The sequence below is a fragment of the Portunus trituberculatus genome, chromosome 41, assembly GCF_017591435.1.
Source record: "Portunus trituberculatus isolate SZX2019 chromosome 41, ASM1759143v1, whole genome shotgun sequence".
NCBI classification, from domain to species: domain Eukaryota; kingdom Metazoa; phylum Arthropoda; class Malacostraca; order Decapoda; family Portunidae; genus Portunus; species Portunus trituberculatus.
The window spans coordinates 37,505,986-37,578,074 of record NC_059295.1 but is presented as its reverse complement, the minus strand read 5'-3'; the positions used below and the strand labels follow the sequence as shown (position 1 = coordinate 37,578,074).

Here is a 72,089-nt window from a genome sequence, read left to right as displayed (position 1 = left end):
ACATGATAGAATTCAGTGCTTCTTCCTTAAATACATTTATTGCGAATGTTTCCATAATTATACAAATAATAATATTGAAAAATATGAACCGACAGCGCTGAGCTCTTCTTACCGCATCGAGTTTTCCTGACTCGTCACCTGTTTCCCCTGATATAGTGAGTTGCCGATGAAAAGATTTTTCACAGAGGAAGTGTAATATTAGCTATTGTTTTATTATTATTATTATTATAGAAGGCTTTTCGATGTATTTCTTACTAGAATTTAATGCAATGAAGCATTATAATAAAGTAATTTTCTTTTCACATTTGCTTAGCTTCTCGAAAATGTATAATACTGATCCATAAGTTGTAAAATGGCATTCTGAACATAAGTCCTACATAGTACACTGGCAGGTCATCAGTTTGGTAAGAGTCTACCTTCGAAGTAAGAAGTACTGCTCCTTCCTTGCTTGCTCCTCGCTGATAAACAGTTTGCCAGTGTTTGTGTTTAAAAGGATATTATAATCAAGTTTACAAAGCCTTATTGCTCTGTGTGCTGACTGCTATAGCAGGTGAAAAATGGTGTCACATAGCAGTGAAGTGTGGAAATATTTCATGAGTAAGTCAAGTGACCTAGCACAGTGTCTGTTGTGCAAGAAAGATTATTCACGAAAGAGACGTGGAACTACTTCTTTGAAAAACCACTTGAAATCAGTGCATAAAGAACAGTTTGAAGAGTTAATGGCAAAAGAGTGAAAGAAGTTGGAAGAAAAAATAAATATAGAAAAAACACCTTTGCAAAAAGCAAAGACAGATGCTAAGCAAAGGAATGTTGGTGAGTATTTTCAGAGTGCAACATTATGGGATGCTTCTAACCCTAAGGTAAAGAAACTGGATAAATGCACACAAGAATTGTTAGTCATGGATGATTTACCTTTCAGTCATGTTGAGGACATAGGATTCATGAGACTGATGACTGAAGCTGCTCCACTATACGGTTTAAAGCAGCGAAATTTCTATTAATCAATGATATATAGTGATATGTATGAGTCTGTTTTCAAGAAAATAAAAGAAATAATTGATGAAGTGAAGCAAGACAACAAACTTTCCTTCACAACTGATGTGTGGTCAGATACCTCAGCGGGTGTCTCACTGCTGAGTTTAACTGCACATACTATAAATAAGGAATTTGAAAGAACGAACTTTGTGCTAAGTGCTGAACCACTGGAAGAACGACATACAGGAGAGTATATTTCCAAAATGTTTGATGATATGTTGATGAAGTGGAACATATCTCGTACAAATGTGCACTGTGTTTTTGCGTGATGCTGGAGCAAATATGAAAAAGCTCTGTTTCTCTCAGGTGTAAATAATTTGGATTGTCCTCTGCATAAAATACAGTTGATTGCTAAATCTAGGTTATCATCACATAGTGATATAGAAAACATGATAAAAAAAAAAACTCGTAGTATTGCTACACACTTTCATCACTCAACAATGGCACAAGATGAACTTAAAAAGATTCAGGACAGGCTGTAAGTACCTAAACTCTCTGTTGTTCATGATACACCCACAAGATGGAATAGCACCTTATACATGCTAAAAAGAACACTAGAAATAAAGGAATCTCTGTGTGTGTATGCTGCTACCAACTCCAAAATTAAACAGCTCAGCAATACTGAATGGTTGATTATGTATAAATGTGCACAAGCCTTACAACCTTATGAAGATATCACAAAAAAGCTTAGTGACTCCACATCAATAGCAGCTGAAATGATTCCACTTGTAAAGTCCTTAAAACACACCCTTCAGCATACCACATCAGTAGTTTCTAATCCTGTTGAAGAAACTCATACTTCAGATACAAGTTATGAAGATGAACCAGGCTCAGGATCAGTGATTGAGTTAAAACAAGACAGACAAGCAACACAGGCAGTAAACTTCATGAAAGAAGCTGATGTTGAGAAAAGATTTTCTTGGATTGAAAATGAAGATCTTTACAAAATTGCAACCTATATTGACCCAAGATACAAGAGTAAATTCTTTTATTCGTCTCACGTCACTGATCAAGTAAAATCATCACTTGCCAGAGTATGTGAGGAGCTTCGTCAGACGACTACTCTAGAAGAGGAAGATGAAGAACCAAGAAGGAAACGAAGAAGAGGTGATATGAGTGAAACACCTACCACCTGTGGAACATTAGATGAAGCAATGACCTCTATTCTTGCCTCCAGCAGTGATGATGAAACAGGAAACTCATCTGTAGTACCCTTACTCATAAAAGATATTGAGAAATATCACAGGGAGAAAAGAATAAGTGGAACAAGTCAAGATAGTTTGCAGTGGTGGAAGACAATGAAGACAGCCTACCCTGATTTGGCAAAGGTAGCTTGCCAGTATCCCTCCTGTCCACCAAGTAGCGTCCCTAGAAGGCAGCTGTTTAGTAGTGCTGACTTGATATATGACGCTAAACGCAATCGGCTTTTGCCAGAAAAGGTAGATAAGCTACTGTTTTTGAAAAGAAACTTGCCCATCTTGAACTTTAAATATTAAGTAATAAATATGTGTTTATATTATCAATTCAATCAGTTGGTTATAGATTAATAGTTAACCACTTTCAAAAGGGTGGAGGTCAAGGGAAGTGGTCGGTGGGATGCACGACGAGTTGGGTCCACGTCCCGCAGGGTAATGCCCGTATCACACGGTCACGTATACCCGCGACAGCGTGTCGCCCGACCAGTATGTTCGACGATCAGATCGCAGGAAACATAGCACACGGCGTTGATCTTCCATCCAAGACCTTCACCACCACAACAACAACAAACCCGGGCGGAGCGCCACTGAACACAATGGACCCAGTTGACCACGCTGCTGTTGGACTTTATGCAATTGCACTGCAAGAGCAGAACAAACGAAAAAGGAAGGCAAGGATTTGGACGCGAAGGTGGCTAGTCCAGCACTTGTGGTGGTAAACAAATCAAAACTAAATCCGATATTATCTGTAGGTAATTAATAAATATCGTATAAGTGATGGGTATGCAAATCATGAAAAATTACAGTATTATATTGATGATATATGCCAAATAAAGCATTATAAAAATAATTTAGTATTTTTGTGGAGTATGTTCATTATAGTCTTTCCAAGACGGTCTTCCAGTCGCGGGAAATGGACAACGGTCTTGGATCATTCCCGATGACTCGCTGTCCTCTGAAAATCGGCGTTTTCTGCGAAGCGGTCGTCGATATTCCAGACGCGCGACACGCTGTCGCGGGTATACGTGACCGTGTGATACGGGCATAACGCACAAAATGTGTGGCTGAAACTCGTCATAAAACTTTATCATAACAAAAAGAACTTCCACTTTACTTCCACTGTAAACTCAGGAACTCCCTTCCTTCGTCTGTATTTCCGTCTTCCTATGAATTAACTTTCAAAGAGAGAAGTATCAAGTATTAAGACAACATTCGAATTCATACTTTTATACTTATATTTTTGTTATTAATCATTGTAGGCCCTGATGATGCCTTTTGCTGTAAGGTGAAACGTTGGAAAATAATAAAGCAGGAGGAATGAAGATTTCCATGGTGATTTCCTATATATATATTATATATATATATATATATATATATATATATATATATATATATATAATCTGTGTGTGTGTGTGTGTGTGTGTGTGTGTGTGTGTGTGTGTGTGTGTGTGTGTGTGTGTGTGTGTGTGTGTGTGTGTGTTTGTGTGTTTTCGTGTGTGTACGTGTGTGTGTCTGTGTGTGTGTGTGTGTGTGTGTGTGTGTGTGTGTGTGTATATATATATATATATATATATATATATATATATATATATATATATATATATATATATATATATAGATAGATAGATAGATAGATAGATATATATATATATATATATATATATATATATATATATATATATATATATATATATATATATATATATATATATATATATATAACCTTATTTCATATTCTTTTCAGTATGACATCCTTTTATTTTTCCTAATTACCTGTATTGTATTTCATTCTTTACTTATATTGTCATTCTTAAACCTTATTTTTCTTTCATATGTATTGCTTCTTCTTTAGTTTTTTTGTCTACTATATTCTCTTGTTTCACGTCATTAGCCGTTTTCTTGTTTGACTTCTTTTTTCATCATCTTATCGTTCATAACTAACATTTCCTCATTTTTTTCCTTATTTTCCCTTCCATTTTCCCACTTTTAATGTATATTCCTCTACCTCATTCTTTCATTCTCCACCATTACCTGTGCTTTCTTCTTAACTCCTTCCTTTTTTTTTTCCATCAGATAATTTGTATTTCTACCATTCCTTAATTTTTCCTTTTGGTTTCTCCTTTTACATTTCTTCTTATATACATATTCCAATAATATCTTTATTTTTTCACACCATTACCTAATGAACTTTCTTCTCAATTTCCTTCCTGCCTCCCTCGCCGCTCTCGTGACAGTGGCTGCCATTCGTATAGACCTGTGGCTCGTGATAGACGGTGTGATTACCTCATGAAGCCATTCCCCGCTGAGAGGTGCGTGTGGCGCGGGTCTTTGCTCTCGGAGAGGATAACACTACTCATGTCTGGTCTTGACGCACCGCTGCGGGAGACTGTGGCGTGTTTATTGAGGGAGGTGGTCCAGAACTTCCTTCTAATGGCGTGGTGTGACTGAAGTAGACGGTGTGACGGAGGATGTGATTTTTTTTTTTCTTTTCTTTTTTTTTTTAGTACTGAGAGTCTGATTGTTGGATTTGTGAGTTTGTACCAGAGTAGAGAGACAGTGTTTGGAATCAGAGATCTCATTTTTAGGTTGGTGGTTGTAGGTGTGACGTGGAGTGTATGTTTTATCAGCTATGGACTGAATAGAAGACCTGATTGTACTGGAGTAAAGAAATGGATTTAGAGACAATGATTTTCGTATTTAGAGTTGGTGGTTGAGGGTGTAGCGTGGAGTGTATTATGTTATATTGGCCATAGACTAAGTATGGTGTCTAAGAGGAAGACCAGTTTATCGTGGAATATATTGAATTTCGTTTCATTGACAACAGACTGAGTACATTATCTGAGAGAAAGACTAATTTATTTACTTATCTGGAAACTAATCAAGCCGTAGCCAGGAAGAAAGAGTTGGAGAGAGAAAAAAAAAAGAGTTAGAGGGTTTACCAATAAAACATACGAGGAAGTGGCGAAGGTAATAGACTCTTGCATGAGTAATGTGGATAGAATTATTTTGACATGTTAAGTGATTGCTTCTAAAATGAATCCATAGGGTACGTTAATGACACGAGTAGTAACCATTAACTAGTACAGCTTTTTATTATTGAGAATACATTACCTTACAGCTCTTTCATCATTTAGGGGAACATGAGTGTGTGTGTGTGTGTGTGTGTGTGTGTGTGTGTGTGTGTGTGTGTGTGTGTGTGTGTGTGTGTGTGTGTGTGTGTGTATTTGTGTGCGTACGTGCGTGCCTGCGCGCTCAAATCCTGCTTTGAACCTTGCTTTTGGCTATTGCCGACACACACACACACACACACACACACACTTTAACTGGTTAGAGGGATTGCTGACTATTTAAACTGTTCGCTTGTTTTGTATTATTGAGGATATGTATCCCTTCTGTTGTCTTGTTTTCTTTATTGATATATCCTAAACATTCCTCGTTTGTTTTTGTTTTTCTATTTCTGTTGTATCCTTGGTTTTCTTTTATAGTGTGAAGATGAGCCAGAAAAGAATCTCGACTCTAGGAGACAGAAGGAATGCACGGAATCCAAGCTCATGAGTGGATGTGCATCAAATGAAGGACAGGAGTATAGTAGGTGGGTGTCTGGTTGTCTTTGTATTTAACTTTGTTTGTGTTTATGCCTATATGTATACGTCTGTGTCCATTTGTTTTGACTCTAACGAATCTCTGAAGATACCTAATTTTCATCATTATTTACAAAGTTCATGAATCAAGGCGGTCAGTCATTCGGTAACAATTTTTGGTAATCATGATTTAATCGTAATATTTAGTTACATAACGTTCTTTATTATCAGACTATTAGGGCATCAGCAAAGTATCACATACTCAGACGTGAAATAGATATTACGGCAGTTCTAACTTTACAGATCAATTGAATTGTACATGTTTTTATTGTTATTTATTTATTTTTTTACGTTACTGAGTTAAGACTGGTAATAAAAACGAGCGCAACACACACACACACACACACACACACACACACACACACACACACACACACACACACACACACACACACACACACACACACATATATATATATATATATATATATATATATATATATATATATATATATATATATATATATATATATATATATATATATATACTATAACGAATCTGTAAGTTTATTTATGGTGTGTGTGGATGGATGGATGGATAGGGTTAAATGCTATTTAGAGTAAAAGTATGCATAAATACCAACAACAGTAATAAATCATTGGTAGTGAGAATGTTCGGAGCATAAGTATGTAGAGGACAAGATAGTGGTGAGGCAGGTGTGATGGTGGTGATGGTGTTGATGGTGACGACTTCTGGACATTGCAGGAGACTGTGAACACTTAACCCAAGCAGCGTGTTGCATGGTAGCACTGAGCGAGGGAGGCGTTGGATGAAGAATTGCTTTAGACAGGAGAGGGGCGAGCAGAGCAGGATGAGAGAGCGAGTCAAATTTGGTCAGTCGATGGGAAGTGAAGTCATGTCAGGGTGTGTTGGGATGTACGTGTATTCAGAGCATGTGTGCAATTTGAAATAATGTGCACGCACGTCCCTTAGTGAAGATGCATTAGTAAAACTGTTTAACTGAGTTACGATCACATTTATTCCAAGAGTCTATCTGTTCTATATCCTATATTGCCATTTCCCTAAAGAGTTAGTGGAGTAAGCCAAAGTCTAGAATAAACGTCAAGAAACCTCCCTTGTAAAAGAAGTCAAATACAGCAGCAGGCTGGGAGTTCCAGAGTTTACCAGAGAAAGGTATGAATGATTGAAAGTACAGGCTACCTCTTACATTAGAGAGTTGGAAAGAATAAGGGTGAGAGGAAGAAGGAAGTTTTGTGCAGCGAGGCCACAGGAAGGGGGGAAGCATGCAGTTAGCATGATCAGTAGAGTAATTAGCACGAAAATAGCGATAAAAGATAGAAAGGGATGCAACATTCCGTCGGTGAGAAAGAGGCTGAAATCAGTCAGTCAGAGGAGGGGAGTTGATGAGACGAAAAGCTTTTTATTCCATCCTATTTAATAAAACTGTGTGAGTGGAACACCCCCCCAAACATATGAAGAGTACTCCGTACAAGGACGGATAAGGCCCTTGTACAGAGTAAGCGGTTGGAGGCGCGAGAAAAACTTGTAGGAGACGCCTCAGAACACCTAACAATTTATAGAGGCTGTTTTAGCAAGGGATGAGATGTGAAGTTTCCAGTTTAGATTATGAGTAAATGACATACCGAGAATATTCAATGTACGTAGAAGTTGGGGACACCTGAGTGTCATGATTCCGGGCAGAAATATAAACCGCAGGAGATTCAGGTGATGGAAGGCTCAAGTACCTTTTGTGGACAACCTCTCTATCAAGTATAGCACGAGAACGGGTTGTGTTAAACCAAGATTTAGAAGGTTTAGGATGAGATAAAGAATGAGGAATGTACGCCTCCATGCCAGACACTATCACCTCTGTTATGCGTTCAGCACAAAGAGACGGGTCTCCGACACGGAAACAGTAATCACTCCAATGAAAATCAGCATAATACCTCCTCAGGTCCCCCCATCTAGCAGAGGTAAAACACCAGAGGCACCTCTCCTTTCTGGATCCTGAGGAAGAATTGGAGAAAAAGGACAAGATGCAGGTATGAGGAACCCAATGTAGAAGGTAGGGTGACAGCATAAGCAGAAGGATTAGAAGTAAGGAAAAGGTCAATAATGCTAGACGTATCTTCAAGACGGTCAGGAATACGAGCAGGGAGTTGCACCAGTTGCTCTAGGTCATGGAGGATAGCAAAATGAAGGCTAGTCCACCAGGATGGTCAGTGAAGGGAGAGGAAAACCAAAGTTGGTAGTGAACATTGAAATCTCCAAGGACGGAAATCGCAAAAGGATAGAGGAACAGAATGTGCTCCACTTTGGAAGTTAAATAGTTAAAGAATATACTATAGTTAGAGGAGTTAGGGGAAAGATACACAGCACAAATAAATTTAGTTAGAGAGAGACTATTGAGTGGAAGCCAGATGGTAGAAAACTCGGAAGATTCAGAGAGTGAGCAGGAGAGCCCGTCAAGTCATTGCGCAATATATATATATATATATATATATATATATATATATATATATATATATATATATATATATATATATATATATATATATATATTCTTTTTTTCACTAACAGTTTTATTAGATAGGGTGGAATCAAAAGCTTTTCGTCTCATCAACTCCTCTGACTGACTGTATTCAGCCTCTTTCTCACCGTCTAAATGTAGCATAGCTTGCTGTTCTCTACTGCTATTGTCATGCTAACTGCTCTACTATTCATTGTAACTGCATTCCTTCCCTTCTCCTTTGGCCTTGCTGCACATGGCTTTCTTCATTCTTTCCCCCTACCCTATCCAACTTTTTTATGCAAGAATTAACCAGTATTCTCAATCATTCATACCTTTCTCTCGTAAACTCTAGAACTACTACTTGCTTCCTATTTCTTGACTTCATTTAAGAGGGAAGTTTCAAGATATTTATCCTTCTCTTTTGGCTAACTCTCTCGGACATGCAAAGGGGCTGGCAATTAATTGAGCTTTTTTTCGTTTTATGTTGCCCTTGTCCGATCTACCCCTTCTTACATAAAAGAGAAAATATTGATTACTAACTATAACATTGCCAATGATTTCTGGAAATTCATTGTTTGTTGGGGGGAAAACTGCACAGGTGGGTTTATTGCTGTTTCAACCAACGCGCTGTACTTGATTATTGTCCTTGGCACGGTATGCATCTCACTGTTTTCCTTATGGGAGGTCCAGGAGAGATGAAGCCCCACGGTGTTAGGTTAGTTTACTTAATGAGGGTTCTAGTAGGTCAGTGTGGAGTGCCGGGGAATCTTAATATTAAGTTGATGATTATTAAGATTATAATATAACTACGATACACGTGGATATCATATCACAGACATACAGACGTACAGATATACCGTATTGGGACGGTCTGAGAGAGAGAGAGAGAGAGAGAGAGAGAGAGAGATTGTTAAATTATAAGTTAAAAATACTAGATTCAATCGCTACGTAATCAAAAGTTTAACACAAATATTTCACTCCAGTCGGAAGAGGGAGAACTGAGCTGTTCAGAAAAAAATGTCTTTCATTAATGTAACGCCAATAGTAATGTCAATCAAATCACTTTTAATTGCGTCCCCGCCAGTCATATGGTGACGACTGCCAATAATTTTGGGAGGGGGAGAAAACAAGGGCACCCAAGGAATTAGATTGTGGGAAAACTGCGAAGTCTGTCATACAGTCTGGCTTCACTTCTAATCTGAGTAGGTCAGTCGCATACTCGCTCCTGAAAAAATAGCGGAACTTTTATATAGAACATAGTGTTTATCTTATTATTGTTATTATTATTTTTTTTTCATTATTATTATTATTATCATCATTATTATTATTATTATCAAATTGCTTATACAGTCTGGCTCCACTTTTAATCCGAGCAGACAGCGGCGCCTACCCTCTCTCTGTGCTCGATATCCATGTGTGTGGTTATGATATGCTAATGTTTAGTGTAAAATAAGAAATATATATATATATATATATATATATATATATATATATATATATATATATATATATATATATATATATATATATATATATATATATATATATATATATTGTGTTGGCGGTGGTGATGAAAGAGAAAAGAGGGGAGGGAAGTGGCACCACTTGGTACACTCCTTCCTTAAAAACAGTGTATTCAGTCCCACAGACAAGGTAGTGAGTGTTCTTGAGAAGGCAAGGTGCCAAATAGGAAATTGTGGCGCGTGTCGCCGCCAGAGCCGCGCAGGTGAAAAGTTAAAAGCACATTAATTTTGTGTGTAAGTGGTGAATTCTACTTTGTAATTATTTTTCTAGTGGTTACTTTGTGGTGAGTGATATATTCTTTTCCGGTGAACTGGGCTGTAAGTTGAAAAGAACGTGAGTGTGGGGAAGAAAAGTTCATTTGATATTATTCAGTGCGTTTATTTATTTAAATTTAATGAAAAGTATTGTGAATGTGCATTCTTGTATAAACCATTGAAAAATATAACCGGTGCCTTAAGCTCAGATACTGCTACCATTTGGAGAAAATAAAAACCAAAATTGAAAATGTTCATAATCTTTTACTTAAAAAAAGAAAACGCATTAAAAGTAGGAATTGCGGTTGGGGTAAATAATGGTTGATGCTCCAAATTTACTGATGGAATTTCAGGCGAGTTCATGAAAAACTGTTTTCACGGTTTCACTGTTCCGATAAATACTAGGGAAAGAGGATGTTCCATAATAGTGGAAGAAATGCAGGGTGACTCCTATCCATAAGGGAAGAGGTGAGCTGAGGGAAGAAATATGAATCCATAGCAATGGTAAATGTAATGGCTAAATTATTATGGTGAGTGATGAATGATAACCGTAGATAAATAAGTCTGTAAAGGATCGGAAGATTTTCGGAGTGGAGCAAAGCAGATCTAGGTACAGTAGTGGTGGTTTAGAAAATACACTTGTTTATGAAAGAATTAATAGAAAGAAGTAAGAGGTTCAGAAGTGAGTTATATCTAATGTTCATAGACCTAGAGAAAGTGTATGATACAGCAAAAAACAATATCATTTTTTACTGTTGGCACATATAGGAATAGAGGAAAGAGTGGTACAGGTGATCAGGAAAATGTACAACAGTAACTCTGACAGTGACACTGACCATACATGCTTTCAAACAACTCTACTGCACCACCATCCTGACGTGGTGCTTTTCCACTTTTCGTCTCCATTACTCTGGCTGCACCTCCTCCTCCTCTATTGTGCTTGCCTTATTTAGCTCTATAGCAAATCAGCTTTAGTATCTCCTTAATTTTTCAGTCTCAGGCTATCCCTCTTTCTCCTCCATATTTAGCAGTTTCTTAAAAATACTCGGTTTCCTTTCTTCATTCACTCTTCCATCTCATTATTTTCCTTCTCACCTGCACTCGAGTTTCTCTCTGAGAGACTTGTTGATTTTTTTTTATCTTTTCCTGCAGGCTTTTGGGCGCCCAGCAGCACACACTTTCAGAGACATCTGTGGCAAGTGCAAGACACAGGATGGAGAATGCTGTAACTTCTACAGCATTGTTGGTTCAAGTTTTTTTTTCACGTTCATTTAGCTAGGAGTAACAATTCATGAGAGTTATGATCTATAGAAGTTACTTATTAGAGATCTTGCATTATGAAGATTTGTTTAAAGTTCTTAGCTTGGTCTATATTTATCACCATCATCGTCTTCAGTTATTCTTTGTTAGCCAGCTAAATTCATGCAGTCTGTCAGTCATTTACTTTGTTGATGGTGTCAATTCAAAGGTTGCATATCCATCCCTTTCTACTCAAGCCATCTCATTGTCGGTTCTAAGCCTTCCTTTTTGTGTTTAATGGTCCATATTGCTAAAGCATTACCCTTCCTATAGGTGGAAGCTCATAGTCATTACTGCAAGGTCTCTGTGTAGCTGTTGTGGCGTGCTTATGGTAGTTATTCCTTCATGCTGATGTCTCATTTAGGGAAGGAGTGCTGTGTTAATTAGTTTTATATACATTTTTTAAAGTATTTTTGATATTTATGATGGCAATATAGTATTTTATGTACGGGGAAAACTGCCTTAGGGCAACAGAAAAAAAAATGTCCACTTAGTTACCAATTTCCGAGGAAGTCCAAGAGAATAGGCCAAAAGAATAGGATATACATCTTGAAACCTTCCTCTTAATTGAGTTCAGGTCATAGGAAAATGGAAGTACAGATGCAGGGAGGAAGTTCCAGAGTTTACCAGAGAAAGGTATGAATGTTTGTCACTATGTACCTTCTGGTTAACTCTTCCATTAGAGAAGTGGAAAGAATAGGGATGAGGAAAAGAAGAAAGTTTTGAATAGCAAAGCCGCAGGAGGAGAAGGGGAGCCTTGCAGTTAGCAAGGTCAGAAGAGCAGTTTGCATGAAAATAGCAGTAGAATATAGCAAGAGAGGCAACATTGCGCAAGTAAAAATGAAGCTGAAGACAGTCAGTGAAAGTAGAGGAATTGATAAAACAAAAAAAAAATTGATTCCACTCTATTTAATAAAACTGTGTGAGTAAAAGCCCATCGTACTTGCAAAGACTACTCCATTCATGGGCAAATAAGGCCCTTATATATAGTTACCAGTTAGGAGGGGTGGTGAAAAATATTGGCTTCAGAATGCCTAACTTCATAGAAGCTGATTTAGCAAAAGATGAGAAGTGAAATTTTCAGTTTAGATTATGAGTAAAGGACAGACCGAGGATACTCAGTATAGAAGAGGTTGAGAGTTGAGTGTCATTGAAGAAGAAGGAATAGTTGTCTGGTAGGTTGTGTCGAGTTGATAAGTGGGGGGAAGAATTGAGTTTTTGAGGCATTGACTGCTATTGAGTTTTCTCTGTCCCACTCAGAAATCCTGAAGAGATCAGAATTCAGGTGTTCTGTGGTATCATTGTGTGATATGTTGACTTCCTGAAGGGTTGGGCATCTCTAAAAGAGATGGAAAACTGTAGGGTGGTGTCATCAGCATAAGTGGATAGGGCAAGAAGTTTGGTTTGTGAGATAATTGAAATTGTTTGGCTAGGCAAGGTGCAAGTATGGAGGCACAATTTTTTTTTTTTAAGCGAAAATTTGTTTTAATGCTAAAAAAGATGTCATCTGGGTGAAAATTGTTCACGACTTTCAGGGCCAATGTAATTAGATTTGTTGCATTAACCTTACTTTTGGCTTCAATGTACATCTGACTCATCTAAAGAGATTCTTCGTATTATTTTCGACTTAGTACAAATTTTTGGACCCATTTTGGACCATTATACAGGAATTTTGACATTTTGCAGCCATTTCAGTTTTTCTTTTTTTTTTCTTTTTGGCCATTTTGCATTTTTGTACTTATCTTTATTTGTTTATTTTTTTGGTAAAGATTTTTAGCTTTTTTTGAGGGTTTGTGACTCATGACAACAATAATCAGGAGACCAAATGACACTACTTTGGGCATATTTTTCAGTGGGGTTGGCTATTTTTACCAGTTTTTTTTTTCTATTGTTATGACAAGCTTCAAATAAATAGCTTTTTCAGTGAAGTTTTTTTTTTCTATTCAAAATACCTAAGAATACTTACGGGAACTAATATTGCCGTCTCAGTTACCTAAGCTCGCTTGAGGTATTCCTCACAAATAAGAATAGATATGCACAGAGAACAAAATAAATATCAATTGTTATAGTTTATTATATACAGTACTGGCATCCTAGTCAGGTACATTCACGGGACCATTCTTCTTTCCTCATCAACTGTTAACGCCACCCCGTCTCACTATAACCAAGCTATTTCAGTGTCGGTTTCCCTTCATTCCACTCCTCCACTTCTGCACACGTCACAGCAGTCTCACATGTGTCTGTTCTGCATCTCTCATTCACCCTTCACTGACCTCACCCTCCCGTCTCATCACTCTTCACTTCCCTGTAACAATCATTCACCCAGCATACTCTTGCCTGCTGCATCTAATTATATATTCAGGTTTCTGAGCCGTACATGAACATTGGCAGGATAATACTGTTCCTTAAAACCTTTCTTTGCATCCCTTTCTTAACCACTGTAGCGCGCTATCTTTCACAAACTCTCCTTTTTTTCTTCTTCCTCACGTAAATATTGCATTATCATTTTGTTACCTCCCAATCAACTCTAAACTTCAAACTTTCATGATTCTCAGAACATTCATTAAGTTCTTTCATTCCCCCCTTCCATAATTACCTGACAGCATGGTCATAATTCCTTCTATGTTTCAGATATATAAATATGTCAACATTTGCACCATTCCCTGTTTATTACAAATACACTACCATGCATACGTCACACCGTGCACATTAATTATTCCTTGCTTAGTGTGTGTGTGTGTGTGTGTGTGTGTGTGTGTGTGTGTGTGTGTGTGTGTGTGTGCGCGCGCGTGTGTGTGCGCGGCCGCGCGCACGCAGTGGCAGCATCGTAACCAATGAGGTTTAACCGAGGTGCGATTATTGCTAGTTGAAAACTTTTCCCAGTACCTACACCGCCTGGGTGACTTGAAATATTATAGTCAGCCATGGCAATTTTTTTTTTTTTTTTGTGTGTGTGTGTGTGTGTGTGTGTGTGTGTGTGTGTGTGTGTGTGTGCGCGCGCGCGAGCGTGCGAGCGTTTTGTTAAGATTATAAATAAGGGTTGCAGCAGAATTGTCACTGAATTATAATTTTGTATGATGAAATTAGTATAATTCTATACATCAATAAATTAGAAAAATCCAACCATGTTTCTGTTTTTGTTTCTATCAAAGTGTGAATTGAACAGTAGGTAAGAAAGTGGCGGCTCTGTAAGGGGCGAGGCAGCAGCGCCTTGCCTCAGGCGGGCAAGGCGGAAAAGAGGTACGGGTAAGTAAACAAAAAAGCGCAGTCATTTGGTCTTTCAACAAAACTTGAAACATGAAGGTAATGTGAGATTAAAGTTGTCTTGAAACGAAGGAAATCTAGTTAATAGTTTGAAGGACAGTCAAGCATACTTCAGGTTAACTCAAATATAGGCAAGGTAATACTCCTTCCTGCCCCTGCAACCCCCCCAACTCTAACAACTGCCACCCCCACTCCCTGATGCCCACTTCAGCAATGGACTCGCCCAGAATGATCACACATTCGTCCTCCCCTGCTGTGACAATGGACTCGCCTACGATTCATTGGTTGAAATATAGGTCAAGGTCGCGCCTGGGGCCATTCCTAACACTGGTTTCTTAAATGTAGGTCAAGGTCACGCTCAAGGACACAACACTGCATGGTTCCTTAAATGTAGGTCAAGGTCACGCCTGAGGGCATTCCTGACACTGGTTCCTCAAATGTAGGTCAAGGTCACGCCTGAGGGCATTCCTAACTCGGGTTCCTCGAATGTAGGTCAAGGTCACGCCTGAGGGCATTCCTAACATCGGTTCCTCAAATATAGTCAAGGTCACGCCAGAGGGCATTCTTACTCTGGCTGGTCACGTTCAGAAACACTTTCATTCTCTCCGGTTTCCTCCCCTATTGTGGTAATGGACTCGCCCATGACACTTGTTTTACTTCCTCTCTCTCCCATTCCATACAAATGGACGCACCCATTACTTCCGCTCAGCCACAAACAACCAACTAGCAGAGAACAGCTATTATTATTGAGGAACCCTTTATTCTTATCACTCCCAGCTTTTCTCTTTAACATCCTCACATCATTGCTCTATTCTAAGCTCTTTAATAGGTGAATAAATAGATTACTTACGGACATAGCATCAAAGTTTTATTCATATTTATATAACAAGTGGTATTCTGAAGTTTTAACAATCTTTTCCTGTTTGCAGAGCATGCAAATCAATATATCAATCATTATGCAACACAAAGCAAACACTGAAATAAAAACCTTACTTGACAAGACAACAGTGATTAATCAACAGATTTTTCAACCACATGCACAAACACTTCGCGCTGCACCGCTGCGTTATGAAGGATGCGAGGACGGACAGACGGACGGACGGACGCGGACGCGCACACGCGCACGTGCACGCGCACCCCTACCTCTAGAGTCTAGACCATGCAGCCGAAATAGTTTTCAGTTATCCCTATTCGACTTCCGCGATCTCCTAGTTTATCGTTATGCCTTGGAAAGAAAGCAGGTACAGTGGGCGCAGGCAGGTGAACCAGAAACACAGCTTACACACCTTGCAAGTCTCGCAGGACAAGATTTAGCAATAAACATTATGATGAAGACTACCAAAACTGTTTCAAAAAAACTTCTAAGCACCCGATACACATATTACTGTAATACAAACAGTTCCATGTGGCGCTATGTCTATACAATGGAGTGTGTAAAATTCAATGCTTGCTACGACACTTCTACCCTTATTTCTTATTTTTCTTTCATACATGTTAAATTTTCCAGCAAGGAGCAAGTTCAATATTTAAGCTGATGATCTTCCAAGAAGAAATGCTCACTGTGCTTCCATGAAATTATATAATTCAGTAAGAACTTTTCTGGTTCAGAATAACATTGTTGAGATACTTGAAAAGATGGTGAGCGACTCATGGGAGATGTTGATCCATTCATTATGAACAACAAACAGTTCATGGTAGGACAGAGGAACAATGCTTTTCTTCCTGATCAGAAGCAAGTGACAATGACTCCTATTTCAGTGTTTTGAACTCAATGAACAGGTCATACGATTCTCACTCTTAAATACCAATCCTATCCAATTTAAAGAAAAAATAACCTGAAACATTTAAATTTCTCAAGAAATGAAAAAAATTCCATTTCCCCATTAGTTCCTTAATCAAACAAAATGCATAGTTCACAAGACTTGTGTTCATTAAAATTCTTCTTTCTATCATGGAATCCGAGGTCTTGTCAAAATTAAATTAGTCTTTCTTTGAGACTTGTTACATGAAATGCACTGCAGCATATCAACTCTCTCTACAGGACTGTTAAAGTTAGTTTGCTCGCTCTTGTTAGCAAAATATTTGTTTAATGCATGCAGCATAAAATACAGTTCGCTCTTGTTAGCAAAATATTTGTTTACTTATGAAAAAATACAGTTCCTCTAAGATTGTGAAATATCATCAAAGCAAACCACCATCTCCTCCTGTGTCCTAAAACTTAACACTCCTGACAACAGTTTGCCATAGACGTCCATTAAAATAATGCAGCATACTGGGAGGCAGAGATCTGCTGCTCTCTGTATCAATTGCTGTAGTCTTCTGATATTTCTTCAAAACCGATATTTTTTTTTTTTTCGACACTGGTTGGTGTCCCTGTAGACATGGAAAGTGTTACTCATTGTTTACACACGTTGATTTGTTCAGTGTATGAATTCATTTTCCTGACTAATGTTATCAACACTATCAATTATATTAGCAATAAAATAGCTTTATAGCTTACCTACTTTAATTTCACATTTACCATTCTACACTTTCCCTATACCTTCAACAACTTTTCTGGTCAAATAAGTGATTAATAGTAATTATAGGTTGTGTACACTTTCATTGCCCATCACAGACGTTGACACGCTAAACTCAGATGCAAATCTTGGGTCACATGGAATTACTCCATGGCGTGTATTGGTAGGGCAGAGTAAAGAGTGAGGCAGAAGTGTCTCCTTCCCTGGATGGCAGCGTGTATTGGCAGGGCAGAGTGAAGAGTGAGGCAGAAGTGTCTCCCTCCCTGGAAGGTGAAGTGAGGTAGAAGGCATCTAATATCCTAGTGAAACTAGAATCAGTTCTTGCAGCTGGGTGGGAAGTGTTGGCTTTTGCTTCATCAATTGCAGCATCTGTAACAAAAAAAAAAAAAAACTCAAACCTTAAGGAAGAACAGATTGCACTGAACGTATACGTATCGTCATGGATACAGCTACATGGAGGTATACACGTGTCCTGTTATGGATACACCACCTGTCATGGATATACCAGAATGTTGAGCAGCTTAGGGTTTTCCTGAAACCTAAGCTTTTTAATTGTCTCCATTGTTAATCATTCTATACTGATTACTGTTCCTGGGAGTTTTACTATTTCACCTTTGTTTTAACACATTTACCAGAAAGAACTATCAGATTCTCTATTAAAAAAACGTCTTAAATGGATCTTTTTACATAGTTCCTTGTTCCTATCCTAGGACATTATACAATATAAGGACCAGAACTGCACAACATAGGCAGTCAAATATCTGTTCCTTAGGAATTTCTTACCTGAATGGTAGCACTGATACTCTTTCTAGTTTCGACACTTACTGTGCATTACATCGAGAGCAGGGCATCCGAATCTTGGACAGACCACATTTCTTATTCAACAGCCATCACCGAATTAGAATTCGAACCCCCGATGCTCTCCACCTTCACAAGAAACACCGCACGCACTAGTAAATGAAACGTCAAATCAAGAAATAGTGCTTCTGCGTATGTAGCACAATATGAAATGGTTTTGGATTCTGGAAGACTTTTTTCTTAAGACATTATTTGTAAGAACCTTTAACTTGGAAGATATTCCTGAAAATTTCCCGAAACCAATCTTACTATTCCAGTGCTGCCGTGGGATCGTCGTCAGACCGCTGGCTTCTAACATTTCATGCGGTCTCGGCGGTTGCGTCGCCTCACACAACGGTTCTATTCAATCTATTGAGTAAAAATGTATCAAATATGCGTTGCGCGCCATTTTGAAGGCTTAGTTCAACAAAAACAGAAGCACCACTTTTCAGAATACAATACATTACACAAATAATAAAACAGATTAACTCGAATACAATCAAAGTCCGGAGCTAGGTACAGTTCTAAACCTGAATACAACGTCGCAGGTAAGCCTATACAGGGTGTTGTGAACAGTTACAGTCGGTATCGTGTTACGTGGCGCTTTTCTGTCATAAAAGCGTAATTAATATTCATTAAGTTAAAGTACAGGAAGTTAGTGTATGCAGGTTTGGGATAGAATAGCAAATAATACTCTCATGTTAAAGTGCATAAGCAACACTATAGTTGTTTTTTTTATTTAGTTTCACTGTTTTTGTATTTATTCATTGTTTCTGTATTTATTCATTTGAAGTCTCAAACTCTATATCTCAGTCAATACTTCCCACGGTCCTCTTCAAACACGCTATGAAACTTTCTACTACGGTAATCCAGATCGATTTATCGGTCTTTCACTCCTCCCTAACAATAACAACTGTACAGTCAAAATTTACTTTCTCGACCAACACTATGACTGCCACGAGGATGGATTACATCAAGCCAACACACAAAACCTCACCAAACAAAAAACACAAAACCTATCAAATTAATTGAGAGGACAAAGTTCATCTGTGCACCGTTTTGGTTAAAGACATTACCCATCAACATCTTACCTATGGGTCTTAGGATTGTAGGACAAAGTAACAGGAAAAAAAAAGTAACACGAAAAAAAGTAACGGAAAAAAGTAACAAGAAACAAAGTAAGAAGAAAAAAGTAACAGGAAAGAGTAACAAAAGTATTGAATGCTATAACTGGCCAAACGTCCAGACTGCTTCAGCTGAGTAATTGAATGCTGCAGTTTCTGTTTCTGAGATTTCCTCAACTAAGAACAAGATTCGGTTACTGTTTCAGAGTTTCATCTAACAGGATGAGCCTACTTCAGACGAATAGTCTGCTTCAATTTCAGTTTCCGAGGCTTCCTCAACTAAGAACAAGATTCGGTTACTGTTTCAGCATGGACATCACACAGAGTAACAAGGGCGGCAACAAGATTTGTTTCGAGGGATATATGTACACACGGTCGTGCACACGGAAGAAAAAAATCTGATGAAAATGTTCTGAGAAAGGGAGTCGAGATTGTAGAGGAAGTCTCAGCACTACGCCTGACTTGGATAATCCAGAGCCAGGTCTACCCCTCAACCACGCTGCTGACCATATCAACGTGACATACACAAAGTGTCGTAACTTGATGAGGCAGCAGGCGGCCAGCTCCCTAGACAAGCCATCCCAGATCTTTGCCCAGGCAGTTGCAAACCAAGACCATGCTGTGCAGAAGCGTTTTCCGTGTGAGGAGAACACCAAGCGATCCCTCAGATATCACAGGCGCACCCCACCAATGCCCGAACACCTGCACGACTTCACTTTGCCAGATGAGTGGAAGGATACACTGGGACCCAACCCTCAGCAATTCCTTCTTTACGACAATGGGCCAGAGGCAGTCAGTCGTATTATTGCCTTTGCCACATTAGAGGACCTGCGCCGTCTGTCAGCTGCAGAGACCATCTATATGGACGGTAACTTCAAGATGGCACCACCACAGTTTACTCAAGTGTACGTGATTAGAGTTCCATTTAAGACTATACATGTCTCCTGTGTCTATGCTCTATTACAGAATAAGACAAGAGCGGTGTATTCAGAGCTGTTTGATGTCGTTGTGGACCGTATCACGCAGTTTGGAATAAACCTTCATGTACAAACAGTTTTGACAGACTTTGAAGATGCTGTTTTGCGTGCAATTAGTGCCAGCTTTGGTAGAGAAGTGGAGACCAAGGGCTGCTTCTACCACCTTACACAGTGTACCTGGCGTAAAATATAGCAGTTTGGTCTAACAGATAATTACCACTCAGACGGCGGTTCTGCAGCATGTTGGATGGACTCGCCTTCCTGCTCACTGAATAAGTGAAAGAAGGTATGGAGAACCTCAAGACCTTTACTCCTGCCGAGGCTGCTGAATTGGTGGACTATTTTGACACAACGTATGTCTCGGGCAGCTACAGAAGTCAACAGCTGCAGAATTCCCAGGGCGTCAGGTTGCGTGTTGTACCCCCCGATGTACCCCCCTGCTATCTGGAATGTACATGAGGCGACATTACACGGCAACTCCCGTACCAACAACATTTGTGAGGCTTGGAACAACAAGTTCTCATCCCAGAATTTTTAGAAGGAATTGCTCACAATATACCGATAACCCGGACACTGCATTAATATACATCTCGTATTTTTTTTTATTTTTTTTTTTTTTTTTTACTTTTAAATGTTTTAATGTTTTATAATGTTTTATTATTTTTTAATATTTTAGTGTTTTAATGTTTTTAACTTTTCAATGTGTTAATGTTTTATAACGTTTTACTGTTTTTAACTTTGATGTTTTCCAAGAAAAATTATACTTCCTTTTTGTACCAGAACCACCATCTTCAATTCGGCAGTCTTTAAATCGTGTCAATTGTCAATTTATCTTCAAGAATGACCACTTACTTTTTTTCCTAAATAAAATTAGGATTGTTACTTTTTTTTCTTGATACTTTATTTCCTAGCAAAAAAAAAATTCTTCCGTTACTTTTTTTCCTGATACTTTCTTTCCGAGCACCGGGTCTTGCACGGCCGTGGTCTTAGACGGGATGCGTTTGAAGCAGAAGCTTCGAGACAGGAAAGACAACCATCTTTAGATGCTTTAATCGCCGATTTGGAGACTAGATCTGTCCATGCTTTTCACAACCAAGGATGTACTTGTACGAACTATTGGATATCTGGAAAAGTATACCAAGCAAAATTAATAAAAAAAAAAGTACACAAAAAATTAAAACTAATCCTATGGTATCCGCTAGGCGGCAAGAGAGTGATCTTGTGCCAAAAGGCAGTGATTGTAATTACTCCATTATCGAAAATTAGTCAAGTTTTGTACATTTTACCATTTTTAACGCATGTATTTTGATGGTACATCAGTCGATGTGCTCACCAGGCACCAAAATACTTACATCTCACACCATAACTGTCTCGCACCGTAAATATATTTTCTTCGCAGTTTGATGGTACTAGCATAGCTGCTAGTGTTAATTATGTATAATCCTTAACAGCTGTAGTAAATACATGTGAATGAAGCAATTAATTTGAGAAACAACGTTAATTCCCAGTAATGTCAAAGGACTCCAACCGTAGATTTAATATAAGAAACTAAGTAAATGCTTGTTGATGTAAAGTTAAAGTTTCAACATGATCAAGAATTTGTTAGCTAATAGCAACGACCATTTCACGACTGTCTGAAAACACTTGCACCAACATGTTAACACTAACACTGGTTCACACCGCCACTGTAACACCCTCCACCAACGCGCCACCGCTGTAACACCCTCCAATAACGCGCCACCGCTGTAACACCCTCCACCAATGCGCCACCGCTGTAACACCCTCCTCCAACGCGCCACCGCTGTAATTCCCTCCACCAACGCGCCACCGCTGTAATACCCTCCACCAACGCGCCACCGCTGTAACACCCTCCACCAACGCGCCACCGCTGTAACACCTTAAACTTAAACCAACGCGCCACCGCTGTAATACCCTCCACCACCGCGCCACCGCTGTAATACCCTCCACCAACGCGCCACCGCTGTAACACCTTAAACCAACGCGCCACCGCTGTAACACCTTAAACCAACGCGTCACCGCTGTAACACCTTAAGGCTTAAACCAACGCGCCACCGCTGTAACACCTTCCACCAACGCGCCACCGCTGTAATTCCCTCCACCAACGCGCCACCGCTGTAATTCCCTCCACCAACGCGCCACCGCTGTAATTCCCTCCACCAACGCGCCACCGCTGTAACACCCTCCACCAACGCGCCACCGCTGTAATACCCTACACCAACGCGCCACCGCTGTAACACCTTAAACCAACGCGTCACCGCTGTAACACCTTAAACCAACGCGCCACCGCTGTAACACCTTCCACCAACGCTCCACCTCTGTAATTCCCTCCACCAACGCGCCACCACTGTAATTCCCTCCACCAACGCGCCACCGCTGTAATTCCCTCACCAACGCGCCACCAATAATACCGTCCACCTACGCGCCACTTCTTTAACACTGTCTTCCATCAAGTCCCTTTAGAATATCAGCATTCTTATCGCATAGATCGTGCAAGCGTACTTACATGCCCGCGCCGAACTCCATCCCTCTGTGCAGTATCCGGGGCTGTGCCTCACTCTCCCGGCAACGGTTACGTCCATGGAGAACCACCTCTGCTTGCTTCCCATTGTCGTCAACTTTGATGCTTTGGCCAACCTACAATACACAAACATTTACTATTACATCCATCATATCCAATCCACCATACATATAACCACTACTAGCGCACAAAAAAACAGGCAAACTTAACTTATACCTTATCTGAGCCACAGCGAGAATAGAAAGGCAGGCGGCTCCCACAAAAGGCTGGAGGTCAGTTAGTCGAACTGGCGTCGTGCATCACTCCGGAGCGTCAACCGGGCTTCAGTGATTCATTGGTGCTTCATTGTTCGCCGCTCTGCCTCCATTCCCTTTCCTGCTCCTCCACCACGTAATATTACGTCATTAATTCACTCCAGCAACACTTGCCTCTCTAGTCAACAACTCAACATGGCAGGACATGATTTCTTTCACTTCTCCCTGTCCAGTCCAGTCCAATGTCAGTGTTATAACGAGGAATACTATGTCCTCTGGTACCACCTTGGGTCATTCTCAAAAAAAAAAAAAAATAAATAAATAAATAAATAAATGAAAATAAAAATAAATAAACAAATAAATGAAATAATAAAAAAAAACTTCAAATGAGGACAAACACCATGATTTTCCAGCCCACAGTTCAATCAGAACGAAGTAGCCTTCCCTATCGCCTGTCGACTTTTTTTTCGCAATGCTTAAGTCCCTGTCTCATGATTGAATCGTTGTATTGTTAGGCTGAAGTTATTGATATTGCTATTGATATGTTTATTAGGCTATAAAAAATACATTTTAGGTGAAATTTGGTGTACATAACTCAAAGCTATAGGTCCAAGAAACCATACCTTTAGAAGGACTCAAAAATAGTGCATAAAAACACAGTTTAGGACTATGCGGCCATAAGAATTAAGGCTACACTATTATATAACAAACATAGAAATTAACATTAACATTTGTGTATCAAAGTAATACACATAAGTAACAATAGATTTCCAATGTTTTGTCTCTAAAACTGAACTCTTCTCTCAAACTTTTGCTAAAACCTCACCTTGGATGATTCTGGGCATGTCCCTCCCTCTCCTCCTCCCTCTGACTATTTCATGCCTTCAATTATAATTCTTCGTAATGATGTGTTTCATGCCCTTGATGGCCTAAACCCTCGAAAGATTTATGAACCTGATGGGGTCCCTCCTATTGTTCTCAAAAACTGTGCTCCCGTGCTTGCATTTTACCTGGTCAAACTCTTTCAGCTATGCCTATCGACTTCTACCTCTCCTTCTTGCTGGAGGTTTGCCTACATTCAGCCTGTTCCTAAAAAAGGATAACCGTTCTAATCCTTCAAACTACCGTCCTATAGCTTTAATCTCTTGTTTGTCTAAAGTTTTTGAATCTATCCTCAATAGGAAGATTCTTAAACATCTGTCACTTCACAATCTTCTATCTGATCGCCAGTATGGCTTCCGTCAAGATCGCTCTACTGGTGATCTTCTGGCTTTCCTTACTGAGTCTTGGTCATCCTCTTTTAGAGATTTCGGTGAAACTTTTGCTGTCACATTAGACATATCAAAAGCTTTTGATAGAGTCTGGCACAAAGCTTCGATTTCAAAACTGCCCTTCTATAGTTTCTATCTTTCTCTCTGCAACTTTATCTCAAGTTTCCTTTCCGACCATTCTATTGCAGCCGTGGTAGACGGCCACTGTTCTTCTCCTAAATCTATTAACAGTGGTGTTCCTCAGGGTTCTGTCCTATCACCCACTCTCTTTCTATTATTCATTAATGACCTTCTTTACCAAACTTCTTGCCCTATCCACTCCTACACTGATGATACCACCCTACATCGTTCCACGTCCTTTCAGAGACGACCAACCTTCAGGGATGCCACAGAACGCGACTTCTGATCTCTCTAAGAGAAAAAACTTAGTAGTTTTCAATGCCTCAAAAACTCAATTTCTCCATCTATCAACTCGATACAACCTTCCAGACAACTATCCCCTCTTCTTCAATGACACTCAGTTGTCTCCCTCTTCCACACTGAATATCCTCGGTCTGCCCTTTACTCATAATCTTAACTGAAAACTTCACATCTTATCTCTTGCTAAAATAGCTTCTATTAAGTTAGGCGTTCTGCAGCGTCTCCTTCAGTTTTTCTCGCCCTTCCAAAAGCTAACTCTGTACAAGGGCCTTATCCGTCCTTGTATGGAGTAGGTACTCTTCGCACGTTTCGGAGGGATCCACTCATACAGCTTTATTAGATAGGGTTGAATCAAAAGCTTTTCATCTCATCAATTCCCCTCCTCTGACTGACTATCTTCAGCCTCTTTCTCACCGCCGAAGGGTTATATCTCTTTCTATCTTTTACCACTATTTTCATGCTAACTATTCTACTGATTTTGCTAACAGCATGCTGCGGCCTCGCTGCACAAGGTTTTCTTTTTCCTCTCAACCCTTTCTGTCTAACTCTCTAATATAAGAGTTAACCGGTATTCTCAATCATTCATACCTTTCACTGGTAAACTCTTTAACTCCCTTTCTGCTTCTGTATTTCCATCTTCCTACGACTTAACTTCTTTTAAGAGAGAGGTGTCAAGACATTTCTTCCACTCTTTTGACTATTTTTTTTCTAATCTTTTATGGAGACTCCAATTCTAGTGGACCTTTTTATCTAATATGTTTTTTTTTTCCTTGGCAGTTCCCCTTCTTACATTAAAAATAAATAAAAATTGGGATCTGCGCAAACAGTTCTCGCCCGGACAGTTGTGGATAGCCAGACAGCTCCAAACTCGTCACCTGTAAAAAAAAAAGCAGGCTATTCCATCAGGTATGTTGGGAACTGTCTGTACACAATGTCTTAATTGGTCATCATAAGTAATAATAGGATGCATTGCCTACCTCCGATCAGGATTGGGTTGTTTTATTGTTAATCAGTTGCATGACTGCACAGACTGGTGAAATTTTGAATGTGGCCACAAAGTAAACAAAATTAACAAACACTGAACGGTGACTGTAGTGACTGAACGGATCTATAATTAGCTAATCCCAGTAGAGCGGTGGTCCTTAAGAGAGCGACGAAGAAATTTTAAGATTATTGCACCACAGAAATCAAAATTCGGTGTGATTATGGTATATTAACTTTCCTATCGAAATATGTTCAAATAAATTTGTTTTGTTGTCCAGCCTTAGTAAAATATGGAAGTGCTAGGGGCCTTGTGACTCGGAGGTTTTAAATATTCAATTAGTAATACATTATAAGTACTGATGGTATGGTATATACACACATAATGATAAGTGATGATCATGCTTGCTCCAGTTGGGATATCAGCCCCACATACCTTTCATATACAAGACAGGGAAGATAACAGAGGGGTGTGGACTGTGGAACGCATGGTACGGTCTCGCTCAGCAGGACACGAGCACACCACACCACCACATTGGAGTTTAGTAAACATCAACACAGGGAGGGAGGGAGGCTGAGGTTTGTTTTTATTTGTGGCTCACTAAAGTCTTACAAAATGACTTGTGAATCTGGCTGTAAGATATATAAGAAGGAATTTAGGTGGAAAGGGTCTAAATGGCTAGAATTAAGTAGTAAGAACAGAGACATATTGGAACATTATTGCAAATTATGTAAGGCAGGAAAAGAAACAATTAAACATTAATTGTGTGACATGTAGGTACAGGGCACAAAGAAAAGCATCAAATGTCAGGAATTATAGGGCGAGAGGAATTGGAAAAGAGGAAGGAAGAAGAATATTCACATGGTAAGGCCTCACCACCCTCAGTCCAGCCAAGACTGGACGAGGGAATTAAAGTCCAGATGATCCACCGACACTCCATTCAGGCTAACATTGCACCACTACTATACATGATAATGATAGATTGGTTGAGTGTATCTTTTAATGATTAAGATTTATTGAATATAAAAGTATTAAAGGAAAAAAAGACTAGAAACAAAGTAGACAAAAATTAGAAGTGTTAGGACTAACAAGTAACCACTAGAGAATGGACCACTGCCCTAATACACGTAGACGACCCTCCATTTGTCCTCGTTTACCGGTTCCCCCTTCTGCAGCTCTTTTATTCTGCTAATGGAACTTGGGAATGAAAATGATAACCTAACCTAACCTGACCTAGCTGGCATAACCTAACCATGGTCAGAAGAGTTCTGGAGAAGATGCATCAGCAATCCATGTCATCTTAACTAGGTTAGGTTAAATTAGGTTAAAGTTAGATTGAGGTTAGTTTAGGTTAAAATTAGGGTTGGGTTTATTTTCATTATGAAAATTATTTTCTTTCCCACTTCCTTCAGCTGAGTTAAAGAGCTGTGAAGGGAGAACCAGGAAATGAGGATAGCTAGAGGGACATCTATATTCGGACAGTGTCGAAAGTGGAAACATTTTTTACCAACTGCTGAACAATAAGGAATAACTAAATTACAAAGGGGAAAAAAAAAAAACTAAGAGACCTTAGAAGTGATTCAAAGTGTAACGGGTTTAAAGAAGAAGGAGGCACTCTTGTTATGCTTACCGTTGGCACATTAAGCTTCCAATATTTAATGTTGAAAACTTTCTTTCTTTTTTTTTATTTGTAAAGTGTGGACAGAAGTAAGAGTCAGGATTTTTTTTGTTCTCAAGTGGACCAGCATCTTAGTATGGTTTGTTGGTCCAGTTTGTCCATTTTGTCTTGGTGTCAGCCTTATATGCTTTCGTCACTTGTGTATATTTGTTCTTAGTCCTAAGGAAGAGAGATAATAACTGGAGACTACAAAGTACTTACTTGGGAGGTCAACCTTAAAAGTGTACTTGTAGGTAGTACATTTACTTTTAAACTTTGTTGTCAATGTGGAATTAGGGTTGTATGAAAATAGGTAATAATGTTTTTTTTTTTTTTTAAGATCTGATTTATACAGTGAAGGAATTAGTGGTGAAGTTAATTAATTTAATTGATCTAGTCCTAACATACTACTCCCTCAGATGGAAATGCTCCTGTTACAGCAATGTCATCCAGCAGTGTCAAACTACTGATAAATTTGTGATGTGCTTCACATGTTTCTTTTTCAGGTAACTTGAGAAGTAAATGGGATATTGTATTCATAAACAACAACCCTACACTAACTCACTATAGTTGTATGAAAGATCTCATCAAGCTTTACCCTTCTTTTTTTTTTTTTGCAGAGTAATGACAGTTGTTCCTGGTATTATTGACTATTCATAAACCAAGAAGCCTTGAGTTGATAAGCATGGAGGAGGAAAGAAAAGAAGTAAGTTAAAGGTTTCCTGTTATAACTTGTAATATGTAGAATATTCACTTTGCTAGTATAAAAAAAGATAAGAATCACCTAGAATAAGATCAGGTAGTAGTCAGTGGAAGACAGTTTGATTGATGTTCTCTGTAAGGACACAGTATAAAGTAGAGGTTGTTTATAATGGTTTTTTTTTTTTTTTTTTTAAGAATTAGTGGATGACTTTACTGCAAATCATTGTGGTTGAAGGTTGCCAGGTTCAAATTTGTTGATTTCAATACTTATGACAGCCCTCAGTCTTGCCACCAGTAATCTGCAATACCCTTTAAAAGTTTAAGATAAAAATCCACCTGTCTTTGGTCTTCTGTGAAGGCCTGTTCAGACGATTGAGCACAGCTTGATAGACACTGATTGCAACCAGGCTAAAGCCATGGGCACAAATGTAGTGTAGTATCGACTACTCAGTGTTGATCTTGCCCAGTCAAACCCTAATAATAGCTAGAGGGAGTGGTTGTTGGGATGCAGGTTATGTTCAGTGATTGCACACAATTACAAAAACAGGCACTTTGCCTGTGTTTTAGCTGGCACAGGTGATAAAACTGTGATTATGAATGGGCAGTTTGCCCATTGACTGCCTTACCGCTTATGCAAACTGCCTACTTGTGCTTGCGGGCACAACTCATTTGTCTATATGCGGCTTTAGGCATCTGACTGTAAGGGAAGAAAGTGCCATTTTAAGGATCTCAATCTCAAATATAGATAAAGTATTTTTATTCCTAAGTGTTCAGTGTTATTGCATATACTGGTGTAAAGATATAACTTTCTTATGTTAGATACTTTAATATATATTACTTTGTAGAAAACTGTGCTGATAGTTTCTTTACTCTCAGGTTAAATTAATGGGAAGGAACATGTCTAAGATGCCATGCTTCCGAGAAACCTTCTTGTACAGTGTCAGCTCAGGTCTGGCAGCTGGCTTTCTGCACTTCATGCTGACGTCAAGAATCCAGAGATCTGCAAACCTGGCAGTGGCAACCTATGGATGTGTGACTCTAGGATATTGGTGAGTATACATACTAATGGGCAATAAGACCATAATCTTGAAATATTTGGGGAACTAATGAAAGGAAAGGTTTGGTAGAGTTATATAAAGGAAGGGAGATGTAGCTGTAGGTAGACAAGACATACTTTTATGGAGTACAGTTGCTGCAGATGGGAACAAAGTGTAGTAGTCACTCAGTGACCTAGGAATTTTGCTAAATTGGATAATTTGCTTTATGGTGTTACCTGGCAAATAAGGGAGAGCAGACACTTTTGTAATGCCCACATCATCGGTGTTTCCTTGGTAATGGAAGAGGGTATGCATATTCAGTTCCAGCTTTATACTTTGTCTTGTGTTCCTTACCTTATCATCAAACCACTTATCCTTATATCCAGCATGGGTCCCAGTACACTCACAGATGCAGGAAAGGGTTGTACTGTAACCTTAACGAAAGATAAAGTCACTATATCTACATTATGCAAATAATTAGAATGTCTTAAAGAAAAACCCACATTTGACAGTCAGACAAGTTAAGAAAATGTACACAGAGCTCCTCAAAACATGTCAGAGATGTAAGCGCAACAGCAAGAAGCTATTTTAGAGTTAATCTGCCACATCCTAATTGCTTGCATATTTCAGAGATAGTGACTTTTTCTTCTCTTAGGGGTTGACTATGATCCTTTTTTTTGCATCTGTAGATGTAAGGGTAAGGTTTGCAGGCTTGTGATAATGAGGTAAGTAAAGCAAGACAAAGTCTAAAACTGGAGCTCAACATGCATCCACCCTCCTTCATTGCCAAGGGTGCACCTACGGTGTGGGCACCACAGGAGATGCATTTACTCTCTGAGTTGCCAGGTATCAACACAAATTACCCAACTCAAGCAAAACTTCTGCATTGTTGTGTGACTATTATTTTGCATGCACATTGCACCCAAGGGGTTTTTCATTTGCAATTAGTATAGTTAATTAAGGTGGAGATTTTTTTTTTTTTTTTTCTTTTCATGTTCATGTAATAATTTCAGATCTTATCTAAAGTATTTTCACAGAATCGGTTTGTATCACCCTTTTCCTCTATCACTTGCATTCACAGCTGTATTTCCAAAATGTTGTTTTTCTGCTACATTTATTTTGTATCCCCTGTGACTGCCTCATAATGGAGTGATTTAACAGGGATGTTTGATTATAATATGGTATTCTTTTGACAGGTTTTACTGCCGGTACAATTACTCTGTGCAAAAGTTTAACATAGGTCAGCTTGAAGCAGCTATGCAGAAGCAAGCTTTGTATGAAGGCACTGAAATGGAGAAACAAATAAAGAGGGATGCATGAAATTAATTTCTCAGGTACTATTATTTATCACTTGCCTATTACATAATATGTAATGTTGTACATAGGGACTAGACATAGGACTAAATGTACATATCTTTTTGGTCTGTATAATCTGTAGATATTAATTTCACATGAATTAAAAACAATTGTTTTCAAGTAGCCTGTTTGATTTCATAACCTTGGACTTACTAGGTGGACCCTGAGTATATATATACCACAACTATTAAGTTATAGACAGCATATTAGGCACTTAATCACCACATTTTGTGCACACGATAGCATACTGTAAGCACTTTGTATTATGGGCAAAGTTTATTACATGCCTCAGTTCCCATCATGCTCATATAATATGGATTGGTACTGTGGCATTACTAGATTCTATCATCACATTAACCAAACAGTTGGGCTACTGTCATCACATCCATCACATTAACCAAACAATATTGCCATCATCATCACAACCATTGTATTAACCAAACAGTTGGGCATCATCTAGCTGGCATTTTTCTAGTATATCCAGATTGTCCTTTGAAAATTGGTATTCATTCCAGGAATGTGACTGTGCTTGATCTTAATCAAGTTTGGGCATAATACATACCATCTAAAAATTCCATTCAGTAGCTATCCCTGATAGTTAAACAGCTTTTATAGCAAGAATACTTTGGAATTTAATGAGGTAAGTGCAATGGGTGAGGCATGGTATGCCAAAACCATGAGGAAAATTACAACACTACTCTATATTGACTGTGTTCACTATCACTTATCTTTGACTAGCTTTTCAAATTTCCACTAGAACATTGTGCACACACACACAAAGCAACTCTGCACTCTGCTGCTCCTACTCTTCTAATATGCAACCATATTCTGAGCCACCTAAATGTCTTTCCACACTATCAGGCAGTGGTCAACCTGCAAACACTATCACACTTCAATGCACAAGCTGGGAGGATGAATGCAGGCATGTAGATGACATTAGAAATATGGAAACGATGGCATGGTCAGGCTGTGCTCACACCTTATTATCCATCTAACCCAGTGCATATAAAAACTTAGGACATCCATCATAGTCATATGTCATAACTATGTCTACCATAACTTGTCTGCTTTACTCTGTTTACTTTATTTCAAATATTGAAAGATGAAAAGTTGCTGTTTATTACTACTATTTCCTTAGTTTTTATGCATAGGGGGAAGAGATACAGTGGGTAATCTTTAAAATATGGTCAATATGACCATGTAGGAGCACCTCAATGTAAACAAGATTTGAAGTTTAGGAACAAGGATGGCTCTCAACAACTGCCATGGTCATTACTACTGCACAAGTGCATTTTTCCCACATTTTTTTCTAGCATCAAGATGTTTAAGCATTATGATTACCTCACTTTCATGGGTAAGAGAACTTATCCTTTCTATCACTGTAAGGTTTCCCTCATTAGATGAGACAAAAAGAATACTGGTTGGGTAAATCATTCCTGGAGTGAATATGTTGCTGGTGTAGCCATCCTGGAAGTGAAAACATGTCATATGCTGCTGAGACTGAGTGGACCTTGTCTTAATATCCAGTGCAGATTTCTTTCAGACATGCAAAGTTTATGATAAGAATATGACATATTTCGTAGGTAAGACTTCGTAGGACAGCTTTGTGATTAAAGACTGTTGCCTACTAAAAAACGTGAACTGCCTGACTGAATCACCATCACACAGCAATGTAGAAAAGTGTACCACAGGTAGACTGTTTGGTGAGGGCAAAGCCTGCTGAACTGTCTAATATGTAAGATTTTCACCTTTACCTAATCTAGTATGTAATCGATTGAGAAGTGAGAGAAACGCATTCAGTGACCAATGTCCATCAGGCACTGCTTGATAGTGTGGATAGGTCGTAACACTTCTAGCTGAACTAAAACAATAGATATCAATAAAACAACAAGGGCACATCAGCAAAACAAGGGCATCTTATCAGCCTTTCAAGTAGGAACTTTCAAATAAAAATCAAAACCATTTCTGTTTTCTGGAAAAGAGAGCTTGACAAATAAAGGATCTCTTCAGTAAGGCCTATTCCTCATAATCACTTTCCATCAACTCTGCCTCAGCTTATTATTCAAACCATAACCACAATTTTGTGATCAAGTACAGAATTCCTCAATTTGGGTTCCCTCCTTTCCACACATCACATCTCAACATTTTCCTATGTTGTTAAATGCTGCTGAAAGAGTCCCAGTTTCATGAATTTATCTCATTCTTCCTCATTTTTGGCATTACAACTGAGATTCCAAGAAAAATTAGCACCTCTTCTAAGAAGATTTTCTATTACTCTTTGTGATACAAAATCCATGGATATTCAAGGCAAAAAATATTAAACTTGGCAGTGCTCTGGTAGCAGCTTCAGTCTTGTAAGCTGTATATGGCACATAAGTATTTCTTAGCTTTATCCTGCCACAGTAGCTTATATATATATATATATATATATATATATATATATATATATATATATATATATATATATATATATATATATATATATATTATTCAACCACTAGAAGTTTTGCTACCAAAAAATTAAGGCCATTGGATTGTGAAGGCACACTGAAAGTCATTACCATTTCCAGGGTTAGACTCTTGTCTGGTCTCTGCAGTGCAGCTATGTCTCTTCTTTCCTTGTTCCTGTTTAAAACAAGAAAATGTAATTTTTAGTGGTACAAGTCTGAGCGAAACTGCTTGGCTATTAGATATGAAGAGGATATAGGTAAACATATTTTCTTTTAACACTGTTAAAGATTATGAATTTTCAAGAATAGGCTGCAGAACAAACTAGATTAGATAGTCCCTATTACATGTGGCTTCTATCATACTAGCATATAGCAGATATGATAGTTGGTGTACTTGTGTAAGTATGATCCAAGCAAATGATGAATATCCAAGATAGTTACAACAATCATGCTGAACTAATGATACAGTACTACAATCCCTCAAGAGGCATTCAGAGCTTCATATTATTAAGGAGCAAACTGAGAATGTTAATGGGATCTATAAATTTCTGGTAAATAACATCCTACACCAATCCATCAACCTTTCTCAGTTATATTTCAACAATTAATGAATCCCAAGCATTTAAGAATTTTTTTCTTACATGTATTCTTACTTGGGTCTATACAAGAAATCTGAGGAACATAGCATGACTAATCTTAATATGATTTTAAAACGAAGAAGAGCAGTGATATACTATCAATGAACAGCACTAACCTGATGAGAAAATGGAGGAAGCCCTTGATTTGTGCCTGCGAGCACGAGCTGGCCGAGGGGCATCTTCACTGTCTGACAGAAAACTAATGTCTCCATGGGCTGAGGGAACCACTAGAACCTTCATAGAACAAATAAGACACACAATCAAATATAATATAATATGCCATATTTTTTCATTCTGACAGATCTGCTTTGTTTTCAAAAGCAATGGAAAAGTCTCAAGGCAATATCCAGTGTGAGCCACATCAAGTCTCTGAGTGACTGTATAGTGAATGTGCACCCATATATTCATGCAGGATACATCCTCTTCACAAAATCCTTCTTACAGAATGGAACATCAATATATTTCATTCTTATCAGATCTTTTATTTCCTTCATTGTTTTTATCACACAAGAAATCTACAATATACCTTTCCAGGTTCTTCAATTTTTTCTGTTTCCTGGTTTCTGTGAGGCAGCTTGTTGAGGTAAGGTGCTGGAACCAGGCCAGTGGACCTCCCATCAGCTGTCTGCACCAGCCACCAGTCAGCATTGATCTCCTGCACTACTAACACAAAGTCTCCTGAGGCAAAGAAAGTTATACATATGAACAAAAGATGCTTTATGTTGCTGCAACTGATCACGAAGCAACAAAGGAAGGCCTTAAATCTGAACTCTTACCTTGTCTAAGTGAGAGCTCTCTCTTGTCAGAGCCTGTGTAGTCATACAAAACTGTGGCCAGATGGCCCTGGGCGATGAAACCTTCACTTCTTTTCCTGTAGACATTGATGGTTATTAGGAATTATCATAGAGGTTATTATAAAATATATATATATATATATATATATATATATATATATATATATATATATATATATATATATATATATATATATATATATATATATATATAGTGTGTTTCACTGTTTGATCTGCTGCAGTCTCTGACGAGACAGCCAGACGTTACCCTACGGAACGAGCTCAGAGCTCATTATTTCCGATCTTCGGATAGGCCTGGGACCAGGCACACACCACACACCGGGACAACAACGTCACAACTTCTCGATTTACATCCCGTACCTACTCACTGCTAGGTGAACAGGGGCTACACGTGAAAGGAGACACACCCAAATATCTCCACCTGGCCGGGGAATCAAACCCCGGTCCTCTGGCTTGTGAAGCCAGTGCTCTAACCACTGAGCTACCGGGTGTGTGTGTGTGTGTGTGTGTGTAATTCACTTAGTTGTAATTTTTACAGGGCCTGGGTATTATACTCGTCTGGCCCCGTCTCCATATCTATACACATCCAACTTTCCTTTAAAACTATGCACACTCCTTGCTCAAACTATATCTTCACATCTTTCAAGCATACTCCCTTGGCTATCTTTTTACTAAGTGATCTCGTAGATCGCATGTGCACGTGCATGTGTGTGTGTGTGTGTGTGTGTGTGTGTGTGTGTGTGTGTGTGTGTGTGTGTGTGTGTGTGTGTGTGTGTGTGTGTGTGTGTGTCAAAGAACAGGGTGAGGTTGAGAAGGAAGTAGAAACTTCCAGTAGGCAACCCTATGAGAGAGTGAATTCCAAGAGAAGCATCACATTAATTACAATGGTAGTATAAAACTCACTAGATTAATGAAGGTGTTATCTAGTACATATTAAAGGCCCATCCAAATAATGTGGGCAGAAACAAGCAGTTTGCCCATTGACTAGTTTACCACTTGTGCCCACTAGAACATGGACAGAGTGCCCCTGTTAGTCATTTTGCGAAAAGACACTGCCATGCTTGGTTATATGACAAACACCTGAAGCTTTCTATGAGAGTGAGGGGTTGAGGTTGTCTTGGTTCACTTTAGTGACTGACCAATCTGTCTATTCATGCTCCCCACATGAATTAGTGCTAGCAATCTCATGTTCTACATTCAATAAAGCTTTATCACCTGCACCATACTCATAGTTTTCATACCACACACAGCCTGCTGGTCCTGCCTGGACAACCACTCACTTCAGTTGCTGTCTGGGTTACTAGGCCAGCTGAACAGCATGCGGAAACCACTAGAGTTGTGCCTGTGGACTTTGCCCATTTGTGGGCAGTGCCCATTGAGCTGTGCTTGATTGTCTGGATGGGCCTTAAGGTTCAAGTTGCATGAAAAGTTCACAGTACTGTATATTCCCAAGATAAAAGTATAAAAAGGGATCAAATTATTATCACTTTTCTTTTTACTACATTCATCTTCATTTTCATCTATGAATATAAACAGCAAGAGAGCAATGAAGTAATTAGTACCTGCTGCTGTCCATAGTAAAGTTGAGTGGCTCCTCAGTGGCCATCTTTAGCACGGAGTCCAGCTTTTTGAGAATGGCATCTTCTCGAGCCATCATGAAGTGTTGCCCACTTTTTGACTCGTGAATCTTCATTGTAAAGAGTGAATTTTCCTTTTCTTCTGATGAAAAGCAAAAGGTTGAATTGCAGTTGCCTAATGACAGCATATTGTGTTCTTGAGAAATTTTGTGAATTTTCTCCACTGTGACTGATGTCCTGCTTGTAACTGTCTTGTAAGCATCCAGTCCTTGCAACACTGACTGCTGTGGACTTGAGATTCTCAAGGAGCTGTAGTGATTCCTTGTTGAAGATGCTTCAACTGAGATTGACAGATTTGTATTTGGTGGTGCATTTGGTGCATGAGCTAAAATTAAGACAGGAGATTCACTAGAATAAGAGCAGACTGCCACCATGTGGTCATGAGGATGGAAGTCCGCACAGGAAACAGTTCCATATAATGGCAGGTCCATCACTGATGCAGCCATCTCTCCTGTGTCTGAATTCCACACAAAGAGTCCTCCATCTTCACTTCCAGAGACCACCCACGTTCCACAGGGGCTGATGCAGCTCCGCAGCTGTTCACGCACGTTGAGAGCACCACGAAGGTTGTGAGTCACTGTCCAGTGTTGATGATTGACAAGCCTCAACTGACTGTCCCTTGTGTGAACCAATAAACGGAAGCCACCGGGATGAGCGGTAATGGAATTAATTATATTTCCAACAATGTCTGGAACTTTAGCCTCATGTTTAAGACTAAGTATCTTGGCCTTTCTTTTACTTTTATCTTTAGGGGAGATTTTCACATTCCACACAAAAATCATTCCTTGTTTGTCTCCAGAGTACAGAACATCCCCTTCACCATTAAAGCACAATGCATTAATAAAGGAAAGATGATTAGTTATCTCTTGCAAAATTGAGTAGCTTCCTTTCTTACTACATGTCCAGACTCTGAGCACATGGTCATAGCAGCCACTCACTACTACATGGACTGTACCAGGAACAAATCGAGCAACATAAACATAAGAAGGATGTGCCAATACTTCACTTTGGCTATGTATTTCTGCACTTCCCAATTTCCATATTCTTGCAGTTGAGTCAGCTGAGGCAGTAAGGATGTGGGTGTCATCTATGCTCCAGCATATATCATAAATAAGCCCAAGATGACCACATAATGCTTGCTCTAGGTGACCAGCCAGTACATCATATATAAATACTTCTTTGTGATTGCCACATGCAATTCTGAGACCATCATGTGAGAACTTGACAACAAGACATCCTTTTTCAGAATGAGGAAAACAGTACTTGACAAAGCTGCCAATTCTACAGGACTGGTTGGGTTTGCGGCCCCAAACAACCACTGGCTTGTGTACTGCGTGTGCTAAGCTGCCACTTGACCCTACTGGGGAGGAATGTTCCAGGGAGTGTGCCAGGTCAAATGGTATTCCTTCTGCTTGGGTTGCTATCATGGATCTGAAAAATAGCATTGAATAAATAATAAAAAAAAAAAAACTATGAATGATGTAATATTCTAATCAAGTTTACTGAAACAATAAACAATCCCATTTATGTTTCCTTACATCATTCATTCATTCATTCATTCATAAGAAACAGTGTACACTAATGTTGCTCCTTGGTTTTTTACATAATCCTGTTCAAATCACTCATGATACATCTATCTGTAACCTTTTTATGTATGTTTGTAATGCATATTTTCTTACATGTATGAAAAAGGTTCTTGAGATTAAACTAAAATGCATGTCCCTAACACTGAATTCTCAAAAATTATCATCATCAGTGTGTATGAATCAACTCTCTCCTGATGGCTGGGAGTTATCACTGAATTACAATCCATCTCAGTCCATAAAAATGGAGGACTCATCCATATCAATTACACTGCAGGAGGATCATTTGTACATTTCACCTCTACACAATATGCATTATAAGTCTAGACTGTAACAGAAAATTAATCCCTGTGTGAAGCATGTCCACACTGAGTCAAATACATAAATAGAAACTGGCAGGAAAGGAGGGAGAAAGAAAGTGACAAGATTAAGAATTTATTGAGCAAGATCTCAGAAGATGGTTTGTTTGTTGAAGTGGAAGAGAGTGTGAGACTAGGGACATACAAAGAAGGTAAAAGCAGACCACTAAAGTTGAAGTTAAAATCCCAGGTGGCAGCCGAGGCCATACTGAGGAGAGCTTGGAAATTGAAAAATTACCATGAAACAAAAATGATTTACATAAAAAGGAGTGTGACACAAGAAGAAAAAGTGAAAATGAGAGAACTAGTAATGGAAGCGAGGGAAAAAAATGAGGCAAGATCTGAGGAAAACATGAAAAAGTTTTTTTGGAAGGTCAGAAATGAGAGGTCGAGGAAGTGGTGGATAAATTAGACAAAGTAAATAGTACACAGACAAAGGCGGAGAATGAAAGGAATGGAAACGGAATTTGAGTGTCATACACAAATATAGACGGCTTTTTGTCAAAGAGAATGGAGTGTGCATGGACTATTTAAGAAGTAAAGAACCATATATCATGTGTGTAGTCGAAACAAAGTTGAAACCGGAAGTAAAATTAGATTGGTTTGAGGAAGGATACTACAATTTATGAAGAAGCGATAGAGTGGTAAGAGGAGGTGGTGGTGTAATGGTATTAACTAAAAAAGATCTGATAGTGAAGGAGGTTAACTTTAGCAGAGAGAGTGAAGAAGTGATTTTATGCTTATAACAGATGGAAAACAAGACATTAACAACATAACAGTATACATGCCACCCAAAACAAGTGCTTGAGATAATGAATAGCACCAAAATGTGATGAGAAGTGCCCTAAATAGATTGAAAGATGAAATTGTCAAAAAGAATAAAGTGGTGTTAGTTGGGGACTTTAATTGTAAGGAAGTAGTGTGGGAAGATTTTGAAGTGGTGAATGGTGGTGAGTGGGGAGAGGAGTTGTTAAACATGATAATAGATAACCTAATGACACACTGGATGAGAGAAGCAACAAGGTGCAAGGGGAAGGATGCCCCGACAAGGTTAGATTTGGTGTTCACTAAAGACATCTGTCTAAGGGATGAAGTTGAACATGAATGTCCCCTGGGGAAAAGTGATCATGATGTCTTAAGATTCAAGTTGGATACGGGAATGGACATGGTGAAGGGTGATACGTACAAGAAGGAAAGATTAAACTATGCCAAGGCAATATACAATCATCTAAGGGAATTTTTTAGTGAAATGGACTGGTCTGTGGTGTATCAGGAGGCAGATATCCAATCAAAATATGATAAATTTATGGATGCATATAATACTGCTATAGAGAGGTTTGTGCCATATTATCGAATGAAGACTTTAAGAAAAAAACACTGATTTGATGGAAATTGTGAGGAGGCAAAGAACAAGGAAAAGGCATGGAAGAAATTCAAGAATAATGAAGTATTATCAAGGGAAACATATATAACTGCAAGAAATAGATATCTTGAAGTAAGGAGAACAGCACAAAGGGAATACGAATGGAGGGTGGTGGAGAGATGTGAAAGTGATCCCAAAATGTTCTACAAGTTCATAAGTGGAAAATTAAATAAAAAAAAAAGGGGCAATGGAAAAAGTAAAAGTTGGGGAGGAAATATATAAGGATGTTAGTGATAGAGTTGAAATATTGAACATCAACTTTTGTAAGGTGTTTACAAATGAGGAACCATTCATATGAGAAAGGTTGAACCAAGTAAAAGAAATGCACAACATCATTGTCAGTAAAGATGATATAGAGAAAATTATAAATAACATAGATGTTAATAAATCAATGAGGCCTGATGTTATATCTGGAAGAATGCTGAAAGAGTGTAAAGATCAATTGTTGGGCCCCATTTTTGACATTGTGGAAACCACCATAAGAACAGGAAGGGTGCCTATGGAATGGAAAAGAGCAGACATTGTGCCCATATATAAAAATGGTTGTAGAACGGAACTGTCAAACTACAGACCAGTGTCTTTGACTAGTATTTGGTGCAAGGTGTGTGAGGAAGTGATTCAGAATAAATGGAGTGTAAACATCCTGAGTGAAAGACAGTTTGGTTTTAGGAAAGGAAAATCATGCATGTCCAACTTATTGTGTTTTTACTCAAGAGTGACTGACATATTGCAAGATAGAGAGGGTTGGGTGGATTCTGCTTATCTGGACTTATGGAAGGCCTTTGATAAAGTGCCACATAATAGACTGATGTGGAAATTAAGGAAGACTGGAGGAGTGAGTGGCAAATTAGCAGAATGGATGGAGAATTACTTGGTAGGGAGAGAGATGTGATCGGTAGTGAAGGGAAAAAAGTCAGAGAGGAGAAAGGTGACCAGTGGAGTTCCTCAAGGGTCAGTGCTTGGTCCTATCATGTTTTTTATTTATGTTAATGATATGCCAGCAGGAATAGATAGTTATATGAACATGTTTGCGGATGATACCAAGATAATGAGGAGAGTAAAAACCCTGCAAGATTGTAATAGGCTACAGGAGGATCTGGACAAGATATACCAGTGGAGTAAACACTGGCAAATGGAGTTTAATATAAGCAAGTGTCATGTTATGGAAATGAGAAAAAGTAAATACAGGCCATACAAGGTTTATAAACTGGGAGAAGAGATAATTGGAGGGGCCAGTGAAGAGAAGGACTTAGGTGTAATTGTATAAAACAATCTGTCCCCGGAGAAACATATCAACAAGATATTTCGAAAAACATACAATATGCTTCAGAATATAGGACTTGCATTTCACTATCTGGATGAAAGAATGATGAGGAAAATACTATGCACCGTAATAAGACCTCAGTTAGAGTATGCAGCAATCATCTGGTTACCTTGTATGAAGAAACATGTGAAGAAGATGGAAAGGGTGCAGAGGCTGGCAACAAGGATGATACAAGGGTTCAAGGAGATAACTTACGAGGAGAGATTGGAGAGGTTGGAGTTGACCTCATTGGAAGAGAGAAGAATAAGGAGTGACATGATAACAATGTACAAAATAGTGAACAAAATTGACATACTGGACAGGGATTTGATAAAAGCAGCCAGGACATGCAAAAAAACTAACAAAAGACATTTGTTTAAATGATGTGAAGAAATACAGCTTCCCCCACTGTAGTATTGACAAGTGGAACAAACTGAATAGTGATGTTGTAGATACAACATGTATCAATCAGATGAAAGAGAGATATGACAAGTGTGGACAAGGAGGCAGGACACATACAGCTTAGCTCAGGCCCTGTAAGACATAAATAGGTAAATACATAATCAGATTCAAGTCTCAACTGACCTGAGGGTTGGCTGTGGGTTGAGAGGGATGACCACTTCCTGCAGGGTGACATGCAGGGTGGATGGGTACTTGGTTCTGCTGCCACTCTTCCACCAGCTGTGAAGGTCTTTGAGGCTCACCTTGGAGGAACGTCTTGGCCTCCACATCTGTAACCTCAACTGCTCTCCAATATTGACATGACCATTGGTGCCTTTGACCTTCAGGAAGGCCCAGGCAAAGGTTACCCAGTCTCTGGTTGTACTCTCGGGAATGCCAGGACTATTGTCAACTGAGGGTGGGAAATCCATCAGTTGAAAGAACACCAACACTTGGGGGTCATCTGAGGTGAAGTGCTCTGGTGGTTCATTAAAGACCAACTGCTCCTCCCATCGGCAGTATGTGCTTCTGCAAGAAAGAGAAGTTGTATAAATTTGAGTATCACAATAAGCTCTTTTTTTTTTTAACAAAATAATCAACTACTACTTTAGTTTCATGATGCTATATACCACACTTACCAAACTGTATTTTATGGTGCCTTCTACAATCATGTGCTCCTATTTCTACATTTATGTAAAAGTACTTAAGGTTTATTAGTTATTTGTCACAAAATAATAGATTAAATGACTAGCAAACTACAGTAAAAAGGCAAAAATAAACATTTCCAATGAAACAAAATATCCTTTTTTTCCCTGCTGTGTCACATACCTGGCCTTTTTGATGTCAAAGGGACTGGTCATGATGGGAAGGATGTAGTCCACTTCACTTCTCTCATAATAGGATGTTACTTTCCGCTCTGGCGATGATTTCTGTAAAAACTGCCCTGTGTCCATGTTGCAGATGTACACCTGAAATGCAACAAAACTTTTACTTCACTACAGTATTACCATGATTCCTCACAATAAAGTAGATGCTTTTAAACTGTGACATGTCTAGTACATTTATTATTCTAAAATGAAAAGATGTAATTGAAAAATATAAATTTCTAGTCCTGTATGGTTTCTTTTATCTTCTACCATTCCTATCCCCTTACAGTGTATAGTACTTAATACATTTCTCTTATACTCATTTCCAGTTCTCAAATAAATGCCACTTTTTATCTCAAATCCACATAAAAAACAAAACCACAATTTAAAATACTTCTCTATTACATCAAGAAAAATGTTTCTTTACCTTCATATCTTTGTTTTCATTGGTTTAAAATCAGTGATCATAAGAAATTTAAGCAGTACAAGTGAAAGTGATCTTTTCATGCCTGATACATTACTTTTAATATTTAAAAACAACAAAGAGCAGATATGTCTATACTCATACAAACCTGAACAACAGGATGTGGGAACAGTAGCAGGGACCCTTCAAGCCGATCAGCACTGTGGATTGTGACACCCAACACCCGCCCTGCAGAACATATTAATGAAAGTACATTAATGCACCATTTTCTTTTTATGACAAGAAACTTTATAAGAAACACACATGCACACACACACACACACACACACACACACACTTTTAGCGGTGGTGGTGGTGAAAACAGTTGTGGTGGTGGGCTATACTGACCCATGCACACCCACACCCACACCCAGACACACAACCAGAGCGAGTGAACAAGTGTACAGAGTGAAAGTAGCCTGGTGGCGTGTACATGGGAGTGATTGGAGGTGTGAGAACCTCCACACTCCAAACGACAGAGCGGGACCCACACAAAGGCCAGCCATAGCAGCCGCCAACGCATCCCACCACACACACGTAGCTACCAGGCCTGGCCCCCAGTGACCACACACCCACATGCTCCCAGGAAGAGTAAAAAAAAAATGGATAGACCGATAAGAAATAAATTACCAAATTCAAAATATGTCGATGAGGCCCAGGGAGCAAAGCCGAAAGTGGCCAGTCAAAGCATGAGTCCATCTTCAACAGGGCAACAATGCAAGGTAGATTGGTAATGTTGGAGAAGAGATTTGAGGAGTTGGTGAAGGAATTAAAAGTTCAGAGGAGTGAGGAGGAGCAGGATAGAGAATTCCAAGGCTTTGAAGGAAAGAGTTAAGAGACTGGAGGAAAATGAAAAACGATTGGTGGATGAGAATGCACACTTGAGAGTGGAGGTTGAAAAATACAAGAGACGGTTGGAGGAGAAAATGGAGAGAGTAGTAAAGGAGAAAGATGACTTTAAGGAAATGATTAGTGAGCAGAATGAAAGGTTTGAAAGGAATGGGAACTGAAGAAAACACAATGGACTGAGTCGAGGGAAGCAGAGATGGTTGGATTACAAGAAATAATTAAAGATCAGTTGAAGGAAGACAAAAAAGAAAGGTCCAAGGAACTGGTTAATGTAATGAAGAATAAGGAAACATTGATAAGGAAATAGCAGAAAAGAAGAAGAGTGTGTTAATATTTGGGATGAAAGAACAAAATATAACATATAAGCCTAAGAGAATTAAGGAAGAATTAAAAACGGTAAGAGATCTGTTCAAAAATCTAAATGATGATGAAAAAAAAGACCTACAAGAAGAAGTGGAAGAGATCCATAGACTGGGTCCGTATAAGGAGGAGTGAGCAGACCGATTAAAGTAGTACTGAAGTCACAACAATCTGCGGAGGATATCCTATATAGAACATCAAAGTTAAGAAGGTTGTAAAGAGGTGTTTGTGAGAAAGAATAGAAATGAGGAAGAGAGGAGAAGATATAAGGAATTGGTGGAAGAGGCGAGAAGGAAAAATGATGAGCGGTCTGAGGAGGAAAAGAAAAGTTTTTGGAGAGTTATAGGAGAGAGAGTCAGAAAGTGGTATGTGGAAAGAAGGAATGCGGAGGAACCCCTAGAGGAGCAGTGGGTGGACCGTAATGTATACTAATATAGATGGGATACTGTCAAGTAGATTGGAATTGCAAGACTATATGATGGTGGAGAAGCCTGATATAGTGTGTTTGACTGAGACAAAATTGCATGAAAAACAAAGATAAATTTGGATAATAAATATAATATATGGAGAAAGGATAGAGAGTAAAGGTGGAGGAGGAGTTATGATTATGACGAAGAAATAAATAAATGTGGATAAGGTTTGGTATGGGAAGAACAACGCAGAAGTGATAAGCATAAGGATAAAAAGTGATGGAAAAGAATTAATAATCATGGTGACCTATGTACCTCCTAAAACAAATTCTTGGACATTAAGGAATACGACAATATGATCAAGGATACTTTACAGAGTTTGGAAAGTGTATTATCTGGAAAAGAAAGGTGATACTAGTAGGAGATTTTAATTGTAAGGAGGTGGATTGGGAAAATCTAGTAAGTGGTGTTGGAGAGGAAGCATGGGAGAGAGATTTCTTAATCTAATGATGGAAAATATGATGGAACAGAGGGTGAAGGAAAATACTAGATATAGAGGAGATGATGAACCGGCTAGACTGGATTTGGTGTTAACAAGAGAAGTGTACCTATGTGGAGATATACAATACAAATGTCCTTTGGGAAAGAGTGATCATGTGGTTATGGAAATGCAGATAGCAACAACACAGCGAAGGAAGGACGAGACATACAGGAGTGGTAGATTGAATTATAGAAAGATGGACACAGAAAGTTTGAAAAATTATTTCAGAAAATTAGATTGGGAGGAGATGTTACAAATCAGAGAAGTGCAAAAAAATATGAGATTTTTATGAAATATTATAAAGAAGGAGTTATGAAATTTGTACCAAAGTATAAACCGAGAGAGGAAGGAAGAAAGGATTGGTTTAATGCAACTTGTGTTAAGGCTAAGGAAAAGAGATGTGGCTTGGAAAAGATGGAAAAGAGCAGGAATATACTAAATAAGGAGAATTATAGAGTGGCGAGAAATGAGTATGTGAGGGTAAGGAGGAGGAAGAAAGAAAATTTGAAAAGATATTGTAGACAAGAGTAAGGAACATCCAAAATTGTTTTACAGGTTCATAAATGGTAAACTTAAAAAAGAGAGTCCATTGAAAGATTAAAAGGAGAGCAAGGGATAGTAGATGACCCTAAGAATATAGCGGAATTGCTAAATAATAGGTTTCAGCAAGTATTTACTAAAGAAACAATGTTTGTAAAGCCTCAGAATGTACAAGGAAATGTGCACATGGATGACATTAAGATACCTAAAAGGAGTTATATAAAATGTTGGAGGAACTTAAAGATGATAAAGCGATGGGACCAGATGAAGTTTCAGGAAAATTATTGAAGGAGTGTAGAGAAGAATTGATTGATCCATTATATGATATTATAAGGTGTTCATTAGAAACAGGGAAGTACCAGTAGAGTGGAAAAGAGCTGAAGTGGTGCCCATTTATAAGGGAGGCAGTAAGGAAGAGCCTCTTAACTATAGACCTGTGTCTCTAACAAGTGTGGTCGGTAAGATTTGTGAGAGGGTGATAAAGAAATATTGGATACGGTTCCTGGAGGATCATAAGTTATTATCGGATCATCAATTTGGCTTTAGGAAAGGGAGGTCATGTGTAACAAATCTACTGAGCTTTTATTCAAGAGTGGTTGACAAAATACAAGAGAGAGAGGATGGATGGACTGTGTATATTTGGATTTAAAGAAAGCTTTTGACAAGGTACCTCACATGAGACTGTTATGGAAATTAGAGATTTATGGAGGACTGAAAGGAAAAGTGTTAAAGTGGATGGAAAACTACTTGAGATGGAGGAGATGAGAACGGTAATAAGGGATGCAAAGTCGGACTGGTTGGTGGTGGAGAGTGGAGTCCCACAAGGCTCAGTGCTGGCACCAATACTTTTCCTTGTATATATTAATGACATGCCAGAGGAGTAAACAGTTATATTAATTTGTTTGCGGATGATGCGAAGTTGTGTAGGTGTGTGAAGAGTGAAGAAGATTGTGAAATTTTACAGGCAGATCTGGATAAGATTTGGGAGTGGAGCAAGAGGTGGCAAATGGAATTTAATCTGAGCAAAAGTCATGTGATGGAGATGGGAAGAGTGGAAGACGGCCAAGAGGGTCATATAAGATGGGTGAAGAAGTAGTGTTGAAAAAGGTGGAAAAGGAAAAGGATTTGGGAGTGATAATACAAGACCATGGGCAGTTTGAGGCTCATATTGATAAGATGTTTGGAGAAACGTATAATTTGATAAAAATATTGGATTAGCCTTCCATTATATGGATAAAGATATGATGAAGAAATTAATTAGTATGGTAATTAGACCAAGATTGGAATATGCTGGAGTGGTTTGGTCCCCTTATAAAAGAAGCATATAAGGAAGTTGGAGAGATTGCAGAGAATGGCAACAAAAATGGTTCCGGAATTGGCAGAAATGACCTATGAGGAGAGATTAAAAGAAATGAATTTGCTTACCTTGGAACAAAGAAGAGAAAGAGGAGATTTAATACAGGTTTATAAACTGTTGAATGGACTGGATGAAGTGGATAATGAGCAAATGATGTTGAGAGAGGAAAACTTAAATAGAACTACAAGATCGCATAGTAAAAAGATAGCCAAGGAATATGCTTGAAGGATGTGAAGAAATATAGTTTCCCACAAAGATGTGTGGAGGTGTGGAATGGTTTGAGTGAGGAGGTGGTGTCAGCGAGGAGTGTGCATAGTTTTAAAGGAAAGTTGGATGTGTGTAGATATGGAGACGGGGCCACACGAGTATGATACCCAGGCCCTGTAAAATTACAACTAGGTGAATACACACACACACACACACACACACACACACACACACACACACACACACACACACACACACACACACACACACATAAGGAAGTTGGAGAGACTACAAAAAATGGCTACAAGAATGGTTCCAGAATTTGAAGGGATGACATATGTGGAGAGACTAAAGGCTATGGATCTACCATCCCTGGAACAGAGAAGGGAAAGAGGGATCTGATACTGGTTTATAAATTGATCAATGGAATGGACCAAGTGGATAATGAGAAACTGATCCTGAGAGAAGAATATGACATTCGAAGCACAAGATCGCATAGTAAAAAGCTAAGAAAAGGAAGATGTCTGAGAGATGTTAAAAAATATAGTTTCCTGCAAAGATGTATTGAGACTTGGAACAGTTTAAATGAAATAGATAAGTGTAGATATGGAGACGGGGCCACACGAGCATAAAGCCCAGGCCCTGTAAAACTACAACTAGGTAAATACACACACACACACACACACACACACACACACACACACACACACACACGGGACATTGTCGATGGCGGATGTGGTCGCTGAGCTCCAGAGCAATCATCTCTAATTCTACAGTTACCATTGCCTAAGAGTAACCAAGGTGGGAAAGGAGCTGGTAATGTTTGTCCCGTCTCCATATAGTCATGTAAACTGTTGATTAGCAAAATAATGTCCAGGAAGGTAAATATAAACTGTAGCCTGCGTTTGAGCCATCAGCTGGTTTGTTTACATCTGCGCAACATGGCGGCCGTGAACTCGAAAGATGAATCAGACTTCACAGGATTTCAAGGAATAATGGAGAAGAGCGCTTATGTGAAGAAAATTCTGGAGTTGGAAGGTAAAATTGAAAAACTGTTTGAAAAGTATGGGGGCCTGGAAACGAGTTATGACAATGTAATGAAAGAGTGTGCCGATATGAAGAAGGAAAATGAAGCACTGAAAGAGGAAGTTAAGCTAATTAAAGTGAATTGCGAAAAATGTGGAGAATCTCTAGGAAAAGTGATGGAGAAGCAGGCTGAATGGAAAAAAGTCAGGAAGTGGAAAGAAAGGAGGTAAATTACAAAGTTGCAAGTCTGGAAAAGGAAATCAAAGAGTCTGGGAGAAAACTTTGGGCCTTGCTGAAATTATAGATCAACAGATCATAGAAGAGAAGATTGCTGAGAAAGTGGTGAAGGTTATTAAATCAAATGAGACATTGGTGAGGGAAACTGTAGACAAAAAGAGATGTGTGGTGATATTTGGTGTGGAGGAGGATAAGACACCGAGTAAAATGGAGAGAGAAAAACATAAAAAGGTGATAAATAATATCATTAATGTGGTGCAGGAGGAGGAAAAGACCTAGTACAAGAAATAGAGGACTTCCATAGAATTGGAAAGTTCACAAGAGAAGGTATGAGGCCAATAAGAATCAAACTTAAGTCACAAAAGGATGTAGATGAATTGGTGGAGAAGTCATGGAGGCTAGCCCAGCAGGAAACAACAAGGAAGATTTGGTTGAGAAGAGATCTCGGTGAAAAGGAAAGAGAAATGTTAAATGAGTTGAGAAAGGAGGCTTTGAAAAAAAATGAAGAGAGGACAGAAGAGGAGAAGAAAGAGTTTTCTGGAGAATCTTGGATATGAGACTGAGGAAGTGGTTCATAACCCAGAAAAGTACAGCAAGAAAGGACTAAAGAAACTTACATATGAGCGGAATGTAATGTATTCCAACATAAATGGAGTGATATCGGGATTTTAGAACTCAACGATTACTTGAGGACAAGAACCCAGATATTGTGGGTCTTACTGAAACAAAACTGAGAGAGGAGAAGACCTGATGATGGTTGGAGAAGGAAATATAATGTTTGGAAAAGAAATAGAGTAGGTAAGATGGGAGGAGGAGTGATGTTGCTGGTTAAAAAGATATAAAGGTGGATCAAGTGAAAGAAGGTATGGGAAAGGCAGAAGTGCTAAAGATCAGAGCAGAAACTAATGAAGGAAAAAGAGGCACTACATAGTGGTGTACGTACCACCTAAGACAAATGCATGGTCAGTACAGGAATATGAAGAAATGATAAGTGATACAGGAACATGTCTGGAAGAAATGTTGGGTGGCTGTGAACGAACTATAATGATGGGAGATTTTAATTGTAAAGAGGTGTGTTGGGAGGACTGGTCAATGGAAGGATCAGAGACAACATGGGAAATACACTATTGACACTGGCAATGGAAAATGTGTTAACTCAGTGGGTCAAAGAAGATACTAGGTTTGGAGGAGAGGAGCATCGTCAAGACTGGACTTGGTCTTTAGTACAGAGCCAATGGTCATTGAGGAGATGAGGGTGGAGTGCCCTTTAGCAAAGAGTGATCATGCAGTTTTGGAGTTCAAGGTGATAGATGAAGAGAAATCTAGAAGAAATGAAGAATATAAAGTGGGAAGATGGAATTATGCCAAGACAGATTTTGGAAACCTAAAGAAATTCTTTCAAGAGACAAATTGGATGAAATTCAAGAGTGCTAAGGAGCAAATGAAAAGTGGAAGGAATTTATAAAAATATACAAAGAAGGTGAGAAAAATTTGTACCAATAAGACAACATAGAAGTTGGAAAGCAGGACTGGTTTAACGATAGATGTGAAAAGGCTAGAACAAGAAAAGAGGATGCATGGAAGAGGTGGAGAAGGAAAAGACGGATTAAGCAGTGGGAAAGTTACAAAAGAGCAAGAAATGAATATGTGTTGATTAGAAGAGAAGAAAGAAAGAAACAAGAAAAGGATATAATTGATAAATGTAAAGACCAACCAAGGCTTTTTACAGACATGTGAACAACAACATCAAAAATAGAGAAAGTATTGAAAGTTTAGAAGTAAATGGAGTATGCAGTGAAGATCCCAGGAAATGGCAGAGGCTATGAATGGATGCTTTCGGAAGGTATTCACAAAGGAGACTGCTTTTGACAAACCACTGGTAATGGAACAGAAAGGGATTATGAAGGAGTTTCAAGTAACTGTGGAGGAGATCAAGAATATGATGGGGAGTTTAGAAGTGAGAAAAGCTGTGGGACCTGATGGGGTATCAGGATGGATTTTAAGAGAATGCAGGAGCAACTGGCAGAAAAAGTTTGTGAAGTAATTGATGCCTCATTAAGGGAAGGTGTAGTGCCCCAAGACTGGAAAAGAGCTAACATTGTCCCAATCTATAAATCAGGTAACAAAGAGACCCATTGAACTATAGACCAGTGTCACTTACAAGTGTGGTAGCTAAGATGTGTGAGAGGGTGGTGAAGAATAGATGGACAGACTTCTTGGAGAAAAATGACATACTTTGTGAGTGTCAATTTGGTTTTAGAAAAGGGCGTTCATGCACGACAAACCTGATATGTTACTATTCGAGGGTGATAGATGTAATACAGGAAAGAGATGGTTGGGCTGATGGAATATATCTGGATTTAAAAAGGCCTTTGATAAGGTACCACACGGAGACTGATCTGGAAACTTGAAATGGTAGGAGGAGTGCATGGCAGTTTACTAAAATGGATGGAAGACTTTTGGTAGGAAGAGAAATGAGAACAATAATTAAGGACAGACCATCAGAATGGGGCTTGGTGGAGAGTGGAGTTCCACAGGGATCAGTGTTGGCACCAGTAATGTTCGCGGTCTACATAAATGACATGGTGGATGGGGTGTCCAGTTATGTGAGCCTATTTGCAGGCGATGCAAAATTGTTAAGAAAAGTGAGATGTGACAAAGATTGCGAACTACTCCAGGAAGACTTGGACAGAATATGGAAATGGAGCTGTACATGGCAAATGGAGTTCAACACGACAAAATGCAAGAAAATAGAGTTTGGCAAGAGTGAAAGAAGAATCAGGAGTATGTACAAGATAGGAAATGAAGACATAAAACCAGTCATGAAGAAAAAGACCTTGGGGTGACAATTACCAATGACCTATCGCCAGAGAGACATATAAACAAAATAATTGGAGAAGTATTGAACTTATTGAGGAACATAAGAGTGGCGTTCGTATATTTAGATGAAGAAATGATGAAGAAAATAATTACTGCAATGATAAGACCGAGGCTTGAATATGCAACAATACAGTGGGCTCGAACTTAAAGAAACACATAAGGAAACTAGAGAAAGTACAGAGGGCTGCAACAAAATGGTGCCTGACTTAAGAGATTTGACTTATGAAGACAGACTGAAAAGAATGCAACTTCCGACCCTGGAAAACAGAAGAGAAAGGGAGACCTGATAGCAATATACAGAGTGATGATTGGCATGGAAAAATGGATAGGGAAGATCTGTGTATGTGGAATGAAAGAATGTCGAGAGGGCATGGGAAAAAACTAAAATGGCCACTTATAGGAGAGATGTGAAAAATATAGCTTCCCTCATAGAAGGGTGGAAGCATGGAATAGTTTAGACGTGGAAGTGGTCAACGCAAGGAATATTCATGATTTTAAGAAAAAGCTGGACATTAATAGATATGGAGACGGGACAACACGAGCATAGCTCTTTTCCCGTATGTTACAATTAGGTAAATACACACACACCATAAAAAGAAACACATAAGGAAGTTGGAGAGACTACAAAAAATGGCTACAAGAATGGTTCCAGAATTTGAAGGGATGACATATAAGGAGAGACAGAGAAGGGAAAGAGGGATCTGACGCAGGTTTATAAATTGATCAATGGAATGGACCAAGTGGATAATGAGAAACTGATCCTGAGAGAAGAATATGACATTCGAAGCACAAGATCGCACAGTAAAAAGCTGAGGAATGGAAGATGTCCGAGAGATGTTAAAAAATATAGTTTCCCGCAAAGATGTGTTGAGACTTGGAACAGTTTGAGTGAAGAAGTGGTGTCGGCAACAAGTCTAGGTGATTACCGCCCCCCCGGTAATTACCCCCTGGTCTTCACCCCCCTAAGTGATTTCCCCCCCGGCCTTTACCCCCACAGGAATATCCAATACGTGTAAGAGAAACCCACAGTAAAAGCTAAAATGTTCTTTACTTTTAACACAAAAATCAAAAGTAATGAGCATAGGGATCATAGGGAAGTTACATTAAGATTATCATTAAATCTTAATTACACAAAGGCATTACATCTTTATTACATGATTGCTATGATATTTTATTAAAACTCTGATCTTAGTAATAAAATATAAAATACTAAAATACTGCATATTTCAGTTCTTATCCATCACAGATGAAAATTGTGAGCGACTCCTCTGAGAAAGTCAATGATAGGGCGGTTTATGAAGTCATGAATAACCATGGCAAGACGTCATGATGTATCCTGCTAGGCGTGGTGCTGCTTTGGTGCTTCATGACCACCTTGGGCCTGGTTGAGCTTGATATCTGTTAGTCTCTGTTCCTTTATTATGATGTCAAGAAACTTGCAGATGGTGGGGTTGCACACTTCCATTGCAGTGTTAATTTTTTTATGCCATCCCTCGACGTGGTTGATCATTCGCGGAAGGTCCTCCTCCACTTGGCCATGCATGTTTCACATACTATGAGGGAACATAGGGTTACAGCGACCATTGTGACGTTGGGGACGACCAATGTAGGTATCCTCGAAGTAGTTGAAGATTGGTTAAGGGCGGTGTCCTGAAGGGACTCAATTCCGTTTTCCACATTGGGAAGTGGGACAAACGCAATGGCATTGGAATTCATTATATCGAGGATTTCTGCAATTTATGATGACTGAAAGAACAACCAAGCTCTTTGGGCTGAAAAATAAGCCAGTGGCAATGTCTCTGAAAACTAACCATAAGTTAGATTAGGTTATGAAAAAATTCTGTGAATATGCAAAACTACAAATACTCTCTTCTGATAGCCCCATTTCTCCTCAATCTATGCCTCCTCAATGATCAATGTGCAGAGGAGGCACAGTGAATGAGAGGTAGAAGGAGGAGGCTGTATATTTGAAATCTGAAGGAGGACCTGAAGATACTGTTAAGAGAAAGATGAAAGAATGATAACATCAGGGAAGAGATCATCAATGACTACTTAAAGTGGGAAAGACTCACAAACTAGAAAATAAGGATGTTTAACAAGATATTGATGATGATTTATACATGTATATTATTACCATTATCTTGAGTGGTCTTGTGTTTCCTCAATGTTTTTTTCTTTGGCACCGACACAGCCCTGAGGTATGCCCTGGTAGGGGAGGCCACTTCTTCGTCTGCCTTGGATACTGCCTTGGCATGCTCCTCTCCTTCACTTTCATCTTCATCCTGCATATATTATTATATTTTACTGATGCATTTCAAGTAGATGGCTTGAGATTACAGATACTTCTATTTATACCAGGCCAGCAATCACACATAGGATGCCCAGACAAAGCAACAAATATTCACACATGCATCACTCACACTCTTAGTCTTGTTAGCTCTAAAAGTTTAGGCAGAGCACAGATATCTATATAAGTACTCTACAGCAAGCAAGGCTGGAGTAATGTATTATAATACAATCATCAATGTCCTTTGAAGTAAAAGTTCCCTAGTCACACTGTACTCACTTAATACACATTAATTCACCTGAAATCAAGGATTACAGAATTTCTCCATCAAACAATGAACTTCAGTGTCATCTGAAAGGACAGTGAAATCCATACAGAAGTCATGACAATACAACATTAGTAAGGAGCTTCTGAAAAGGATCAAATTGTAAATCTTGTAATAAGGCCATCACCTGTGATCATGTATGGATGAAACCTTCTGAAATTTTGTGAAAGATTAAGAACATCATCATATTTCTCAGCATGTTAACATGTTCTTTAGGTTTGGTACTGGAGATTGAGAAAGAGGATAGGGAGAGATCCACAAAATATCATTTAAGAGATAACTTCATCATAACTCAAGACTATATCCTTGATATTAAGTTTGTTGTAGGCATCTCAACTTATAAGCCAATCTTATCTTGTTTACATTACACAACACTTCCTGTAGGGCACCAGGTGATGATAAGTCTTGGGTTTTGCCCAAATGTCAAGATGTCTGAGGTTTGTGCCACACAAGTTATCATGCATCATGTCAATTTCCTTACACAAGAAGGAAGTGTACAAAGATTAGTTTCTGATCCCTAAACTCATGAGACCAATGACCAAGACATAACTGTATAAAGTTTTCTTTACATGTCAAGAATGGTAATGTCTGCCATCCCCTCCTTCAATATTTAAGACAGTTCTATTAGGGCAGCCTATTCAGCCATTCTGTTTTCAGAAGACTTATTCAATGTGTATTTACAAGAGATATAAATTGTTTCTATGTAACTGCCACACTTGGGGCATGATTGCAGCAACACTGATGCGATCAAAAAAATGAACTGCAACTCAGGCACTGTAAGGTGTGTGGATACAGGCCAGCACTAGTGGGATGAAGACCAATACCCCTGACTAAGGTGTGTTGCAAGTTAAGTGCATACACAAATAAAGTATTGTGTAAATAAGTCTTTATGGTCAAGAATTACAATAACCATTCTTACTTTTTTCCTCCCATCTTCTGCTACATTTTCCCCAAAATGCTCTGTGATGATCTCTTCTTTCTTCTTACTTTCCTCACTGTACTCACTTCCTTTAAGCTCCAGATTCTCATGTATTTCAGTTCCCTTAACTGTCTTGCTCTTTTTCTTCTTCCTGTGGTAAAACAGCACAAGTGTTCTTTACCCAAACACAAATGATTAATAATGCAACACATCTTTCCTAAACCCTACATACATTATATGGTGTGTCATTATTCTTTTGCAACATTCTGCATTTACATTGAGTAATTTTGAAAAATTTGCCTGTATTTATATAATGAAATATATATGATGTGAGGTACCATATATGTCTCTCCCCCACAAAAAAGTGGGTGCACTATCTTCAAATGTGGAGATAAGAGAAGATATTGAGGCAGCAAAGACAAAATCACATACTGAATAAACACTAAGCAAATCTGAACCTTGCAAAAAGTTGAAGAAATTAAAAGGATGAAAATTTAAAGAACAAATCATTAAGAACATAATCTCTACATACAAAAGTAGCACTATGCTGACAAATCAGTGGGTAAATTTCATAAAGACAGGAGAATATGAGACACTTACTTGTTGGTGTTGCCCTCATGATGCTCCTCTTTAGAATCTAAATGACTTTTCTTGCTTTTACCTAATTTCTGAAAAAATACAATACAAGGATTTCATTTATATACAATTCTTATGATATATCAGTTTCTGCATTAATATTTCATAAAATCATATAACTTTTTTTTTTTAAATCACCAGTGCAGTCCAAGATTCTATTTTACAATATCCCTCAGTCTTCACAGCCATGACTACAAACACATAATTTAAGTTTCTTGAGGTAAGGAGAGAGTAGTATTTGAAATATTTTGTATCATGACATTTAGGCAAGATATTAACATGTCACATGCTGAAACTGGGCCCTAAATAAATATGTGAATGTTCAGTACAGTTAATATTATTACTTCATTATTATCTGTGCACTGCTGAGGTCTTATAATCTTGTCCTTTACCATTTTATCCCAAATAACTTCACAGATTTATTCATAATTTAACTATGATTAATGAATATGAGATATTTAAGAATAGAGGCAATGAGGTACCTTTCCAAGTTTCTTGGCAGCACGTTTGTGCAAAGCTGATGTCAATATGGTCTCTATGCTGGCTGGTCCTCCAGACTGCCTCACCTCATTTTGCCCCTCACTCTGGTCCTTGTGTGTCAGTGGTTCCTCATCATCTACTGCCATCTGTGGGGCATTTACAGTCACTACCTACTGTTACTGGTATACTGTATGATAGTAGAACATAAATCTATAAGAAAACTGGTGTTGCCTTTCTGATTTCTGAAGTAGGTTTTTCAAAAGGATCCAGGCAGCATAATGTGCAAGGGTTGTGTGGAGATTCACAGGGTTGGGTTGGGTAGATTAGTATGAAGACTGGAATAATAATAAGGATTCACGTTTAGTAAACGAACAAGATTTGGATGTGTGTTAATACTGAAATAGTGTCTCCATCTGAGTTTAATACTAATAATTCTTAAAACATTCGGGGTTTTGGAACATCATGATTTTTATTTGGAGAGAGAGAGAGAGAGAGAGAGAGAGAGAGAGAGAGAGAGAGAGAGAGAGAGAGAGAGAGAGAGAGAGGCAGAAATAGGCAGGCAGTGAGGCAGAACAACAGATACAACCACTTGTGGTGGTGACAGAAACATGTTAAGTGAAAACAAACCAACATATGGGTATTGTTTTCAATAAAATCTTGAGCCCACAGCATGCTAGTCAATAATGGGTGCCAATTATTATTAAAACTGTGTAGCGAAAACTAATTCAAATGAAGTAAATAGCAACATTTGCTTACAATAAGTAAAGAACAATCAAACCATCTAGTGCTGTGTGGCATTCTGGCAGGGCAGGTAAAGATGTCTGAATGGTCTTCCTCTCTTTGCCCATGACTTCCAACACATTGTTATGTTCTAGTGCAATGCCATGATGCAGTGTGAGGTCAAGATTACTACAATAAATTTATGCTAAAATACTCTGCAGAGTGGCTTGTATTTGTACATATGGTGAAGTAAGACAGATCTGAAGAAGTGATACACAGGATAGAATGTTGCCTTAACATGCAGAATCTGAAGAGCAGTAAAAGGTACCTCACTCTGGCCTCTGTAAATGACCTGTGACCTGGACAGCTGCTAGACATGGTCCCCTATATCACAGTTTCTCTTACTCCATAATCGATAATAATAGAACATATCTAGTTATAATACTGCTTGCAGTTTGCCTAGAGAACCATGGAAATAAAGACAACTAAGAAATTAAACATACTCTGTATGATTATTCAACAGACAATATCACAAGACTAGGAAGACAAGTTATTCACTTCTAAATAAGATAAACTTCTAGAAATGAGTGGTTAATACTGCTGCAGTCTCTGTGAGGGACATATTGCTAATGATCTCTTTAAGACTTTTTCCTTGGGCAGCATGCCAAACAACTATGCTGGTTTGTTTTTTAGTTCTCCAGTGGGTAGAGCTTACAAGACCTTAGAATATAGCTAAGCCCTTAGAGAAACTGAAAAAAGATGCCTATAAAGTGTGAGAGTGAGTGAAAAAGAATGATCCTGATGGTTGCAAAGTAGAATATGACTGACTGAGATTGAGAGCAAAGAAAGAATGGAGAGTGAATGCTTTATTTCGAGAGAGATAAGAGGACAAAAATAACAGGGAGGAAGGGAAGAAAGGAAGGTACATATTAGAGTAGAAAGAGAAATGAAGAATGGATTTAGCAATGGGAAGAGGAGCACATCAGATGGAAGTGAAAGTAGATAGAAGGAAGATGGTGACAATATGGAAAATAGAGAAGAGTGAAGAGAGAGTGAGGGAGAGAGAAAATAGTGGGAAATAAGCATTATCTTTATTGTGCCATATTAAATTTTTGTTCTTCCCTTATCCACCCACTTTCCACTTCTATTCCCTCCATCTTCTTGAATCCCAGTGCACCCCATTCCTTCAACTTGTAAACTCCTAAAATATATACGATTACTTTTCTTGCTTCTTTTATTTTGTCTTTTACTATTCATCATTTTTTCCTCTACTCTCCTCCACAGAGCTCTGAAATTTAGTATCTGGTACATCATTAGCATATACATATACTACTTATATTTTGTCTTCTGTGGGTATCTCTACATGTTCCCTATCAACAGGAGAGCTGGGTGTGACTTTAATCTTACTAGAAACATGCTTTTTTAAGTCACAGAAACACATTATTACCTTTTTTTAGTTAAAAGTCTAAACTAATATCTACATATCATCCTTCTTCTCCTCCTCATCCATGTCCTCCTGGCCCATCTTCTAATTGTGGCAATTTTTTTAAACAAAGTCGTCTTTGTTCCTGTTCAAAGTCATGGTAAAAGTCGCAGAAAAATTGCAGTGTGACTTTGCTTAGTCTGACTTTTTCAAAACATTTACAACTTATGACTTTGTATTTTTGAAATTCATGGTGTGGCAAGGTCACAAAGCTGCAACTTGGTGCTACAACATGCAGCAGTGATTAACAGTGAATGTGACTGATACAACCACTGAAAGCACACACACACACACGTACAGAGATGAGGGAAAGAAGTGTCCAGTATGTATGCATTCACAAATCCCAATACTCTCACTACCAATTCAATGAAATACACCTCAGGCCACTCCCAACAACACAACCTGCAACTGTAGTGAATGGTTTATCCCTACACACTTTCAAGTCCTGCAGAGCCACCGACGATTAACATCAATAACACTCGTGGTTTCCTATGGGGATTTGGTTAGGTTGTTTAAACTAACTGAGTTTGCAAATTTCATGGGTAATCCCTTCACCCACCTTGACACGGGTCCTCTTGTTGCTGACCACCTGCCTGCCTCTCTCCTCACACTAACCAAGTGTGAGGCATTGCTGGCGTCTGCCTTCCTTTCTCTTACTGTCAGGAGGAGCATATGTCTCTTGAAGTTTGCATGTAGCACTAGGTGACATGATTTTAAGTCAGTAACACAAGGTTGCAAGAGTGTGAGTAACGCCAGCACCTGCCAGCCACCTGGACTGAGCAGCGCCACAACTCCCCCTTCTCACCTGTGACTCACTGATGGAATGAATGGAATTGGAACGCCGAACGCTACACTGGAGAAGTGAGGCTACTTATAAATATTTACTATTAACGAGGAAGCAATATTTTTTTCTTTTTCTATTCTTAGTTAAGAGTGAATATTATTTAAATACGTACGATTTATTGACGAAGTGCTATACGAAAATAGATTCTATGGGATAACTTACTTATGAAATTATCATCCACTCCTTTCTTAAATGCAGAACATAATTTGTTAGAAAGAAACTGCATGATAATTCTTGCTTCTGAGATGCAATGTTCTGTGACTGGTGTACTTGCTGATGTCATATTGTTCATTGCAAACATATTACCGGCGCGGTAGCATTCCTCAAGACATAATAATTGAATGATTGCTCAAAGATTTATGCAGGTTTTTTTTTTTTACTACGACGTTCCCGACGGTCGTAGGTAGTGGTGGGCAAGTACCGCTAATTTCAGTACCGGTACGTACGGGTACAAAAGACACCGTTACCGATACTACCAGTACTGTACCGGTACACACACACACACACACACACACACACACACACATATATATATATATATATATATATATATATATATATATATATATATATATATATATATATATATATATATATATATATATATATATATATATATATATATATATATATATATATATATATATATATATATATACGGTACAGGAGAGAGAAGACCCACAAAAGGACGGTTATCTTCATTATATCCACTTCACAACGTTTCGGGAAAGTACATATCCCATCTTCAGGTACAAAAGGGGGCTGTAAAACCACACGTAAAACATTAAAGAATGACCAGACGCAGTGGTCCTGCTACTTGTTCCTCCAACAGGTAAGTGGGAAGGGCGTTGTTGAACGTTGAAGGGGGGGATAGAAAAGATGGGTGAAACTATGAAGAGTAAAAGTTGGTGGGAAGGGAAGTGTTGAGGGCAATAGTGGGAAAGGAAATAAAGTGGAAGTGTAAAGATGACGAGCAAACCGTCTTGCTAAGTAATTTTAGTTATTGCTCACCCTTGCGGCTTACTCTAGTCAATAATTCATTAATAATTTGTGGCTCTTTATCAAACTGATAAGGGTCCCTTTTTTTTTTTTTCTACATATTAGGGCGACTGGCTTACCAACAGTATTTATAGGCTCCTACTCACTAGATGGCAAAATCTGATTGGTTCACTATGCCACGGTTGATGAAAAATAATGGCACTAACTACCCCTAACGGCCTCAGCCGTCAAGGACGAATGACCAAATCTATAGGGATGCTAACAGTTGACTTGACACCTTCCTCACACAACTGAGAGGCCCCGCGTTCGCTTCCTAAGCGGGATGAGATAATTTGGGCTTGTTTGTAATATTCGTACACTTAATCCTATGTATAGTAGTAGTAGTAGTAGTAGTAGTAGTAGTAGTAGTAGTAGTAGTAGTAGTAGTAGTAGTAGTAGTAGTAGTAGTAGTAGTAGTAGTAGTAGTAGTAGCAGCAGTAGTAGTAGTAGTAGTAGCAGTAGTAGTAGTAGTAGTAGTAGTAGTAGTAGTAGTAGCAGTAGTAGTAGTAGTAGTAGTAGTAGTAGTAGTAGTAGCAGCAGCAGTAGCAGTAGCAGTAGTAGCAGTAGCAGTAGTAGTAGTAGTAGTAGTAATAGCAGCAGCAGCAGCAGCAGCAGTAGCAGAAGTAGTAGCAGTAGTAGTAGTAGTAGTAGTAGAAGTAGAAATGCAATGGTAAAATGCCGGCCAACTGCAGTGTTACTGCACCGCCAGACGTCAGTCCGCCAGACCGCCACCCGTCCCGGCCACCGATCCGCCGTGTGGTGCCGACACATTATTCATTCTTAGCGGTAGGAAGCAGCAGAGTCCCGGCACAGACGCTAGACGGTACAAGAAAGCGGTACCCGAAATGATGCCGGCACATTCAGTTGTACCAGTACAGACGCGTCTCGCCGAGCTACCGAGACCGCGCCGACGCGCCAAAGCAGCCTGTCGGTACCAGTGTGGAGCGATACCGAGAGTGAGAATGACTCAATGTTACCGTCTTACCCATCACCGCTCGCCTTGAGCCACCTCCACGCTGTATACAATTTGTTCAGTACCGTTTCGGCTATTTACCGGTACGAAAAACTTTTACCGGTACAGTACCGTTAAGGCTGGTACCGTGAGCCGCGCTGCACTTGGCAGGACAAGGCGCTGGCCGTGAGAGACAGTGAGGGGTGGAGATGAAGATACCGATAATAGTGATATTTATAGTAGCGAAGAGAATATTGTGTGTATAACCTCACAGTAATCAGAGGTTAACTATTTAAACATGGTTGAGGACACAAAGTGGACAGTGGAGTGTGGGTGCCTGCTAGTGACACGGACAGCCGCCGCCGAGCAGTCTTTGGCTAAAGTAAGTAATATATTGGTGTAACTCATCATTTCACGGTGTTGCCATGTCATAACCTAACGTTGGTAACCTCCAGGACAACATATCAGTGAACTAACACTAACACCTGCACATACTTATAAAAACCAAATAATTCAAATCTTGAAAACGTAAACAAACCGATCCCTGACCCGCCGCCTCTCTCTCAGCCATTATCTGCCTCATCTCTCACTCATTACAGGCCAGACAGGTCACAAAGTGGAGCCATAGGCCTAATCTTTCATGTCAGTTGTTGAGATATATCCGCAATTACCTGATTTGTGTGCTATGGAGGCTCAGTGAGAAGAAGCGGGCCTACCCATGACGTCACGAGCCCCAGGCTGTGACGTCATCACCAGCTCCCGCCCAAAATGCCGGTCCCAGATGCTCGACTTCCACTATTATTTATATTTGTCTCAGTTCATTTATTTCGAGTCACAAGTGCCTTTTAAGGGTTTCTAATGATAGTTCGCAGTGTTTTACGTGTCTTCCATGCTTGAGTTGAGTGAAGTACGGTGATGTAGAGGGTGTTTATGACTTGAATGGGAGGGCCAAAATACGCTAAAATTTTTACCTCCGCTATCTGTGATTTTTTATTTGAGGTTGTAGCGAAGTGTTTGTGTTTTCAAAAGATGGTTTATCATGAGAAAAGTGTGCAAGGCTCCTGAGAAGTTAAAGATGTGGACTTTAAGAATGATATGTAGTCCTGTTAATATTGTAAACAACGTCATTTTTAAATATTATTTTTCTAATAGGGCGAGTTGCCAGGTTTTGATATATCGAAATGATAGTCATAATTTTTGAAAAACGTTATCGATTCAGTTGAATGAAATTGGTGGGCTTTGAAATTGTGTTTAAGCAAGTCGAAGTTCTAATACTTTATTTAGTATATTTTTGAGCTATTTTTATTATTCCTTTTCTCGGCAATGTTTTTGTATTTTAGAAGTTAGTTTCGATTGATAACGAGTCAGAATTTTTATAACATTCGTGTCCAGCTGCCTTTTTGGGAATCCTCATTTTCAAAATGATTTGCGTAACGAATATATGTGACGTCATCAAGGGAGGGCCGACCCCCCAACCCCGGCTGGACCCAGGCCGATACCTGGCTCCAGGCCCGAGGGTGTGGGGGTGGGGTGTGTGTGTGTGTGTGTGTGTGTGTGTGTGTGTGTGTGTGTGTGTGTGTGTGTGTGTGTGTGTGTGTGTGTGTGTTGCCTTATCTTTCGTTATGAGGGAGCCCACCAGCTGGAACCACTGACACCCAGCTCCCAGCTGGAGGGTGTTGGAGGATAAGGTGGTGTGTGTGTGTGTGTGTGTGTGTGTGTCATTTTCTTTCATGGTACTTAGCGTGTGTGTGTGTGTGTGTGTGTGTGTGTGTGTGTGTGTGTGTGTGTGTGTGTGTGTGTGTGTGTGTAATTCACTATGGTCGCCCGGTAGTCACCCAGCCAGCCTTCCCCATTACGGAGCAAGCTCAGAGCTCATAGAGCGATCTTCGGATAGGACTGAGACTGTGTGTGTGTGTGTGTGTGTGTGTGTGTGTGTTGCCTTATCTTTCGTTATGGGGAGCCCACCAGCTGGAACCACTGACACCCAGCTCCCAGCTGGAGGGTGTTGGAGGGGGAGGTGTGTGTGTGTGTGTGTGTCCTTTTCTTTCATGGTACTTGTGTGTGTGTGTGGTGTGTGTGTGTGTGTGTGTGTGTGTGTGTGTGTGTGTGTGTGTGTGATTCACTATGGTCGCCCGGTAGTCACCCAGCCAGCCTTCCCCATTACGGAACAAGCTCAGAGCACATAGACAGATCTTCGGATAGGACTCACACTGTGTGTGTGTGTGTGTGTGTGTGTTTCACCGTTCTGTATACGTTTCATCTCTGGCGTCCCTCTTTATTATCTTAGTCTGTCAACACAAACTGCAAGTAACAGCGATATAGCGAAATGTGTCCTATTCTTAGCGCTTATTGAGCAAGGGGAAGCTGATATGTAGGAAACACACAGCCCGGAGCAAAGCAAGGTGCCTCTATCGTCTCGCCTCGCCCCGCCGTGTTAACCCCTGCAGTAACATGACGTGTTTTCATATTTATTCTGGCTATTACTCAATGATTTTATACAGCTTCACAAACTTTTGCGGGGATTAAAATAGTGAAAACTGGACATTAATCTCTGACTCCGTAGACCCTTCTTATTGTAAGCAAAATCATCTAATCACACACAAACTATCGTAAAAATGCCACTTAAGGGATTAGACTCGACTCACACAGACGCCCATAACTGAGTGCATGGCGGTAATTCAGTGCTGGAGATCTTAATGACAACAGTGCCCACAGAGATAGACTGAGAGTTTATGGACGACAACACAGCGCCTTGTTTTCACCCGACATGTTTCCACTTTCCATCGTCGTTCGTGAAGTGGCTGGCGAGAACAAATCAAGGTTCCTCGCAATTCTTTTACCTTGATTTTTGGGTTTGATTAGGCGATTTTATTGACATTAGGAAGGGTCTATGGAGGTCAGAAGATTAATGGCTGGAGTCTTCACTATTTTAATCCCCCACATAAGTTTCTGAAGCTGTATAAAATCACCAAATAGCAGAATGCATAGGGAAACGCGTCCTGGTACTGAAGGGGTTACGGCAACGCACACCCTAAATAGCTTTGATACTAGTTAACCCCAATGAATAAGTGTATGCAAGTCACTGTGTGTGCTTGAGATCTTACTGAAAACAATGCCTACACATCAAATTGTTTTCACCTATTACATATTTCCACTTGTATCGCTGCACGTGAATGGAATAGCTCTCTCTCTCTCTCTCTCTCTCTCTCTCTCTCTCTCTCTCTCTCTCTCTCTCTCTCATAATCCTAATTCAACATTCCTCTTAGCTCTTCACAACAGACAGATGAGTAAGTCGGAGTAATGAGTGGAGAGATTTGGTAAAGCTTCCAGATAGTAAGTACGTGTGTGTGTGTGTGTGTGTGTGTGTGTTGGTTACCTGGGCAACACTCCCCAGGTGAACCAAGCTACAGTGGTCGCCTCACTACCCACTCCACTATAGGTCTCCCTCCCGTCTCGTCTCTACCTCACTCATAGTTCACTGGGGTCTCCGTGTCTCCCTGGCTGGCTGGCTGACGTGTTGCGTTCTTGCCTTGCCTCTCCTCCCTCGCTCCAAGTGCCAAGTGAAGGTAATGTAATATCCCAAACTGTGCATTTTGGGCCGCGAGAGAGTCCTTCGCCGCGCGGGGGAAAGGGAGCGGCGAAGGAGCAGCGCAGCCCACCTCTTCCCCCTTCCCCGCTCGCTGACGCCGATTCTCCTGTGTTTTTCTTCGCATTATTGAACCAGATGAGCCCACTTCTATGAAACCATCATTATTGTTGTATTTATTTAAGGTGCAACACTGCAGTCTGCACTTGGGCTCGAGTACAGCAACGCTTCATCATCCTCATGGACTGCCAAATTTATTTAGTTGCTGTTCAGTGTGTATGTATGTTCTTGTAAAACTTTTATCTTCATTGTTAATTAAAACAAAATGTAATTCATAGTTTGATTCATTCCTTAAATTATCCAATATCGTATTCCAAGGGATCTGGCTTAACTATTGTTTAGCTTTTCAAGTTCTTTTTTTTTTTTTTGCTATTTCTGTTCTAAGTTTAGCCTCTTCCTTCCTTTCTTGTAACTGTTCAAGTTCTACTTTTGCTATACATGTCCTAATCCTAGCCTCTTCCTTCCTTTCTTCTGCTTCTTCCAGTCTTGCTTCCATATGTTTCACTTGGAGAGCAAGCAAATGCTGTCTTGTCTCCGAGAACTTATGCTGATAGGTCTTCCATTTCTATAAATAAAAGTTAGGTTAGGTTAGCCTGGGAAAGGCAACAAAACATGAAGCAACAATAAATAAATGAAAAAAAAAATAACAGCCAACAAAGTGAGACTTCTAGCCCATTATAAGTAACCAACTCCCTGCTACATCAGTTGTTAAGTTAGGTTCTCAGGCTACTCCCTGCTGCAGTATTGGTTAATCTAACTTAACCAAAAGTGCACTAGGTTAATATTTTTTTTTCACTTTATATCGTATGTAAGTCATCCTGGTCTATATATAATATATAGATGCATAAATGATACCTAACAAAAAAGTGAGACTTCTAACCCTTATAAGTAACCTACTCCCTGCTACAGTAGTGGCTAATCTAACCTAACCTAACCAAAAGTCCACTAGGTTAATAGTTTTTTTTTCATTTACATCATATGTAAGTCATCCTGGTCTATATATAATATATAGTGCACATATAATGGGCTAGACCTGGATGGAAGGAAGGAAAATGCTTCGATCTGTCATATAATGGCTGAAAATAACCTTATTCTACTTCTTTATTTGTTTGCATACACCAAATAAAACCTAACAACTATAAACTAACATTATGATAAGAAAATGTGCTTACCTGGTCCAATAATCGGAAGAATAAACTTCAGTTCTTTTCTTTTTTCACGGGGCTGGCACATGTAGAAATGTAAACAAACCAACAGAAATGAAGATCACGAAGCGCACTCCGCCCCTTCCGACATACCAACCTTTCCGCTAGTGGTCCGCACGAAGGGGGAAGGGAACGCACGGTTTGTTTACCAGTTGACTCTGGGGTCCCGTCATGTGGTTCCTTCAGGGAAGGGGGAAGGGAATGTTTATCCCTTCTGTACCATGACGCGTTTCCATATCCATTGTGCCTAACTATTTGACGACTTTATACAGCTTCAGAAACTCATGTGGGGGATTGAAATAGTGAAAACTGTGGCCATTAAAATTCTGAACGCCTTAGACCTCTCTCTCTCTCTCTCTCTCTCTCTCTCTCTCTCTCTCTCTCTCTCTCTCTCTCACACACACACACACACACACACACACACACACACACACACACACACACACACACACACAGCAGTTAACTATTGGTGTGTAATAATCTTGTTCAGTTCTTGAGAAACAGTTAAAGGCACTAATGAATCCCTTTGCCGTAGTTTCTGGGCTGAGAGTTTACAAACTGTTACTCCGAGATACAAGCTTTCCAGGCTCACACAGCAATCCATGGCTGGAAAAATATTAGGTGGAATGGAGACTGAGACTAAAGAATAAAGAATAAATAGGTGAGTGTCTCAGCTGATAGGTACTGAGCGGAGCGGCGCGAGAGATAGATAGAGAGGGTGGAGGGGGGGTTGGAGGCGGAGATATGAGGAACATGGGGGAGGGGACGGAGTGGGGGAAGGACGAGAAGGTGGAGTGTGGATCGCAGGCAAGCTGATACGTCAGAGGCACCTGTAGCTAATGACAACTAGATACCACTTAAAAAAGGATGGCAGATGTCACTTTTGTTTGAAATACTGGTAGGAAAACTGCTTCGTGAAATGCATACATACATACATACATGCATACCGTACATACATCCATAAATATATACACATATAAGTATATTTTTAACATTGTTGCCAAACGCTTTCGCTCTTAGTGGTCGGAACCCGTAGTGAACCACGGTTGCCATGTTTGTCCTTTTAAGGACAGTCTGTCCTTTTTTGAGCCTGTTTGTCCTTAAGTTTTCTTGTAAAAAAGGACAGTCAAAATCTGTCATTTTCTGTCCTTTTTACAGCAAAATTTATTTATTTATTCATTTTTTCATTGTGAACCACGAATCCGGTCAAACCTTCCAACACGCAGTCAATAAGTTTGTTTCTGCAACTTCCTATCTTTTTATTGTTTTATCACATTTGTTCTTGTGTTATATAAAAATAACCGTTTCGGCTATTTACCGGTACAGTACCGTTAAGGCTGGTACCGGTATTACCGGTACTGTTACCGGAACTTGCCCACCACTAATCGTAGGAGGGGTGTCGCCGGTAGCAATGACGTCATTTTAACGAATTTTGGCCTGTTGTAAGATGTGAGTCAAGTACGTTAACGCGGCGATATCGCACGATGTCGTAGAAGCATTACGACAACCGAGCACTGCATTCGACTGTGGTTAGAGCACTGGCTTCACAAGCCAGAGGACCGGGGTTCGATTCCCCGGCCGGGTGGAGATATTTGGGTGTGTCTCCTTTCACGTGTAGCCCCTGTTCACCTAGCAGTAAGTAGGTACGGGATGTAAATCGAGGAGTTGTGACCTTGTTGTCCCGGTGTGTGGTGTGTGCCTGGTCTCAGGCCTATCCGAAGATCGGTAATAATGAGCTCTGAGCTCGTTCCGTAGGGTAACGTCTGGCTGTCTCGTCAGAGACTGCAGCAGATCAAACAGTGAAAGTGAAAGGGAAGAGTCACGACAAACAAAGCCATTTCATCGGGCGTACGATGACGTACGATGACAAACAATGACGTTATAGAGAGATACGATGTCGTTCGGGCTGCTAACGACATCGAAGGAGTAAAAAATCTTAATATTAAAATACTGAGTTACGACTGGTCTTTGAACACACGTTTGGCAGTAACGCACGAAAACGTTGTCGCTAGAATCGTCGTGACCAATGTGACAGCTCATGCGTTGTCGCCAGTTAAAAAAAAATAAATAAATAAATAAAAGAAATAGAAATAATGATGTCCCATCGTCGTCGGAAGATCTCTTTGGGACATCCTTAGACATCGCAGGCCCATTGGACATGAATGAGTATGGAGGGGCCGCCTCCGACACCAGGAGTGAACATCCACCTTCACACTCCCACGAAGGTGTACGGCTTTCGTTTTGCGTGTCCTTCTTTCACTGAAATGCTCCCAATCGTTAACGACAGTCGGTCTGTACGACCGTCGGGGGCGTCGTAGTAAAAAAAAAAAAAAAAAGCTGTAGTGTGACCCCAGCATTAGAAACGCACGATAGTTAAAGAAAGTTTTTACCTACCTATAAATGTCAAGAAAAAGCAATGAAGGTATACTAAGATAAACTATAAAATGTATATCTTAATCACGTATCTTAGCATGGTGTATAATGAATCGATATAAACTTCCTTGATATGCATTCTCTAGCATAGTACCATTTAGAAATACATTTGATTGTGCTCCTAATAACCCTTCTAACAGAGAGAGAGAGAGAGAGAGAGAGAGAGAGAGAGAGAGAGAGAGAGAGAGAGAGAGAGAGAGAGAGAATGGATAAGAGCTGGCGTCAGTCAGTGAGTGATTAGGAGAGAGTGGGGCTAATCATTAATGACTCTACGTACTACGTACATTGCAGTTCATGGTTACTACACCGGGTTGCTCGTTGTCCAACCCGTTTATCGTATGTACCTTGCTGGCGACAATACAGTGAGTAGTCGATCCCACTGAGAATGAGCCAAATGACGAATATACTAGACTAGATGATATTAGATTGATTCAGCATATACTATAGTTCCTATGGGAGTGGTGGTGATGGTGCATAGTGGTGATGGGCGGATTTTAACTTAAGTACAGACGCTTGTTTGTTACTCACACCCTCGCAAACTGTGACGATGTTCGCGATATGGCCGGTCTGCTCGCTCTCTCTCTCTCTCTCTCTCTCTCTCTCTCTCTCTCTCTCTCTTAATGGCGAGGGTCAGGGAGGAGAGCATGATGTTTTGATACTTGAGTAACATTTCTGTTCCTACTGGCATACTGTGATGTGAAATAAATTGAATTTAACTTAAAGTGAACAGACTTAGATCTCGAATCTAGATTCTAGACTCTAGAGTCTAGAGGGACGATAAGACCCTATAAAGCTTTATAAATTTAGAAATTTTATATATTTTTTTAATAATGATAATCTTTTGAAAATTTATTGGGTTGGGGCAACAAAAGTATAAATTAAAATAAATGCTCTAACCATGCATATTTTTATATATGACATTACAGTGCCCCAGGAGGAAGACTCATAAAAGACCACCATGTTTGTCTTTCAACATATTTTTAGATAATCCTTCCTTTTATGACCGTCATCATTAATGGATGGCTGAGAGAGAGAGAGAGAGAGAGAGAGAGAGAGAGAGAGAGAGAGAGAGAGAGAGAGAGAGAGAGAGAGAGAGAGAGTGTGTGTGTGTGTGTGTGTGTGTGTTCACGTTGGCATGATAATAGTCAGAGACCGGGATGAAGCGATGTAGGTCAGAGAGAGAGAGAGAGAGAGAGAGAGAGAGAGAGAGAGAGAGAGAGAGAGAGAGAGAGAGAGAGAGAGAGAGAGAGAGAGAGAGAGAGAGAGAGAGACACTGCTCTTAAATTTATGATCATGCATGGTAAAAATGACGAAACTTCTTTAGCTGAGAGAATAACATCTAATTTGTTCGTACGTAATTAACATTGCAATCTAACTATCATGTATAATCTCTTCACTCCATTCTAAAGTAAAATTAGACATTTTTATACAATTACGCTTCTAAAGTAAAAATCTATCCACTATTCCTACTTTATAGTCTTCTAACTGTAGTGTATCTTAATTTCTTTGCTCATAATTAGTTTCTGTAAAATGTGCCCGAGAAATAAGTACGATGCGTCTGCTTCATCTCGGTGGCTGGCGAGACCCTCACAACTCACCAGGGACGACAAAATTATCGTACTTTATTCCAGGTTCAAATACATCGGCAATAAAAAGACACCCATTACCTTTGTTCAATATTTTGGAGAGTCACATGAGCTCGCCACAAGTCATGTCCTACAAACACGAGATGATGGGTAGGGAGATGCTATGTCAGGCAGCGGAGGAGGGGAGCGGAACCAGACCCACCTCCTGTGCACTCTGGGTCATGGATCACTGTCATTGATGCTTCAAGAATGTCTCAGATATACGGATCGAACCAGTGACTCCCATCATCTTCAGAGAGAGAGAGAGAGAGAGAGAGAGAGAGAGAGAGAGTTGATTATATTGTGCACAAATACATCAAACTAATACGCTGTATAAGAATCAAAATATGATATTGTACAATTGGTTAAACTCAAGAGATAACTGATAACTGAAAGTAATGTCCACCAAAGCGTGAGCAGCAGGCAAGGATAATGTCAGTCTGCGGTTAAGAGATAATGACATACGCCGAGAAGAGAAAGACCGCGAGGCAGCAGACTGTCAACTTCCGGACAGTGAAGACGGTAGTGGTCCAGAGAGAGAGAGAGAGAGAGAGAGAGAGAGATTCTTCGACTTATAGTTAACACGAAGTCCATCTTATCAAGAGCTTACGTAACAAAGTATCACATATTTCATTTGGTAGGAGTCAGAGATTTACCGTAATCACCACCAGTCCTGAATGTTTCATGGCGCTCAATTGCTGTTTTCCGGTATGCACAGTGTAGCAGTATCGTTATACCAGATCAAGGTCTTAGTGATTAAATACATCTGATAAACCTTGCATGTGTGCTGAATCAAGCCGACGGAAAGTGTGACACACTCCATGGCAACGCGCTGGCCTGTATCATAACAGTCTGTGGTGACTTTGGTAGCGTTTGGAACATTGACGAATGGTATATAGTGGTTCCTTCACCAAAGACTGTACGGGTCTGCTGAAGGTAAGAAAGAAAAATATAGACTTGTATTGAATAGTATCGTGGCTGTGCAGTAAAACGACGGCATTCTTTTATGAGTTTGTCATAACCTAAGGAACACAATAAAGAGACATCTGCCAAGAAAGAAGAAGGAAGAATGAGACAAGAATGGAGGAGAGAACAGATGTGGGAGAGAATAAGAAAGTTAATATCTAATTAGTCAGTTATAGTGATTGATATTGAGAACGGCAATTTTATAAACTCATAAATAAAAAAGTTTTCTAGATTTATGGTATTTTTCTGGATTTGCTAAAAAAAAAATAAGCAGTTTTACTTTTTTAGATTATATTAGAGATCACAGAGACTGGCCACGAGTACGCCTGATGGTTTCTTGTAGTCTCCCTTTTTTCTCTGCGCTACTTGATGAAGCAAAGGCTGAGACCGTCCCCAATCTTCAAGAAAGACAAATAGATGCGCTGGTCATCCCTCAGCTTCTTGTTCAGCTTCCTGACGGCCACCGCATCGGGCTTTTGGTCATCGGGGTCCAGCACACGGCCGTTCAGCACAGTGTTGTCAAAGGCGATGATGCCGCCTCGCCGCACCAACACCAGGCACTGTTCGTAGTAGCGATCGAAGTTTGGTTTATCAGCGTCGATGAAGGCGAAGTCAAAAGTGCCGGCCTGGCCCTCGTCGATGAACTGCTGCAGGGTGTCCGTGGCGGGCCCGATGTGCACGTGGATCTTGTCTGCCACTCCGTCCTCGCTCCAGAACTTCCTGCCTGTCGGGTGAAGAGTATATTGTAGTAGTAGTGGTAGTAGTAGTAGTAGTAGTAGTAGTAGTAGTAGTAGTAGTAGTAGTAGTAATAGTAGTAGTAGTAGTAGTAGTAGTAGCAGTAGATGATGATGGTGTTGTTGTTGTTGTTGTTGTTGTTGTTGTGGTGGTGGTGGTGGTGGTAAATGTTTCATTAAACGTTTCATTATCACCAACAGTTAACTGGCAAGTGAAAATAATAGTAGAATTTATAGTAATTACTGTTACCTCTATCTACGAATTTAAATGTTATATGAATAAACCGACCTTCCTTTGATATCAATACCATTAAGAATAAAAAGGAGCATATAATTTAGCAAATAGACGAGTGAATCTAATAGAAACATTCCAATAATCCGTCACCTGATTCCTATCTCATCTAATCTGTCAATGCAAGACCCAGCTAACCCACAAACTGAGTGCGTCGAACTTTGCAATAGCAGCTGGTAGCCTCTTGCTGTCCTCCTTACCTAAGTTTACATTTTCATCAGTTAAGTCCAGCGCGTGCACTTCACCATCGGGGGGCAGCGCCAGGGCCGCTGACAAGGCACTCGCGCCTGTGTACACACCCACGTCCAGCACCTGCAGATGATTTCAAAGGTCTTGTCAAGTGATCAGTGAGAAAGCGTAATGATTCAGTGTAGGAGAGGAGAATATGTGAAAATTTAGAACAGTAGTAACATTCTTGTTGTAGCAAGTTCGTCAACGATACAAAACTTTAACTGAACCACGCTCGTCAGGAAAATTATACAGAGGAGTGTGCTTAACTGGCCACCTAACCAACCCATTGGTCGTGTGACTGTGCCTGAACACTTTACAGCAATGCACAATGTCTTAAATTGAGGTGGGCTGAGATATGAATTGGTATATCTAGCATCTACATAGTATCTCCATGCGTTGTACCATTACTAGCAATTCTCGTGTGGTAGGGCGGTCCGCTACTCACCTTTTGTCAGGTTGCGCGGAGAGATGACTTTCCAAAGGGCAGTTTTTTACTGCGTTCACTCTTCAGGGAATATATATATAT

The 72,089-nt window shown here is 39.4% G+C and overlaps 4 protein-coding genes and 1 non-coding gene across 12 annotated transcripts in view; 2 read left to right on the top strand and 3 right to left on the bottom strand.

Moving 5' to 3' along the window:
• Nucleotides 1–14,228: 14,228 nt before the first annotated feature.
• LOC123517218 lies at nt 14,229–14,376 on the top strand. The gene has a single exon (XR_006678423.1). It is a non-coding gene; the product is annotated as a U4 spliceosomal RNA (small nuclear RNA).
• A 2,423-nt stretch (nt 14,377–16,799) lies between these two features.
• On the bottom strand, nt 16,800–23,049 carry LOC123517142. Its single transcript, XM_045277093.1, has 3 exons — nt 22,900–23,049; nt 22,669–22,799; nt 16,800–17,575 (listed from the first exon to the last, which is right to left on the bottom strand). The coding sequence occupies exons 2-3, from the start codon at nt 22,769–22,771 to the stop codon at nt 17,340–17,342; spliced, it is 339 nt and encodes a 112-aa protein (XP_045133028.1). The 5' UTR covers nt 22,772–22,799; nt 22,900–23,049; the 3' UTR covers nt 16,800–17,339.
• A 3,100-nt stretch (nt 23,050–26,149) lies between these two features.
• LOC123517141 (cytochrome c oxidase assembly protein COX20, mitochondrial-like) lies at nt 26,150–30,482 on the top strand. Of its 3 annotated transcripts, none has more exons than XM_045277091.1 (4): nt 26,150–26,188; nt 27,890–27,973; nt 28,846–29,018; nt 30,203–30,482. In XM_045277091.1, the coding sequence occupies exons 2-4, from the start codon at nt 27,953–27,955 to the stop codon at nt 30,324–30,326; spliced, it is 318 nt and encodes a 105-aa protein (XP_045133026.1). In that variant the 5' UTR covers nt 26,150–26,188; nt 27,890–27,952; the 3' UTR covers nt 30,327–30,482. The 3 variants fall into 3 exon arrangements, with proteins under 3 accessions (XP_045133026.1, XP_045133027.1, XP_045133025.1); XM_045277092.1 differs by lacking the exon at nt 26,150–26,188 and adding an exon at nt 26,328–26,474 and having other exon boundaries at nt 27,888–27,973; XM_045277090.1 differs by lacking the exon at nt 26,150–26,188 and adding an exon at nt 27,687–27,773 and having other exon boundaries at nt 27,888–27,973.
• Nucleotides 30,333–58,438, bottom strand: LOC123517140 (jouberin-like). 2 transcript variants are annotated; one of them, XM_045277088.1, is made up of 13 exons: nt 58,157–58,436; nt 55,397–55,540; nt 54,879–54,946; nt 54,279–54,429; nt 52,882–53,029; nt 42,450–42,529; nt 41,840–41,979; nt 41,156–41,539; nt 35,828–37,333; nt 34,227–34,321; nt 33,977–34,128; nt 33,567–33,684; nt 30,333–32,987 (listed from the first exon to the last, which is right to left on the bottom strand). In XM_045277088.1, exons 2-13 carry the CDS (start codon nt 55,538–55,540, stop codon nt 32,965–32,967), a joined length of 3,009 nt encoding a protein of 1,002 aa, XP_045133023.1. In that variant the 5' UTR covers nt 58,157–58,436; the 3' UTR covers nt 30,333–32,964. The 2 variants fall into 2 exon arrangements, 1 of the variants encoding a protein (XP_045133023.1); XR_006678402.1 differs by lacking the exons at nt 30,333–32,987; nt 33,567–33,684 and adding an exon at nt 35,546–35,669 and having other exon boundaries at nt 33,989–34,128; nt 58,157–58,438.
• A 10,044-nt stretch (nt 58,439–68,482) lies between these two features.
• Nucleotides 68,483–72,089, bottom strand: part of LOC123517138 (probable caffeoyl-CoA O-methyltransferase 2) — a 35,059-nt gene continuing 31,452 nt past the window's right edge. For all 5 annotated transcript variants that reach the window (XM_045277087.1, XM_045277085.1, XM_045277086.1 and 2 more), the window contains 2 exons: nt 71,533–71,644; nt 68,483–71,030 (listed from right to left, as the gene is read on the bottom strand). In XM_045277087.1, coding sequence (XP_045133022.1) covers nt 70,669–71,030; nt 71,533–71,644 — 474 coding nt within the window. In that variant the 3' untranslated portion in view covers nt 68,483–70,668. The remainder of the gene's footprint in view (nt 71,031–71,532; nt 71,645–72,089) is intronic.

Bases quoted from the DNA above. Each gene is read 5' to 3' on its own strand.
- LOC123517140 (XM_045277088.1), bottom strand. From the start codon at position 55,540: ATGGCAGTAGATGATGAGGAACCACTGACACACAAGGACCAGAGTGAG. The intron at 54,430-54,878 runs GTAAGTGTCTCA...GTTTTACCACAG, and splicing joins CATGAGGGCAACACCAACAA to GAAGAAGAAAAAGAGCAAGA. The intron at 37,334-41,155 runs GTCAGTTGAGAC...GCTATTTTTCAG, and splicing joins AACCCACAGCCAACCCTCAG to ATCCATGATAGCAACCCAAG.
- LOC123517141 (XM_045277091.1), top strand. From the start codon at position 27,953: ATGGAGGAGGAAAGAAAAGAA. The intron at 27,974-28,845 runs GTAAGTTAAAGG...CTTTACTCTCAG, and splicing joins TGGAGGAGGAAAGAAAAGAA to GTTAAATTAATGGGAAGGAA. The intron at 29,019-30,202 runs GTGAGTATACAT...TTCTTTTGACAG, and splicing joins TGTGTGACTCTAGGATATTG to GTTTTACTGCCGGTACAATT.
- LOC123517142 (XM_045277093.1), bottom strand. From the start codon at position 22,771: ATGGGAAGCAAGCAGAGGTGGTTCTCCATGGACGTAACCGTTGCCGGG. The intron at 17,576-22,668 runs GTAAGTACGCTT...TTTTTGTTACAG, and splicing joins ATGGAGTTCGGCGCGGGCAT to ATGCTGCAATTGATGAAGCA.